We start from the raw sequence: 71,664 nt of genomic DNA, 5'->3' as shown, positions 1-71,664 counted from the left end.
TTTACTCATACTGCAGCATTCGTTACCCTGTCTTCCCAGCTAGTTCAGCCCAATCTACAAAAGATCCACATTCCAAACACATTGCTCTCCTTGTTCTGTACACCATCCATGTTTCTGCACTGTAGACGACCACTGGCACAATATGCCTCAGTTTTGGGCACTGCCAGCTTGCTACCCTAAGGATCCTTAAGGCGGTGAGCTGCCAGAATCATTAACATATCAGATAAAAAAGTTTAATAGCATTTCTTGCAACTGCTTAAGTTCTGAATTCAAATACTGCCAAGGTCAACTTTACCTTTCATCTCCTTGGTCAATCAAATAAAGTGCCGGTCAAGTACTGGGATGGATGTAATCAACTTGCTCCCTCCCCTCAAAATTGCTAGCTTTGATCTCTGCAATGGACTGGCATCCCATCCAGGGAATGTTGTCATGTAAATGTCATGGAAACTGGGTAACAGGCCTTAGGAGTTCTATGGCACAAAAAAATTATTATTTCTTTATTGCCCACGGGGAGGGGGGAGCTAAACATAGAGGGGACAAACAAAGGGATTAAGTCGATTACTTCGACTCCAGTGTGTAACTGGTACTTAATTTATCAATCCTGAAAGGATGAAAGGCAAAGTCGACCTCGGCGGAATTTGAACTCAGAACATAAAGACAGATGAAATACCGCTAAGCATTTCGCCCAGTGTGCTAACAATTCTGCCTGCTCGCCGCCCAAAAAAGTAATAAAACAAGTAAAAAAAGAAATGGCCCTTACCTGTTTGCCAACATTTGCGAAATGAGGTTCCAGGAGTACTGGAACACCAAATACTTTTCCGACTCGTCCGGAGTACAGGTAGTCTCCCAGCACATGGCACAGCTGTGTGGTGCAGTACACCTCTAAACACTGCCATTTATCTATAATGAAACAACAACAACAACGAGAAGAATTACAACAACAAAACAAAACTAACATTTCAAAGACAAGCAAAGACCCTCACCCGACAAAGAATGTCTCCAAAATATTTAAAAATGCTTCCCCCACCAGTTTCTTATTTCTTTATTGCCGGGACAAACAAGGACAGAGAAAGGGATTAAGTCAATTACATCGACCCCAGTACGCAACTGGTACTTAATTTATTGACCCCGAAAGGATGAAAGGCAAAGTCGATTTTGGCGGAATTTGAACTCAGAACGTAAAGACAGACGATATACCACTAAGCATTTTGCCTGGCATGCTAACAATTCTGCCAGCCTGCAAACCCCTGAACAGTCTTACCTTTCACAGTATCAAGTCTCACTAAGGCACAGTTTAACACCTCGTTCTTCTTCAGTATTGTAGTTTGAACTTCTATTCTCTGGATTTTCCCGCTTTTTCTCAGATTTTTGGAAGCGGCCTCAGTTGGCAGCGACTGGAAATAAAGAAATAACATCAATGTCAAATATTCCTGAAATAGCGAGACATCATCAGTATCATCACCACTGCCACCGCCCCCGCTACCATCATCATCATCATCATCATCATTCTAACATCTACTTTTCTATGCTTGTATGGGTCAGACAGAATTCAGAGGTGGATTTTCTATGGCTGGACGCACTTCCTATCACCAACCCTCACTGGTTTTGATCTATTGTAATATTTCTCCATGGCAAGGACATGCTTTCTCAGGAAGAATACCAGTATGATGGTGATGCTCATTTACAACCATCACACAATGTCAAGACAAGAAGAGACACACACACACACACATACGATGGGCTTCTTTCAGTTTCCATCTCCCAAATCCACTGACAAGGCTTTACTAAAGCCACAACAAAAGACACTTGCCCAAGGTGCCACACAGCAGGACTGAACCTGAAACCACATTTTTGGGAAGCAAACTTCTTAACCACAAAAGAGAATTGTTGTTCTTTAGCCCAAGGTCAGACCACATTAACCACTTACCATCAAAGATATTGCAGCCATGAGTATACTTAGGATTACATTTACAAATGTGTCCTTATATCAGCATTTTTCAACTGGGGTTCCACAAGAAAGAGTGAGATAAGCTAATGCTAATTTCATGATCGTAATATTACTATACATACACAACATATTATTGGTTATTGTAATATAGTTATCATCCTATCTAACCTATTATGTTATCAAAAAAAAAAATATAACTATATATATATGATATTTACCCCCTGATTGGCTCCCGTGCTGATGGCATGTAAAAAGCACCATCCGAAAGTGGTCGATGCCAGTACCCCCTGACTGGCTCCCATGCCGGTGACACGTAAAAAGCACTACGTGAATGTGATCGATGCCAAGCCCACTTGACTGGCTTCCGTGGTGGCACATAAAAAGCATCCACTACACTCTCGGAGTGGTTGGCGTTAGGAAGGGCATCTAGCTATAGAAACATTGCTAGATCAGATTGGAGCCGTCCAACTCATGCCAGCATGGAAAACAGACTTTAAACGATGATGATGCTGATTTACTATGTGAGCTATGATGAGAAAATATGAGAAAGATATGGTATATGATTTATTGTTTTGTGTGCAGGGGTTCCTTGAGACATGTAATCTAATTTAAGTGTTATACAAGGGTAAAATGTTTGAGAAATACTGCCTTATATATTTTAGAAAAACCTCCCGTGCCATGGTCTCGCTCCTGTGCCGGTGGCATGTAAAAAGCACCCACTACACTCTCGGAGTGGTTGGCGTTAGGAAGGACATCCAGCTGTAGAAACTCTGCCTGATCAGATTGGAGTCTGGTGTAGCCATCTGGCTTGCCAGTCCCCAGTCAAATCGTCCAACCCATGAAAGCATGGAAAGCGGACGTTAAATGATGATGAGATCGTAATTTGACTGTTATTTCTAGGAAGTTAAGTGACTTGGGTCACTTTTACTGACTGGAATTTCATGAACATCATCATCATCACCATTTAACGTCTGCTTTCCATGTTGGCATTGAAGAAGAAGAAGAAGAAGAAGAATCTTTCATCAATATAATAATAACATGTTTACTGGAACTTACCAAAACCCTGTCTTGGATATTTTCTTGCTTTAAGTAATAACTTGACTTGGTAGGTGCATCTTGCTTTGGTATTCCAACAGTTATAGCTCTACAATTATTCAAACACTAAATATAAAATATATGTGTGTTTATGTGTGTGTATATATATATATATATATATATATATATAGAGAGAGAGAGAGAGAGAGAGAGAGAGAGAGAGAGAGAGAGAGATGTTTATACATATTGCAAAAAGTAATGACAGTTTACACAAGTAAATTCATATTTAAAACATGAACTTTTTGAGAACTTTATCATATAAAATCGTCGTCGTCATCATCATTATTATCAACATCATCATTTAACATCTGTTGTCCATGCTGGCATGAGTTGAGTGGTTTGACAAGGGCTGGCATGCTGGAAGGCTGCACCAAGTTCCAGTCTGATTTGGCATGGCTTCTACAGCTGGATGCCCTTCCTAATGCCAACCACTCTGAGAGAGTGTAGTGGGTGCTTTTTATGTGTCACTGGCACAGGTGCCAGTTGCATGACACCGGTATCTGCCATCACTATGATTTCACTTGGCTTGATGGGACTTCTTCTCAAGCACAGCATATTGCCAAAGGTCTATTTTTAACAAAAATACGACCGGTTTCAATTCATTATCATCATCACCATCTAATGTCTATTTTTCCATGCTGGCATGAGTTGGACAGTTTAACAAAGCACTGGCAAGCCAGAGAACTGCACCTAATTCCAATCGTCTCTTTTGGCATGGTTTCTACAGCTCGATGCCCTTCCTAATCCCAACCACTCTACAGAGTGCACTGGGTGCTTTTTTACATGGTTCCAGCACGGGTGCCTTTTATGTGGCAACAATATAATCATGCAAAAAGAGACAAGACACTGAATTAAATTAAATTAATCTTTCATGATTAATTTAATGTTGAAATTTCACGCGATTTTCTCACAAAATTCACAACAAAAATGGGTTGTAATAGTAGTAGTAACAGTAGTGGTAGTACACACACACATACACGCATGCATGCATTCAAGGCTACATAAAAATATACACATATTGACACACACTTGATGTTATGATGATGACTGTGATGATGATGACAACATCAATGGTGATGACAACATCAATGGTGATGACAACATCAATGGTGATGACGACGACGATGGCAATGATGACGACAATAATGATGACAGTGATGATGATGACGATGATGACGATCACAACACCAGTGGTGATGGTGAGGATGCCAATGATGATGATGATGATGCTGACGACAACGATGATGATGATGACAGTGATGATGACAGTGATGATAACAACACCAGTGCTAACGACGAAAATGATGATGACAATGATGACGACGATGATGATGACGATGAGAATGGTGACAATATTGACAATGATGATGATGACAACACTGGTGGCGACAATAATGATGACAATACTGATGACGATGATGATGATGATGACGAAAAGTGACTTACAAGTAAGACTGGTAGAATGTGCCCAGAGACTTGGCTCTGTCTAAAGACTGCATCATTTTGTCCTTGCCAGTTTTGTGTTTGGCCAGCAACAACACTCCACTGTAGAACCTGCGAGCGAGGGAGAGAAACAGAAACGACTGTGAGCCATAACAGTGGACACAGCAGTGGGAGGAGTGCAGTATGGGCAGTAGTATTTGTGGTACAAGAGAAATGAGGTCACTTTACAGGTGTTAGTAGGGGGTGAGGTGTTGGTGATGGTAGGTGGGTGGGTGGGTGGGGTGATGGTAGGGTGGGTGGGTGGTGGTAGGTGGAGTGGGGTGATGGTAGGGTGTGGTGGGATAATGATAGAGTGGGGTGATTAAATATGAACCCCAGAACATCACTGGTATATATTTACTTTATTTACATTTGACAGATATTTGTCCTCATCTTGTTTGTTGTTAACACGATGTTTCGCCTGATATACCCTCCAGCCTTCCTCAGGTGTCTTGGGGAAATTAGAACCTGGGTTCTTATTCCTAAGCTATTTTTCGATTTTATCGTTATTATTATTATTATTAATTATTATTATTATTATTATTAATTATTATTATTATTATTATTATTATTCAGGTCACTGCCTGGAATTGAACTCGGAATCTTGAGGTTAGTAGCCTACACTCTTAACCACTACGCCATATGCCCATGGGCATAATAATAATAATAATAACATCAAAGAATACCTTAGGAATGAGAACGCAGGTTCAAAATTTCCCCAAGACACCTGATGAAGGCTGGAGGGTATCTCAACTGAAACGTGTTAACAACAAACAAGATGAGGAGAAATATCCGTCAAATGTAAATAATGTAAATAATTCCTCATCTCTTGAATATAGAACTGTATTATCACTGGTATTGCTCTCAATGATCTTAGCTAGATGAAAGACAGAGTTCTCGATAAGATGTGGTACATAAAATATCGGCATTGTGGGAGCTGGAAGAATTGTTAGCACGGTATTTTGTCTGCTGTTACGTTCTGAGTTCAAATTCCGCCGAGGTCGACTTTGCCTTTCATCCTTTCGGGGTGGATAAATTAAGTACCAATTACGCACTGGGGTCGATGTAATCAACTTAATCCCTTTGTCTGTCCTTGTTTGTCCCCTCTATGTCCCTCTATTGCCCTCTGGGCAATAAAGAAATAAGGAATTGTGGGATATCCAAGGAAAATGGGAAGATTGAAAGAAAAAATTATAGAATGTTCTAAGAAGTATTAAGGAAAAAGAAAAAAAAGCCTTATTGCTTACATTTTGATTGAGTGGACAATGGTGAGGGCAGGAGATTTGAAATGTCTTCTAAGAAGTGGCATTATGTCAGCCAGACAAAGATTGGGGTCTGGTTCCGAATCAGCAAATATCGGGAGGCAATAACCTTTCTCATCTTCATGTTCACGGACTTTCTGACCTGTAAATAATAAGATGAACGATATGTTGAGATCAGCCTCCTAATCTTGGATAAATCCAATGGAGAAGTGGAGAGAGAGGGAGAGAGAGCGAGAAAGAGAGAGAGAGAGAGAGAGACAGACAGACAGACAGACAGACAGACACACGTACACACACATGCAGAAAGAGAGAGAGAGAGATAGAGACAGACAGACAGACAGACACACACACACACACACACACACACACACACACATACACACACATACACACACATGCAGAAAGACAGACAGACAGAGAATATCATCACACTCTCCCAAACAGGAAAAAATATCTGAATGGAAATGATTTTCAGAAATTAAGGAGATGAAAACAAAATTTTAATGACTTTTGACATCAGCAGCAGCACCACCACCACCATAATCATCATCCCCATCGTCATCATCATCATTATCATCATCATCGTATAGTAATATGGGTCGGATAGGTTTGTACCTTCATACATCTCTGCTCTTCTATGTTCTTTAATTAACAATTCCACAAGCTCAAAGCTCTTTGGGGAGTTCTATTCAGGTGGCACACATCACCGTTTCTCATACCACTGACCTTGGTCAACGTCTGCCCCTCCACCATCAAACCATTTAACCCTAATCCTCCACAATCTCCTTGCTTTTACTACAACATCACCATCTTCCACTTGACCCGCGGTCACTTTCAGTACATATCTGGAACATCGTGATTCTCAGCACATATTATGGGGGAGGGGGGTAAGGTGTAAAAGTGGTTGTGTGGTAAGAAGCTTGCTTCCCAAACACATGGCTCCGGGTTCAGTCCTATTGCGTGGCACCTTCAATAAATGTCTTCTACTTTAACCCTGGGCCGACCAAAGCCATGTAAGTGGATTTGGTAGACGGAAATTGAGAGAAGCCCATGATATATGTGTGTGAGTGTTTGTCCCCCACCTCTGCTTAACAACCAGTGTTGGTGTGTTTACATCCCTGTAACTTAACGGTTTGGCAAAAGAGACTGACAGAATACGTACAACACAGCCACACCTGTGCCAAGTTAGCCTTTTAGTGTCCCTTAAATGAAATACATCAACACTAGCTTATTTTTTTGTTTTGTGGTCAGTGTTAGGAAGGGCATCCAGCTGTAAAAACCTTGCCAAAACTGACCTCGCTTGTGCTTGGGCCACTTAAAAAGCACTAAGTCCACTCTGCTGAGTGGTTGGTGTTCGGAAGTCGTAAAATTCCTGCCAAAACAGTCACAGAGCCCCGGTGCAGGCTTCGGCCTAGTCAGCTCTTGTGGTAACGTCCCACCCAGACGTTAAATGATGATGATGGTGATGGTGATGGTGGTGGTGGTGGTGGTGGTGGTGGTGGTGATGATGATGATGAGGCGGAGGAGGTCCCTGAGTAATTATTCTCAATAATTTATTCTCTAAAATATATTGAAATAAATAAATAGCAACTTACCAAAAACTGTGACTCCACTGGGTTTATTTATGGCAACGACATCATCTAATGAGAAGAAGAAGAAAACACAGGTTAGAGACGGTGGTGGTGGTGCTTGGTAACAATGGTAGAAGAGGATGACTATGATGTTTGTGGAGATGGTGGTGGTGGTGACCCTCAAATGCTAACCTTCTTGGTTTCTCGTTCCTCATGCATTTTCCTTGTACAAATGTTGGTTTACAGATGTTCAAAACTAAATAGGAACTACATCAAAGGCGGCGACCTGGCAGAAACGTTAGCATGCTGGGCGAAATGCTTACCGTTATTTCGTCTGTCTTTACGTTCTGTGTTCAAATTCCGCCGAGGTCGACTTTGCCTTTCATCTTTTTGGGGGTCGATAAATTAAGTACCAGTTACGCACTGGGGTCGATGTAATCGACTTATTCCCTTGTCTGTCCTTGTTTGTCTCCTCTACGTTTAGCCCCTTGTGGGCAATAAAGAAATAAGAAACTACATCAGTCGCAACAGTCTGGTAGGGCTGACCACGATGCTGGACAGAGTTTGCTTGGGTCTGCAGAGGTCATGGACACACAGTATGGTATGTGTATGGTCACAGTATGGTGTGGCCTATCAAGGAGATGACCAGATTGGTATGGTCAGTCAAGATCAAGATCAGAGTGGTAGGATTAGACATGGTCAAGGTTGGATGGGTGAGCTCAAAGAAGGTCATAGCCACAGTGGTAGGGCCAATCAAGCTCATGGTCACAGGGAGGTAAGATCTGCCAAAGTGACCATCACAGTATTACAAGGTCTGTCAAGGTCATAAACAAAGTGTGATAACGGTTTCTCAAGCAGTGATGACAGTGTGACAACACATGACAAGGTCACGGCCACATTGTAGTGCAACCGGTCAAAGCTATCAACAGTCTTTTCCTCCAGAGAACATGGTAGATAGAGACAACTGGTGCTAATGTGGCTGTTATTAATATTTAGCTGTTACTGTTTAATCCCTTGTCGATCTGTTTGGCTAAAACCATTGAAAGCAATGCTACAGCATGGCCGCAGTCCAATGACTGAAACAAATAAAAGATACACACTTTAGGAAATGACTGTATGACACAGGTACAAAGAAGGTACCAAAACCACACGTGGGTCACAAATATAAACCGTAAACACAAAACGGAGACAAATGTAAATATATTACCATCTTCGTAAATAACGTGGTTTAAAATATTTTCCATAAATCGAGTCATTTTGAGAGAACTGAAGTCTTCTTTACGTTCAGAACGGAATGAACTGTGATATCTGTAGGAAGAATTACAAGCAAGGTCCGGTGTTTGGTAAAGGTTCGCACCAATGTTGATGTCTTGAGAAGACGAAAGGCACGCACCAATTTCTCTCGTGTGAATCCATCTCCTCTGTGTTATATTACAGAAGCGTGCTTTTGTCGGGTAGTGAGGAGGAGGAGGAAATAAGGCTTTCAGGAGATGATTACCACACTTAGTAAGGTGACGCGGGTTCAATACTAGTGGTAACATTGGACAATGTTACACCAAATGTTGATCTCTTAAGAAACGGTGAAAAGGAAATGTTTATCCTTCATTCCGGTTAACACGAAGAGTTACCTCCCATGTCAGTAAATAGAAGGGAGATAATGAAACACACCTTAACGTGACCATGTGAACGGGATGGGTTGCAATTTGATAAGATTATTAAACCATAAAGCGTTGGGATTTGCATTTACATAGCATAGGCTGCTGAGAACATTTTATGAAAATGAGACTTCCGTGCACATAAAAAAAAGACAAAATATAGGCTGTGTGGTAAGTAGCTTGCTTACGAACCACATGGTTCCGGGTTCAGTCCCACTACGTGGCACCTTGGGCAAGTGTCTTCTACTATAGCATCGAGCCGACCAAAGCCTTGTGAGTGGATTTGGTAGACGGAAGCTGAAAGAAGCCCGTCGTATATATGTATATGTATATATGTGTGTGTGTGTGTGTGTGTGTGTGTGTGTGTGTGTGTGTGTGTGTTTGTGTGTCTGTGTTTGTCCCCCAACATCGCTTGACAACCGATGCTGGTGTGTTTACGCCCCCGTAACTTAGCGGTTCGGCAAAAGAGATAGATAGAATAAGTACTAGGCTTCCAAAGAATAAGTCCTGGGGTTGATTTGCTCGACTAAAGGCGGTGCTCCAGCATGGCCACAGTCAAATGACTGAAACAAGTAAAAGAGTGAAAAAAGAGTATCTTCTTAGTATATAATGGTGGCAAGTTTTACATCATCAGAAAAGTAGAATTTCTATCAACATTGAGAGATTTAGTTCTGTGTTCATCATGCGGGGACTGATACAATATTATGTTCTTGGTATGAATAGTGACTGTATTTTGCAAAGAAACACGCAGTCATCCTGTTCCCTATGAATAGTTTGATGAATTCGGCAAAGATAGGGAGCACACTATGAGAGTAACTGGAGGGACATTATCAGAGATGGTCCCCGTGTTGGTTTGAAATGGCAGGTGTTGTTTTCATATTTGGCTTAATGGAGTGGAAGAGATAGTTTTAAGGACATTCACTTTATGTGTATAATGTAGAGTTGGACATAAATCGGATCACAAAAGTAGAGGCTTTCCCAGCGAGATTACAGAACTACCACGGATGAGAAGCAAAGACCTAGTAAAGTCGGTAGATATTCATTCTGCAAGGAATCAAAAGAGATTTGCTACAGCTTGGGCAGTAGGTGATTATAAAGGTTGTGTTTTACAAGATACATCTTTCGTGTTACAGCATATTTCACCTGAAGTTGATGTTTGATTTATCCAGCGATAATCGTTCAATAACACACACTGGTCATCAAGGATAGTACTTAACTGTAGTTCCGATTGAACAAACTGAACGACAGAAAAACTTTTTCGTGGATAAGACGCCAAACAATTTGTGGATAATTTCGTAATTTCTCCAGTACAACTAAATGTCTGTTTCAGAGAAATGACAAAATGACTGTTATGGATTTGAACTCACCATACCTCGTTAATTAATCTACTGTATAAATGCTATTTATACAGTGTCAATATAATGGGCGCCATGGACAATGAAAAATAAAATTTATCTCTGGCATTTTAGCGTAAAGGGGCAGAATTTAAGGAAGATAACTCTTCAATAAGTTTAACAAGTTATTTCCCTTGCATAAAAATTCTTTGCCGTCTGCCAATAATTTAGTCGCGATTTTTCTGTTATTTTCCTACTTTGAAATCTTACTTTTTTTCTCTTAACTTTCTACAATACAAAACTTATTAACATTATTATTTCATTGCCAATCGCACTTTCACTGTTTCTTGGCTAATTACTACATACAATTAAGAAACTATACTTACTATATGTTATAAGCACAGATATATATTATAAGAAAAGGTACATTATTAATGCACAGATATACATACATTCATAAAACAAATATAATTTCTTAATTATTTACATAAATTTGGTAAAAAAAAAAAACTACGGAGGTATACAGAAGAGTACAAATGTAATCCGGTATTCTATATCAATGGGGATATTTTCTACAGACACCGTGTATGAAACAATGGCTAACTCGCTCCACTTTTCACGGTTTGTCTTTTCTTAAGAAAAACATGAACAAAGGTTGGCTGGAGTTAGAAAGTGACCCTGGTTTGTTATATTTTATTATTATTTATCTTCTATATTAGTTTGTAAATTACGACTGAGTCAACGGCTGAGATGAATTGGTGTTAATATAATTTCTAATTAATTTGCTTCATCTTTAGAAATGAAACGTTTTCTTCTTTTTAATATTTACATCAAGACTATATTTTGTCATTATTCCTTTGTGTGTGTGCGTGAGTAATACCAAACTGGATTCGAACTAGGACCCTTTTATTTCTAAATAAATTATAACAGATCGAAACGTCGTGTAGATGTAAATATTGTTTTCTTATATAATGATTAGGCGATCCATTTAGAACTGTGGGTATGATCGATTGTATTAACCGCGGTACCTAACAGGTATTTTGTTTTAAATAACGGGATTGAACAGCAAAACTGACCACGGGACGTAAACAGTTGTAACTAAATACCGCCAGAAATGTTGTCTGCGATTCTGCCAAATGTATTGTCCTTCGCAGACGTAAATATTAAAAAAGATAAATTTCATCTCATTTAAAGATAAGATTAATGATACGATAATGTTGTTGTTGTTCGTACTGACAATATTACGTTGTTACAGTGTCTGTCGTCTTTCATTCGAGTAAGGAACGACTACCGCATCGTCCACTTTATTAACTACCACAATAAAATCAACATCATTTCCCGCCTTATGTACGCAATCATTACAACATCATTATCATCTTTACTTACCATCACAGTATCATTATTTGGCTACCAACACCGCACCATTATTAGTCTCCTAACATCATCGCTACCACCTTCTCTACACTAAACTTGGTTCTTCGTCAACCAATAAGGAACATTTTTACATGGTCACTGAGCTTATCAGAAATAGCAGCCAAATCTCCCTCAAGTCACTCCCTGTCGTCTTTAAACGAACAGGTATGCATTAAACAATGTAGTTCTCGATGTACAAAATGATGAGATAGTTACTGCTGGAATGTGACTGTTCATAAGTCTGTTCTCATTCAGGGTTGATATGGAATTAAACAGGGCGTGGGGATCGTAACTGGAGCGCCTTTGAGCATAGGTTTGTTCAATCAGGACTCAACTGTGCATATCTGAATTTTTTTTCAAAGACGACTTGAGAGTTGAGTTCAGCGATGGAGACTAAGCTGAGTTGTACCTTCGTACAGAGAAAGAGTTTATTCTACCAACTTGTGCCGTTTGAACGACTTGTGTAAAAGAAATATAAAACAAAAAGTTATGCCTACTTGTATTTCTTTTGGTGAAACCCTTGTGTGTGTGTGCATGCAGGTAGGTAGGTAGGTAGGTATACATGTTTACATTATTTGTTCCCTACACCATGCCAGTTGCAAATACAATGCACCATTTGAGCGTGGTCGATGACAGTCATACCAGACTGCCTCACCCCACCCCCATCTTATACTGGGATGGGATGGGGCAGTCCCATACTGAAATAAGACACCCATGCCTGTCCCTCTCTCAAACTTTAACCCACCCACATATAGTCAAGAAGGCTTTTCCCTCCGTTTCTTCTTCTTTTGCTGTCAACCAAATCACTAGGCAACCTCATTAATACCAGTGACACAAGAAAAGCACCCAGCACACTCTACAAAGTTCATCCAGCCTTAGAAACCATGCCAAAACTGACATTGTATCTTAATGCTGCTTGCTGGATCGTGTCAAACTGTCCAATTTATGGTAGCATGGAAAATGGACATTAAATGATGATTATATACTTTACTGATAAGGTGAGAATACAACCGAAACATGTTTGGAGTTGTCTCACCACATATATATAGAGTGTCCATAAATTATCTTTACAACTTCCACAATTTATTGTATTGCATTGTCTAGATGTTGTGTGTGCAATCAATTGAGCCCAGGTGGAAGTGTTCTCATATTCCTAATAAAACTTTATTTTTTTCTTTCTCTGTTTTCCTATAAACTCTACTGAGTTGTCCTTGTTTTTCATTGTTTTCTGAATTCTTCAAATTGTAAAGGTCATTTATGGACGGAAAGACTTCCATTCCTCCCACCACCACCACCATTTTCTCCCAAATTTGTTTATTTAAAAAAAATTTTTTGCCCAGAACCCCTGTTTTTAGATACGGAGGTTCGGAAAATTTGCCAAAAATTGGCATTGTTAAATTTTCCCCCCTCCCCAAATTCTTCAATTTTTACTTTTTTCCCCAACCCTAACCCTAAAACCCTAACCGTAACTACAGAAATGTTTTGAAATTTTTTTCCAAATCATAATCTGTATTTTTCCACATATTTTGAAAAAAAAAATTTGACAAAAATTTTTTTTCAGAATCATAATCTCCAGGCTCCGCTGGCTCCATTTGTCTGTTTTGGCATGGTTCCTACAGCTGGATGCTTTTCTTTGATATAGAATATGGAGAAACTAAAGATAAGGCACATGCATACAGCTGTTGTTGAATCATATTAATACAATATTGCATATAATAATACATGCAACATTCAGCAATTAACACCTGATAATGATGCATTGAAACAATTGTAGTGATTTGTAATAAAGCCTGTTCAATCCATCTTCTCATATTAAAATTTGTTTGTTTATATTCTATGGATATTTATGTATTTTTCCACATGTATATCAAGTAAAAGGAGAAATCTACTGTCTGATAGCATCTGGTAGCCGATACCCAGAGCAAAGCATTGGAAGGCACTCTATTACAACAATGAGGAGGAGGAGGGTGCTGATATGTCCTCAACAACAGCAGTTTATGTTTTCCCCTGTATAGAACAATAAATCTAAAGTCAAATTATTAACTTTACCATTTCTCTGTTATTTATTTACCATTCTTTATTTCTTTGTAGGTCTCTTCACATTGCTTCTGGAAGACTTTGGTAAGTTTTGAATTAAAATCTTCCACCAAACCTTAGTCCCAATTTATGTTCCTAACACTAGCTTAATGATAACTAAGTTATTTTACTAAATTCTTTGTTATATTTAAGATTAACTGAAAGAAACACAGAGTATCTCAAAATTAATTGAAAGAAACAGAGCATCTCAACAGAAATATGGAAATGAAAGGGTTAACAAATGATTAATTTAACTCTTTTGATACCAACCCGGCTGAAACCACCTCTGGTTCTATAGTACAGAAACACTAGCTTAATGATAACTAAGTTATTTTACTAAATCCTTTGTTATGCTTAAAGTAATTAAAAGAAATACAGAACATCTCAACAGAAATACAGTAACAAAAGGGTTAAATGCTAAAGGATTAAACATGGATGATAATAAATAAATGTTTTTTGCTATTTCCTAATCTTGTGATTTCAATTTTGAGCCAAATGTTAAGTTTTTTTATCCGTTTTTGCAAATTCGAAATCAACAGTAAATTATTAATTAATTATATTGATTTTGCTTAGGTGTACAAGGTGTCCAGGTGGAAGAAATCTATGATCTACAGAAACAGATAGAAGGGTACGACTCAGTTTCATGCATTCTTTTCTAAGAATTATTGGTGAGTTTCTTTAATAGAAGAAGCTTCATTAAAGAAACTAATGAAAGCTTTTAAAGTGTTCAACTGATGACTGTAAGATGTGAAAGGTCTCAAAACTTAGTTCTGCTCTTGTATTCATCATCATCATCATTTACCATCTGTTGTCCAGACTGGCATGGGTGGGATGGTTTGACCAGGGCTGGCAAGCTGCAAGGCTGCGCTAGAATCCAGTCTGTTTTGGCATGGTTTCTACGGTTGGATGCCCTTCCTAACAATAACCACTCCGAGAGTGTAATCAGTGCATTATGTGCCACTGGCACGGGTGCCATTTGTGTGACACCAGTATCTGCCATGACTGCGGTTTTACTTGGCTTAATGGGTCTTTTTCTCAAGCACAGCATAATGCCAAATGGACTCGGTCATTGCCTCATTGAGGCCCAATACTTGAGAAGTGCTTTTATATGCCACTGGCACAAGTGCCATTTGCATGACACCAGTATCTGCCATGACTGTGATTTTGCTCAGCTTAATGGGTCTTCTTCTCAAGCACCACATAATGCCAAAGGTCTCAGCCATTGCCTCTGTGAATCCCAACATTCGAAAGGACAGTACAATAAAAGGATGCATTGCTGGTGTCACATAAAAAGCGTTTGTGCAGGTGCCACGTAAAAAGCACCCCATGCACTCTCTAAAGCGGTTGGTGTTTGGCAGACTGTTTTTGAAGATTCCACTAGATAGTCACAGCTGGAGCGTCTTTGATCAAAGGCTTATTGTATGATGGCTGGCTTGCAGGACTTAGTGAACTTAGACACCTCGAATGCATATTGTTGTCCTGGGGCCCCATCCTGTCAAGAGTTTCAGGTGCAGGCTTGGTTATGTGGTAGAGAAGTTTGCTTCCCAGCCATATGGTTTCAGGTTCAGTCCCTCTACATGACACCATGAACAAGTGTCTTCTATTATAGCCCTGGGCTGACCAAATCCTTGTGAGTGTATATGGTAGACAGAAACTGAAAGAAGCCTGTCATTGTGTGTGTGTATATATATACACACACACACACACACATACACGGCGTGGCCGATGACAGTACTGCCTGACTGGCTCCCGTCCCGGTGGCACGTAAAAAGCACCATTCGAGCATGGTCGTTGCCAGTGCCACCTGTTCATTTAAAGCTGACCTGGGGCTAAGCAACACAAACAAACAATATTGCCTTCCTCATAGTCTGCAGCATAATCATTATCATCATCACCATCATCATCATCACCACCATCATCATCATCACCTTCCTGTTTCCTGTCCAGATAACCTCCACCATGTTTTCCTTTCTCCTCCCCTCCAGACCTGTTTATGGTTTTATTTTCCTCTTCCGCTGGATTGAAGAGCGAAGATGTCGACGCAAGACCAATACAGAAGAGGAGTTTTTCCTGATCGATGAGAAAGCCGTCAATAGCATTTTCTTTGCCAAACAGGTAAGAATTCTTCACACCTTTTTCTTTTTTTGTCTTGTAGCCATTTGTCTTTGAGAGAGGGCCGGTGCCCGTAGCTTTGCATGCCATCTTAGACAAAGCAGAGGGAGAGCGGGAAGGTGGGCGGGGGTAAGAAGGAGGGGAGCGTAGCTAATGATTTGGTTGAATTGTTTATCTTTTATCTTGTTTCAGTCATTAGACTGTGGCCATGCTGGGGCATTGCCTTGAAGAATTTTTACTCTAGTACTTACCGGTTTCTAAGCCCAGTACTTGTTCTATCAGTCTCTTTTGCCAAACCGCTAAGTTACGGGGGACATAAACACACCGACACTGGTTGTCAAGTGGTGGGGGGGGGACTAACACAAACACACACACACATATGACAGGCTTCTTTCAGTTTCTGTCTACCAAATCCACTTAAAGGCTTTGGCCAACTCAAGGCTATAGTAAAAGACACTTTCCCAAGGTGCCACACAGTGGGACTGAACCCAGAACCTTGTGGTTAGGAAGCAAACTTCTTAACCACACAGCCACACCTGCACCCACAGGTGACTAATTGTGGGCAACACATTAAACTGCATCCAACTTGGGAGTTTGGAGTTATTCTTTAGTCACCTCTACTCTCAGGGTTGCTCTGGCCCAGGGTGGTAGCATTTGTCAAAGGCCCCGATTATGGGTCAAAACAGCAGATGTTTCTGTGGCTCAAGCTAATAATACTTGGAGGAGGTGGGGAAGGGCATCTGTATGCTGGGTGGAGTTTAAAGGGCTCGAGAAAGGGTCAGGGGCAAGGAAGGTTCTTGTTGTAGAGAAGCTGAATGGTTTTTCACATTTAGGGGACAGAGAGAGGATGAATCAGTGGGAGCTGCAAAGAGATAAATGGTGGTAATGAGATGTCCAGATGGCCCCTAAAGGTACGAGGTGGGTAGAAATGAGTGGGAATAGAGAAGCTAGGAGTGGGTGGGGGGGGACTCGTAAGGGTGTATGGAGAGGCAAGAGGTAGAGGAAATGGAAGAGGGGGTAAGAGACGTCTGTAAAGATCGAGAAGGGTTAAAGGGTGGACGGAGGGGGTGGAAGATGGCTTGTGGTCCATGAGGAATGGTAACAACAGGATAGTAATGATGATATAATTGACAAGAGGAGGGGAGAGATGACATTTTTAGGGGGTACGCTGCAGGAGAAGGGAAGAGAGAGAGAGAACAGGTATTTTACATGAGGGAGATAATGTGGTAGTCCGGTGGGTGGAGGGGAAGGGAGGATTCTTTTCACAAAGCTACCATGCGATGGGACTGAACCTGAGACCACGTGTTTGAGAAGTAAGCTTCATAATCACACAACCAAACCTCACCCTGCATCTGTTTCTTACCTTTACAGGTGATACCAAACTCTTGTGCCACTCATGCCTTACTCAGTATTCTTCTAAACAATGACAAGGTCAGACATGGTAAAACTCTCTCCAAACTAAAAGAATTTACCAAGAACATGAATCCAGAAGTAAGTTCTCTACCAAATATTCTTCATCATCATCATCGTCTAATGACTTGTAGGTATGTGGTATTTCGTTATGCAGCCATAATATACTTCGAAGCTGCTTGAGAAGACCCGGCAGGCCAAGTAAGATAGTAGCCGTGGCCAATGCCTGTGTCGCATAACTGGCTTGTTTGAAAGTACCCTTCAATCGTTGGGCAATATGCTGTGCTTAAGATGACCTGTTGAGTAAAGTGAAATCATAGTCATGGACGATACCAGTGACACGTAAAAAGCACCATTCGAGCATGGTTGATGCCAGTGCCATCTGACTGTCTCCTGTGCCAGTGGCACATAAAAATCACCATTTGAGCATGGTCGATGCCAGTGCCATCTGACTGGCCCCCATGTTGGTGGCACGTAAAAAGCACCCACTACACTCTTGGAATGGTTAGCATTAGGAAGAGCATCCAGCTGTAGAAACTTTGCTAGATCAGATTGGAGCCTGGTGCAGCCTTTTGGTTTGCCAGTCCTCAGTCAAATCGTCCAACCCATGCTAGCATGGAAGGCGGACGTTAAATGATGATGATGATTTAATCGCATGTCAATTCCTTTGTTTTATAACATCTTGGAATAATTATTTTTATATTGTTTTTTTTTTTCCTCCTCAGGATAAAGGCCATGCTATCGGTAATATGCCAGAACTTGCTCGAGCTCACAACAGTCATGCCAGGTAACTTAGTGACTTCTTCATACTAAATCTAATGTTTTACTTAACACAAGGAGAGAACACGAAAAAAAAAGATTTCTGTTTTTGAAGGGTTTATTTCCCAGTTTTAAAATATGTACAGCACATCTCTCATAGTTAAACTTCCTATGTACATATCCGTGTGTGCATGTATGTATGCACAATAATCCCTCGACTGCCACTGTTGTTACGCCCCCACCCCCACGATAGGTGAAAATCCGCGAAGTAGAAACAGTACAGTACTGTATATTTTTTATTATTATTTTTATAATTTGTATATATTTTATTATAAATGCAGAACAACACCACGGAGGAATCGACATAAGCTTAAATAGTAAACCGCGATAGGTGAACCACGATATGGTTAGGGATTACTGTATATGAGTGTGTGTGTGTGTGTATGTATATAATATACTAGCTTAAAAGCCACCCTATCGGGTGGCTTTTAAGCTGGTTCCTGTGGAGGGCTCTTCATTGGGCCTTGAGCCCAACAATGACACTTCATGCATTGAGTACATATTAAATTTTATTAAACTTGACCAATATTTTTCAAGCAATGAGCGGTTTCCATCAAAACAATGATATAATTTGTCAACTTCGAACTTATTGCAAAGCTTCATGATAAACAACATTTTTTGTCTTCCCCTTTCCGGTGGGGCGGGGTCAGTACAATTTTATTTTCTGTCTAACCTCATTCTCTCTCCCTCTCTCTCTCTCCCACCCTCCCTCCCTCCCCCCTCTCTCTCTCTCTCTCTCTTTTTGTTGATTGTTTTCAACCATCACCATCTCACCAGTACCACCACCAGTACCACCACCATTGCCACCACAACTGCCATACACACACTATTCAGACTTCTGATGCCGCCACCATCAATACCTTTGACTTCGCCTGCCTTTCCCTCCACCACCATCACCACTGTCTTTCACATCACTTACTATTACTGTCATCCCTGACCGCCTTGGCTACCACCACCACCACCATCATCACTGTCGCCTCCGCCGCTATCATAACTACGACTCATACTATTACTCTCACACCATTACCATCACAACTGTCAATCTACTACCACCTTCTCCATCTCTATGCCTTCCATTACTCTCACCCCAGCAGGAGGAATAGTAGAAGTGTCATTGAATAGTGAGAGAGGGGGTCAAAATGTGACACACTGACACACAGAAATTCATTTTGGCATTTATTATTATAGATATATGTATGTAGTGCATATATAGGTATAGATGTGTTTGTGTGGTACGAAACTTGAAAAGCAGGAGTGAATTATGCCTACCTAATCTACAAAAGAATAAAACGTTTCGCATTTCTTGCATAATAATCAGAGTAAACTTCATAATTTTATTGAATTTGGTGCATATTTTACTATAAAAGGAAAATGTTGCTATCGATCGATTTTATTCAAGGTAGGTGACACATCCATGATGATATATATATATATATATGTGTGTAGTCATTGGGCCTCACTGAGTTAATGACTAGTGACCAAGACCTTTGGCGATATGCTGTGCTTGAGAAGACCCGACAAGCCAAGTGAGACCATAATTCATGGCCTATGCCAATGGTGTATAACCAGCCCACTTATGAGTACCCTTCATTCATTGGACAATAAACTTTGCTTGCGAAGACCTGTTGAGGAAAGTGAAATCAAAATCACTGACGTGGCCGATGACAGTACCACCTGATTGGCACTTGTGCCAGTGGAACATTAAAAGCACCATCCAAGCGTGATCATTGCCAGGGCCATGGATTGGCTCCTGTGCTGGTGACGCATAAAAGACAGCATTCGAGCGTGATTGTTGCCAGTGTTGCCTTACTGGCATATGTGCCAGTGGCACGTGAAAATCAACATTCGAGTGTGGTCATTGCTAGTGCCACTGGACTGACTCCTGTGCAGGTGGCACATAAAAAACACCTTTTGAGCGTGGCCGTTGCCAGTACCATCTGACTGACCCTTGTGCTGGTGGCACATAAAATCACCCACTACACTCTCGGAGTGGTTGGCATTAGGAAGGGCATCCAGCTGTAGAAACCTTGCCAGATCAGATTAGAGCCTGGTGCAGCCATCTGGCTCACCAGTCCTCAGTCAAACTGTCCAACCCATGCCAGCATGGAAAGTGGACATTAAACGATGATGATGATATCTATATGTGTGTGTGTCTGTGTTTGTCCCCCCCATCACTGCTTGACAGTCGGTGTTGGTGTGTTTATGTCCCTGTGACTTAGCAGCTTAGCAAAAGAGATTGACGGAATAAGTACCAGACTTAAAAAAAGGTAAGTACCAAGGTTGAATCATTCAACTGAACTTCTTCAAGGTGGTGCCCCAGCATGGCCACAGTCTAATGACTGAAACAAGCAAAGAATAAAAGATCAGAGACATATATACCTTGTGACAATTCCTTTCATGCCTGATACACTTTGTAACACTTCACATCTGTGTTACATTTCCTGTGTTCTCCCTTGTCACATCTATGTTACATTTCCTTTGTTCCCTGTGTCATAACCATGTCACACATTTGTATCTCTATCATTTCTTAGACCAGAACCTCGTCACCTCCCAGAGAAACAACAAGGTATATCAACTGTCCGAACCATGGAAGCATTCCATTTTGTCAGCTATGTACCTATAAATGGCCACCTCTTTGAATTGGATGGTCTCAAGCCATACCCCATTGACCATGGTATGTATTCTTCTTGAAATCTTTTACAACTGTATATTCGGTATTGTGTTGTCTGTGAGTATGTGTGTGTGTGTCTTTGTATCTGTGTGTGTGTGTGTGTCTTTGTCTTTGTGTGTGATCATAAAGTTAGCTTCCCAACCACATAGCTTCAAGTTCAATAACATCAAAAAATACCTTAGGAATGAGAACCCAGGTTCGAAATTTCCCCAAGACACCTGAAGAAGGCTGGAGGGTATATCAGCCGAAACATTGTGTTAACAACAAACAAGATGAGGACAAATATCTGTCTAATGTAAATAGTTGTGATCAAGTTCTTTATCACATCTGTCCAACAAACAGGAATGTGAAACTCTGATTTTTTGGCGATATTTTTGTGATATTTTTGCAGCTTTAACACTAAAACGTATTACTTTACCTCTGGTATTCAAGTACTATTTTTTCCCACTTTTTGTCACATTTATGTGTTTACTCTGGTATATATTATATGCAGGTGGCACGTAAAAACCACCATTTTGAGCATGGCCGTTGCCAGTACCACCTGACTGGCCTTCATGCCGATGGCACGTAAAAGCACCTACTACACTCTCGGAATGGTTAGCGTTAGGAAGGGCATCCAGCTGTAGAAACTCCGCCAGATCAGATTGGAGCCTGGTGCAGCCATCTGGTTCACCAGTCCTCAATCAAATCGTCCAACCCATGCTAGCATGGAAAGCGGATGTTAAATGATGATGATGACCTTATATTTTTATATTTGATGGAGAATATAGAATATATTGGAAATAAATAATCAAATAGATTTTTTAAAAAAAGTATTTATATACAACAAAGCATATCTATCTAGACATCAATGTGTATGATAATAAAGGGTAAAAGTCATTAATGATAATAAAGGGTAAAAGTCATTAATGATTTTTACCAAGAGGTCAACGGGGAAATAAAACCTCACAGGTAAATTTTATAAATATTTTATAATTATATACATAATTATAACAAGGGCTTGGCTTGAGCCTCACCACGCATTTATTAATAGATGTCAAAAGACACTATTACCACCATAAATTCTCTGAGAAAAACACACTATATGATAGGCTAGCCGAAGAAAGAATTAAAATTTTGGTTAACCGCGTATATGATTGTGTTTTGGGCTTAAAGTAATAGTAACATTCCCTAGTGTTTTTCTCGGAGAATTTCTGGTGGTAATAGTGTCTTTTGACATCAATGTGTATATTCATATGAGTTATCTCCCCTTCACTGACCACCTCTCCTTGACTTACTGTTCTCCATATTCAGGGCCATGGCAAGAAAATGAAGACTGGACTGAAAAATTTCGTCGGGTCATCTCTGAGAGACTTGGTACGGGTACCGGAGGGTAAGATTTCTCTTTCAAACTCTTTTCTTAACTACCATTGTTCCTATCAAGCATCATACATTGCTAATTTTTGAGTTCAAATCCCATCTTGGCCTACTTTTCCTTAAATCAATTCTGAGGCGATTAAAATATTTTTTCAGCATCAACAGAACTGATTGGTGGCCCCGAAAATGCCTGTAGTTCCATAACAGAAACCACCATCATCATCATCTTTTGACGTCTGTTTTCCATGCTGGCGTTGGTTGGACAGTTTGACTGAGGTCTCGAGAGCCAGCAGCTGCACCAGGCTCCAATCTGATCTAGCAGTGTTTTTGCAGCTGGATGCCCTTCCTAATGCCAACCACTCCAAGAGTGTAGTGGGTGCTTTTTATGTGCCACCGGCACAGGAGTCTGTCAGGTGGTACTGATATCGGCCATGTTGGGATGGTGCTTTTTACGTGCCACCGGGGAGAATTTTGGGGGAGGGGGGGGGGGGGGCAGTCGATTAGATCAGCCCCAGTATGCAACTGGTACCTAATTTATCGACCCTCAAAAGGATGAAAGGCAAAGTCGACCTTGGCGGAATTTGAACTCAGAACGTAAAGACAGACAAAATACCACTAGGCATTTTGCCTGGCATCCTAGCATTTCTGCCAGCTCGCCACATTTATCACAGTTACAGTGTCACGAAATGATGTGACACCCTTGTATCCTGTTGGTCTGAGGCTGGCAGAATACTCCTCAAGTGTTCCACTTCCCAATTAAACTACGTGTCATGCTTAACGAATGTCTCCCTCTTTGTCTTCAAAGGGAACCTTACCATGACATCTGGTTCAATCTGATGGCAGTCGTACCCGACAGACGACAACTGTATGAGAACAAACTGATGACGCTGAAAAAGAACCGGCAGATTATCCTGGACACCTTACAACAGGTAAGTTAATTTCATTACTATATGCACACATACATACGCACATACTTACATATATATATATATATATATATATGTATATATATATATATATATATATATATATATATATATATATATGCATGTATGAAGGTATGTATGAATGAGCTGAGTGGTTGGTGTTAGGAAGGGCATCCAGCTGTAGAAACTCTGCCAAATTAGATTGGAGCCTGGTATTGCCATCCGGTTTCACCAGTCCTCAGTCAAATCATCCAACCCATGCTAGCATGGAAAGCGGACGTTAAACGATGATATATATATATATATATATATATATGCGAGTAAAAATAAATACAAAAAAGGTGGGGTTTTTTTGTATGATTGTGTATAGAGGAATATATTATTTTGTTTAAAAGAGTTCCAGCACTGTCTGTTTTTTATGTTTTATTTATATTCCTGCAGAACTAATGTGGGGTATAGAATATGGAATATACAATATTTATTTTGATATACAATATACAATATAAAATAAAATAAAATAAAAATGGATGGCACCATGAAAGAAAGTATTGAATGTAGATGAAATATTGAGTGTTCAATATAAAGGATCAAATATATAAATATATAAATATAAATATATATATATAAAGGCGACTCGAGTTTCAGGGCTATTTCTCTTCGTCATGGCCGGTATGACAGACTTTAACAGACTGTCTGTTAAAGTCTGTCATACCGGCCATGACGAAGGGAAATAGCCCTGAAACTCGAGTCGCCTTTATATATATATATTTATATTTATATATTTATATATTTGATCCTTTATATTGAACACTCAATATTTCATCTACATTCAATACTTTCTTTCATGGTGCCATCCATTTTTATTTTATTTTATTTTATATTGTATATTGTATATTCCATATTCTATACCCCACATTAGTTCTGCAGGAATATAAATAAAACATAAAAAACAGACAGTGTTGGAACTCTTTTAAGCAAAATAATATATATATATATATACACATATATATATGTTCATATATATATATGTTGGTTAGTTGGTAACTTTATTCTTCTGGTCATGCTTTACAATGTATAGAGAAAAAGAGAGAGATTTAAAAGAGAGATACAGAGAGAATTAACATAAGAAGTGGTGGATGTGTGTTCATACTAGGCTTGGTGGCAGGCAATGAATATTGGAATGCAATGCATGCGCACACATGCACACACATAGTGTGAGATACAGAATCAAAGAGACAGAGAAGGCAGGAAGGGGAGGAGGTAAATGCTAGAGTAATAGTGGGAAGAGTTATTCAAATGAGATTCTTTTTTCTTTACTATTACTTGGTTTTGAAACTTAATATTCATTTCGTCATTTTGTATAAACAGCAAGAAATGTGATGAAATTTAAATTATAATTATTAAATGTGTGTCATATTTCCTGGTATTACCCAGTGTGGCGAAAGCATACTATTGGAGTTACTCATTAAATGGCAAGGAACTCCCTTGTATGTGTGTGTGTGTGTTTATCATAATAATAATTATTATTTCTTTATTGCCCACAGGGGGCTAAACATAGAGGGGACAAACAAGGACAGACAAAAGGATTAAGTAAATTACATTGAACCCAGTGCATAACTGGTACTTATTTAGTTGACCTCGAAAGGATGAAAGGCAAAGTCGACCTCGGCAGAATTTGAACTCAGAACGTAACGGTAGACAAAATACCACTAAGCATTTCGCCCGGCACGCTAACGTTTGTGCCAGCTCGCCACCTTAGCCAGAACGTTTTCTTAACCAGAAACGTTTACTGTGGGACAAACCCATTGTAGTTCAGGCTCTCACTACTAGAAGCCACTTGATGCAACCCTCAGGCATCAGTCTGCCGACTGGTGGTTGCACGTGGAGTCATGCTTCACTTGGTGTGTCTTTGTTTTGCAATGCTTCTCCCCTGTTCATTGATTTCTGGAATGGCTTCCATGAAATTTTGTTTCTTGCTGGAGAACACAAGTTTACGAGTGGTTTCCATGCTTTAGGAATGGTCACTTGTCGTTTAAAGACCAACCTTGTTCAAGATGACCGTCGACCTCCGGAACGAATGAAAACATCATGGAAATTCATGAACTGATCTTGGAGTGCCGTCACCGAACAATTGAAGAACTTGTTGATATGACTGTTGTGTCCTGGAGCTGCTGCCAACGAATTTTGAGCGAGGAATTGTGAATGAAAAGAGTTGCAGCAAAATTTGTGCCTCGCTTCCTCACTGGACATCAAAAACAGTCTCGACTGAATGCGTGTCGTGAACTGAAAGAACAGTTGGAAGTATTTCCGGACCTTTTGTCGAAAGTCATCCCTGGTGACGAAAGCTGGTGCCATGGAATTTGCAGATGTGAAAGAGGTGAAGAAAGGAACGATGGAGGCGTTAAAAGGCATCATTTCGCAAGAATTCCAGGACTGCTTCGAATAATGGAAAACGCGCCTGGACCGATGCATTGCTTCAAATGGAGAATTCAATATGAAGGCAATAAAAGTGTAAGCATTTAAAACTAAGTGAATAAAATAACATTGCAAAAATTCCAGTTTCTTTCGGGTACCCATCCCCCATATATACCTTTGTTCTTGTCAGTTGTTCCCTGTACATCTGTTATAACGGTTTATTTATTCTTCCCCCCTCTCTCTCTCTCTCTCTCCTTGTCTCATATACAAAGACATGGCTACAAATAAAAGAGAGAGTGATAGAATGTATCCAGAATGTCTGTTGTATGCAGCTGTGACCCGAGTCAAAGGTCGACAGGGTTAGAGGTGAATTGGTAGAGCGTCAGATAAACTTCTTAGTGATATTAAGTTAATTCTCTTGAAATGTCTGTCACATTCAGGGATTCAAATCCAGCCAAGGCCATCTTTGCCTTTCATTTTTTAGGGATTATTGAAGTAAGTCCCCAACATGTACCTGTGAATCATGTAATCCACTTTTCCCTTGGACTTACACCATCATCATCAACATCATCACCATCATCATCAACATCATCGTTGTCGTCATCATCATCAACATAATCATTATCATCATCTTTGTCATTTAATGTCCAGCTTTCCTGATGTCATGGTTTGGATGGCTTGAGAGAATTGTGTCCTGCTCCCATGTCCACCTCGGCACGGTCTCTTTAACTGGATACCCTGTCTAATGCCGACAAATTTAGAGTGTCCTTGCTGCTTTTTCCACGGCATCAGTACCAGTGATTTACGGGGCTAAAAACCCTATCATGGACCCTTTAACAGAAGGAGAATAGGAGAGAAGAGAAAGTGGGTGATGAGGGATGGTAAGAGAGGAGGGGATGCAGCAGGGAATTGGGGAGAGAAAAGAGATTAATGATAGGAATTAGTGAGAGAAAGGAAAGGATGGAGATAAAAGATGATAGGATGGTCATTCAACTTTATATGCAATGAATACAGACAGAAGGTGTGAGGGAAACGGGTCAGAAAGAAGCCATTGACTAGAATGGAGAGGAAACCTAAGAATCATTAAAGACAAGACAGGTGTCAAGAGTTAAAAAACCAAATAAGTTTTTGTAGTAGCCGTTGCCAGTGCCACCTGACTGGCTCCCGTGCCGGTGGCACGTAAAAGGCACCCATTACTCTCTCGGAGTGGTTGGCATTAGGAAGAGCATCCAGCTATAGAAACCTTGCCAGATCAGATTGGAGCCTGGTACAGCCTCTTGGCTTGCCAGTCCTCGGTCAAACTGTTCAACTTGTGCCAGCATGGAAAGTGGATGTTAAACAACGATGATGATGATGACGACTGTATACCTGCTTATGGAGAGAGAGAAGAAAGCAAATTGACATTTTTAAAGAGTCAGCTTAAGACCGTTTTGTGGTGTTTGTTTCGGCTGTCTGTGCTCTGAGATCAAATCTCACTGTGATCAACTTCTCCTTTCATCATTTAAGCTCCGAGTCACATTCTGCCTCGGCTCTTGTGAATGACCCTTGCTAACCCTCAGTCTCACCATGGTGAATAAGGCAATTCTTCAATAGTGGTGGGTGGAGTCAACAGAAGGTCTCGTCTGGTTGAAGAATGTATTTATTGTGTGTGTGTGTGTCATGGAGGTCAGTGGTTAGGGTATATGGCTCAGGTCCACTCATCTGGCAAAAATGAGTCGTCCCTGTCATTCAAATGTCCAGCCTTGTCATATTCTGTGCCATACTGAATCTCCCTGAGGACTATGATAGGGTTACACGTGTCTGTGGAGTGCTCAGCCACTTGCACGTTAATTTCACAGGCAGGCTGTTCCATTGATTGGATCAACTGAAACACTCGTCAATGTAACCAACGGAGTGCCTCTGTGTGTGTATGCGTTTGTATGTGTAATGATGGACAGTGATACATAAGCTGTGATTTGTTTCTCACTTGTTTTGCTTAGAAATTAAAAATTTTAACATTGATTTCCTAATCTGAATAAAAGAAACCTGTCTACCTTAGAGTCATTACACCTGTAGATGCATTAATGAGTTCCATTCAGACTCTAAAAACATTGATTACCGAATATCAGGAGAGTCTTGTAGATTGCTTGAAGTGTTGTGATAAAGAAGTAAAATAGTGAAGACTGAGGGCTTCTTACAATGTGGAAAAGAAATGTTTTTAATAATCTTTGTATTTTCCGGGCCCAAAGGCCCACCATCGGAAGCAAACAGTCAAGAAATGCCTTTCTATTCAGACACTAGCCACGTTGCTTGTGGTGTGGACAGCAACCCTATGACATCCATAAAAGTGGTGAGGCCAGTGGCTTATAGAAGCTGTTTGGCATTGTATAATTTGATGCTGTTATGGCAAATATTGCTAATATTGATGGTTGTTATTGCTTGTTCCAGTCCATTTGTCACCAACTGCTGCTCTATCTACGACCATCACCACTACCAAAAATACAAGCAGTTGCTTCCATTGTGACTGATACCAACCAACAGTTGCTTATTGTCCACCATCACCACCTTCACACACACACACACACACAGTAACCTCTGCAACCATTTGAGGAACAGCTGGTGCTACTATGATCACTGACCACCCATTGCTTCCCCCACCACTTACTCTGAAGCTGCAAGACCACTGCCCACTACAAATCATGAGCTGAGTGGGGGTGCTAGATTCCCTTGTTTGAAAATATAAGGACACAGATTGTGTCGTATAGCCAGCTGGAGACGATGTCTCCTGGGGCTAAATTACAGCAACATTCGTCTTAAACCAGGACTGCCATGTTATGTTGGCAAACAATCTTTACTCCAAAGTACTGTTGCTGAATATCTCTCGTTGTGAGATTTAAAAATAGTAATTTTCTAGTGTCTGAATAGTCTAACATTTCTTGACAGTTTGCTTCTGATGAAGAACCTTTGTGCCTGATATATATATATGTAAGTTAATAAGTTTATTCGTTTCCCTCCTTGTAAGAAGCTCTCCATCTTTCCTCTTCAATATTCAAGACTATCCAAAGAAAACTCATCTAGCCGAGAACCTGAGTTTCTTCAGCAATGGTTTATTGTCTTCATATTCTTCACTATCTCTGCTATCACCAACAACAGCTTTGTTATTCCTTGTTTTGTTGATCCTTGGTATCCAGGGTTATCGTCTGGAACTTTCAACCAGATTCTGACAATATTTTCCATGACATTTCACTTGCCCTTTCAGACATAGAAACCCTTCAAAATTGTACTCTATCTCCACATTGTGCAGAAATCTCTTACAAGCATTGACTCCAGTTTCACTGTATAAGGAGAGACAGCAGATATAGACTTAACAGAGACACATTGGGGGAGAAACCCCAATGATGTGTGTGTGTGTAAATATATGTGTATGTGTATGTATATATATATATATATATATATATATATATATATATATATATATATATATATATATATATATATCCTAGCTTCTATCATTATCACCACCACCATCATCGTCACCATTTTCATCATCATTTTATGTCCCGTTTCCTTGCAGGAAAAGCTTGGATGGGTCATTACAGTTCAAGTCAGTTCCTACTCAGGGTTACTGCCCTCCTAAATGGTTCAGAGTATCTCGTCTCACTCATGTTTCATTTCTAAGTTGGTTTCTATGATTGATGCCCTTTCTCTCACCAACTACTCTATAGAGTGCCCTGAATGCATTTTGTTCTGGCACCAGCAAGAGTAAAGGGTCCTCTTACCTAGCATTGCGCCTGCTCATTCACAAACCACTTTACAGAGTGTGCTGGATGTATTTTATGTTGGCACCAGCACTAGTGAGGTTGCCTTGTATTCTGTAAGACTAAAGAGTTTTTACTCTGTTATGATATTGTCATAGGAATGTAACTGAAAGGAAAGATGAATAGAAGAGAGAGAGAGTGAAGTGATGACAGAAGAACTAGAATTTGTAGGTGGCCGGAGTAGGAATATGTGGTAGAAACGGTGATGAGAAGGAAGTAAGCACAATCGACACGTCTATAGGTGGACAGTGGTAAGATAGATTTGTGGATGTTAATAACAAATGGGCCTGAGAGAGGGAGTGATGACTGGCAATACAGAAAGAGAAATAGTAGAGTGCATCAGGTACAAAGAAAACCAGGGCAAGTCCTTATACATAGGCCTCTCATGATGAGCAAGTCATCATTGCCATTTAGAATCCTTTTTCCATTCTGGCATGGCTTAGATGGTTTGACTGGAACTGGTTCCAGTCATAGTTGGCTTGGTTTCTACCACTGGATGCCCTTCCTCACATCAACCACTCCAAGAGTGTAGTGGGTGCCCTTTTATGTGTCACTGGAACTGGCCATGGCTATGATTTCATTTCACTTGATGGGTCTTCTCTCAAGCACAGCAAATCGCCAAAGGTCATGATCACTTGTCATTGCCTCCGTGAGACTCCACATCTGAAGATCATGCTTCCCCACTTCGTCCCATGTCTTCCTGAGTCTACCTCTTCCTCAGGTTCCTTCTACAGTTGCGATGGCAGAATTATAAGGATGGTAGTGATGGGTAATGGGTACTGAATACAAGTAAGTCCAGTACTTACTGTAGGGGTAGTATGGTAGAGCGATAGAAGACTAGGTGAGAAGGATTAGAGAGTCAAACAAGTTTCATACTTCTCTGTGTTACACAGGCAGCATGGTACAAGAAAATAAAAGGTGAGTGATAGAAGGATTGACAAGGTATCAAAGAAGCAAGGGCGGCAACAGATGTAGACTTAACAGAAACATATTTGGTGAGAGACTCAAATGTGTATACATACATACATTCACAGACACATACGCACATGTAATGCTTCCCAGCTTCCATCGTTACTATCACTTTTAATATTCTCTTTATGGTGCCAGTGCCACCTTGACTGGCTTCTGTGCCGGTGGCATGTAAAAAGCACCCACCACACTCTCGGAGTGGTTGGCATTAGGAAGGGCATCTGGCTGTAGAAACACTACCAGATCAGATTGGGGCCTGGTGCAGCCAGCTGGCTTCCCAGACCCCAGGCAAACCGTCCAACCCATGCCAGCATGGAAAATGGACGTTAAATGATGATGATGTTTGTATGATTGGATGAGTGTTATCTAGAAGTATGTGCTGCCATTCACCCCCTCCTTGAGATTTATCTGCATCCTAAGATCCTTACAAAGAACACTCTTTATATGACCATCAATGGTGATAAAAACCGCTTGCTTTCTTATTCCAATAATGGCACCTGGCTCAAGGAGGGCAGTGACTTCAAGTACCTAGGGTCCTATTTTGCTGACACTCAAAAAGACTTCCTTACGTGCAAGGGACTAGTTGATAGTGCTTTTAATAAGCTCCAAAACATCTGCCAACCAAAGATTTAAATGTCAATAAAGTTTGTCTTCTTCAGAACATAAGCAGAGAGCATTGTCTTCTATGGAGGAGAAACCTGGACAATGAAAAAGGAGCATTAAGATCACCTTGATGGTTCATTCCCCTAGAATCTCAAAACCCCTCAAGCCGTGAGCACGAAAACCAAAGAGGAGATTTATGGACACCTTCTCAACCATTTCTACTATTATTATTCCATTTCGGGTAAGCTTTTCTGACCACTGCTATCACCAGGCTGTATCAGGTTGTGTATTTTGAAGGCTTTTGCACCTTAATAGAAAACAAAGACCCTCGGCTACATCGATGTTATTGGCAATAATACACAGGGTGAAATGAAGCTAATGAGATCCAGTCTCATTAGCAGTCACTCGAAGAAAACGAACAAGAACAAGAAGAATATTGGCAAAGTATGATAAAATCTTGCAAAAAGCATGATAAAAATCCATGCCTCTTATCCTCTCATCACACAACATTAACAAACCTTCTCTTTGTGCTATGTATTAGAACTTGTTGACTAGTTTCTCTCTTAAATTTCATGATTTTGGATATGACTAATGTGTGTGTGTGTGTGTGGAGAGAGACAGACAGACAGATATAACTTAGTTATATATTTCATGAACATCATCGTCATCCTTTTATGTCTGTTTTTCTGCTGTCAAGGATTAGATGGGTCATCTTTGTCTTCTTCATCTTTCACACACACACACACACACACACCAACTGAAAACCGACAAATTTTGGTGTTGTGTCTGTCTTACAAAGCCCTTTCCTGCTTGATATGAAGAGGAGCAACAGATCTCCCCTTACTCTGTATATAAGTGTTTACTCAGAGTTCCGACCCTTCTTGATGAGGACTAAACAATGCAGTTTGGCAGCAACGTATGTCCATGCTTTCTTCATTCACTCCACTTTGGCATCGTTTATGCTACTCAGTACTCTTCTTCACACCAACCACTTTACAGAGGGCACCGAGGGCATCTTATTATAGCACCACTGCTATACGGGTTGTCCCATTGCAATGTGGCTTGCATCCATGTCTCATTCTTCTATCCTATTTTTGGTAGGGTTTTATAAGGGAAAGGGGCCATGTCTTTATGGTGTCATGCACAGGATTTAGTAGCCGAATCTATGTACCCTAAAGGGTCACTAGTGTAGATGGGCAATTTCTTTCCATACTGTTGGTAAGAGTGGTCAGTTTTGGATGGATAATGTTACTCTTGTGGTCAAAGGGTGTTTCCAAGATATTGAGCTAGTCAAGAGGAACTTAGCTTGGAATTGAGACAATTTTCCTGATTGTAGTGAGGCCTTGTTGCCAAGCTATATGTCTTGGTTACTGTGACATTAGGGTTACTGGTTCCGTCCATCATAGGAGCTGTGGGAAGGGTTAAAGAAAGCTCCTGTTACAGACGGACAGTTTCCAAAGAAATCTGTTGTGACGTAAAGGCTACTAGCTGTCTAGCCACTATTTATTTATACACACACACATATTTTATATGTATATATCTAAACCATTCATATACACTCGTACACATATATGCATACATACACATATATACACGTTACACACCCTCCAAATATACACCAACATTCAGTATCTAACCAACAAACAAGTCTATAATAATTATTTCCTACTTTATATTTTTCCCCCCCACCAAACCACTCGATTCCCCCCACACTCTGAAGCTACTGGATACAAAGGTACTTGCAATTTAACTTTCTACTTTTCTTTCTCTCTCTTTGTCTTCTGTTCATTGGTGCATGGTTGTTGTGATGCTTGTGTCGACATTGCTAATATGATTCAGGTACATCCTTGTCTGTCCTATATTTATATATTTATGTTGGCACAATACACCCAGTGCAGTAATCTCTGTAAAGGAGTTGGTGATAGGAAGAGCATCCAGTTGTAAAACCTGTGCCCCTCCCCCCCAAATGTAAACACTCAAGCGAGATGTGAAATTGTTAAGCAACATCATAAGCTACAGGTCTATTTGACTCGTTTTTTATGAAATTCAACTTAAAAACCTTTTGAATTGTGAATGAAACACTCATGGAGTGGTTGGCGTTAGGAAGGGCATCCAGCTGTAGAAACATTGCCAGATCAGACTGGAGCCAGGTGCAGCCTCCTGGCTTCCCAGACCCCGGTCGAACCGTCCAACCCATGCCAGCATGGAAAATGGACGTTAAACGATGATGATGAAACAATTTTATATGAATCAACTTTTGTTGCCAGCCCCTTCGTCCTGACTGGCTCCTGTGCTGGTGGCATGTAAAAAGCACCATCCAAACGTGGCCATGCCAGTGCCCCCGATTGGCTCCCGTGCCGGTGGCACATAAAAAGCACCCACTACACTCTCAGAGTGGTTGGCATTAGGAAGGGTATCCAGCTGTAGAAACCTTGCCAGATCAGAATGGAGTCTGGTGCAGCCACCCAGCTTGCCAGTCCCCAGTCGAACTGTCCAACCCATGCCAGCATGGAAAGCGGACGTTAAACGATGATGATGATGATGATTTTCCCGAATCAGCCAAACACTGTCAATATCTTATTAGAGCAATTAATTCTAGGTATAGGAAATTACGTGGTTGCATTTATATTAGGTATAATAAACCCAGACTAGGATGCATAATTGCATACAGAGCTGTGCAGTTGCTGCAGTAGAAACATATGTAGGTCAGTGTTATATATACTGTAGGAAACTTTAATAATAAAAAGTTTTGGATGTGAATAAATCTCCACTCTCTTCCACTCTCTTCATGGTTTTCATTTATATATTTATATGTGTGTGTGTGTGCGTACAACTATATTTAACATGTTTATGTAGGCTTAGATATGGAAGGACTTAGGCTGCTAAAATTGTCTCAAGAGAATTGTAGGATGCATGCATTTCTGCATTGTTGCACCTTGTCAGCTATAGATGCTGGGTCATTCTTCACAGCCACTAAAAATTTCTGGTTCTTGTATTAGAACATTGAACCGTACATGTGCTGTTATGTGCAAAAGAAGCCATCACGTGTGTGTATGTGTGTGTGTGTAAAAGTTACAGGCACACTAAAAAGTATTGAATAAAATATAGGTGTGTATAATCATATTTAATAGGTTCATGCACACTTGGACATGGAAGGATATAGGCTGCAGAAACTATTTCCAGAAACAAAAGAATTCTCCTTATACACAAAATTTGTGAAAAAACCACACCATTGGGCTATGAATGATATTGGATTGCAGGATGCATGCATTTCTGCATTGTTGTGAATCATCAGCTCCAAATACTGAGTCATCATTCATGGTTGGTTACTAAAAACTTGTTTTTTCTTATATTAGACCAGCAAATGGTCTAATATTTGCTGCTCTAATTGGCCACAAAGCTTCCTCAATCTGGAATTAATTATTTATTAATTAGAGGTATACTAAGCAGCTTAGTACCGCCTGACTGGCCGTCGTAGGATTTTCGAGCGAGATCGTTGCCAGTGCCCCTGGACTGGCTCTTGTGCGGGTGGCACATAAAATACACCATTTTGAGCGTGGCCGTTCCTAATACCGCCTGACTGGCCTTCATGCTGGTGGCACGTAAAAGCACCCACTACACACTCGGAGTGGTTGGCGTTAGGAAGGGCATCCAGCTGTAGAAACTCTGCCAGATCAGACTGGAGCCTGGTTGCAACCATCTGGTTCACCAGTCCTCAGTCAAATCGTCCAGCCCTGCTAGCATGGAAAGCGGACGTTAAACGATGATGATGATGTCCCTAAGGAGAATTTCTTCCCTTGAGACAATTTTAGCAGCCTAAGTCCTTGTAAATCAGTGCCACTATCATTGCCAGTTTCCCACAAAAGCTTGTCTGGTCATGGGGAAATATTACCTTAGAGTTCTATATTTAGGAGATGAGGAATTAAGTACATTATTTACTTTATTTACATTTGACAGATATTTGTCCTCATCTTGTTTGTTGTTAACACAACGTTTCGGCTGTTATACCCTCCAGCCTTCATCAGGTGTCTTGGGGAAATTTCGAACCTGAGTTCTCATTCCTAAGGTAGTTTTCGATGTTATTATTAACATATGCCCATGAGCATATGGCGTAGTGGTTAAGAGTGCGGGCTACTAACCCCAAGATTCCGAGTTCGATTCCAGGCAGTGACCTGAATAATAATGATAATAATAACATCGAAAAATACCTTAGGAATGAGAACCCAGGTTCGAGATTTCCCCAAGGCACCTGATGAAGGCTGGAGGGTATATCAGCCAAAACGTTGTGTTAACAACAAACAAGATGAGGACAAATATCCATCAAATGTAAATAATGTAAATATTACCTCAGTTGGAAACAAGTGAGGCTTGGTGACAGAAAGGGCATTCAACCATAGAAAATCTGCCACAGTATAATTCAGTTAGGGTTTATGCCAGGAAGAGGAAAAACTGAAGACAGTTACAGGAGATAGTTGTTGTTTCTTGGGTTTATTGATCTGGAGATTTATTTCCCAGCATACTCTGCAAGTCATCATCTTTCTTTCTCCAGCAACAGACGTTGTGAAGAGAAATAGGTTGAAATGGTTGAGTCATGTATTGAAGAAGAACGAAAGTGACTGGATGAGAAGAGGGATGGAAATGAATGTGCCAACCACACTGGCCGACTTAACACACCAATATCTCAACTCCCAGCACCACCATTATGATGACACCGCCACCACCACCATCACCTCCATTACTTTCCACCACCATTGCCATTCCTCTACTGTGTCCTCTACAGCTCGTATATTTTTCTTTTGATCTCTAGTGATTATAGCAGCTGTTTAGAAGTTTACATGAAATATTGATAACAATATCCAGAGTTAATGCAGATAGTTTTAAATTTTGAATCGAGATGTCAGGTCCTACTCTGAGGGTGAGTCAAAAAGTAATGCCATTTTGTTTAGGACAGGTATAATTACCAACACAGGAACATGTATCAAACGTCAAAATGAAGCTGGTCCTCTGTGGATCACATCCCTACTTCTCAACATAGTCACCGTTTCTCTCAATAGCAATGTATCCCTGCCCCGTAAAATTCTGTTGACTGTTCTTTGAGCAACTTCTTCACAACAGTTTTCACTTCCTCATTATTGGAATAATGTTTGCCTCTCAAACCCTCTTTCATGGCACCGAAGAGATGATTGTCTGAAGGCGCTAAACCTGGTGAGTGGAGGTAGTGAAGAAGTGGCTCAAAGAACAATCAACAGAATTCTATGGAGCAGGGATACATGCTCTCATTTGAAGGTGGAATATTGCTATTGAGAGAAGCGGTGACCATGTTGAGAAGTAGGGATGTGATCCACAGAGGACCAGCTTCATTTTGATGTATGATACATGTTCCTGTGTTGGTAATTATACCTGTCCTAAACAAAATGGCATTACTTTTTCACTCACCCTCGTAATTCTGATAACAATAATCTTTTGATAATATTATTTGTAATTATTAAAAGTGATCCTCTCCCGATATATTTTTATAAATCTGTCTGTTTTCCCTGTATATATGACTCTGTATGTTTATATACTTATCATTGTTTACTTATATCCGTGTATATCAATATACACTTATGCACACACCCACACGCACATATCTCTATAAACACTTACACACACATACATGTGTCAAACAGATATATGTGATTGCGCACATATAAATATATATATATATATATACACACACTGGAGCCTGATGCAGCCACTGGCTCTACAGACCTCAGTCAAACTGTCCAGCCTATGCCAGCATGGAAAACAGACGTTAATTGATGATGATTATGATGATACTCCAATTAAAGTGACATAATCGGAGCATATATATTATCATAATATATTATTATGGTTATTATTGTAACTTTTCAGCCTTTGGGTTTATGAAAATTTATGTATGTGTGTGTGTATATATATATATATATATATATATATATATATATATATATATGAGGCAAGTGAAATCAAAATCAAAATCGAACCAAACTCCACAACTGGCGCCCATGCCAACCTTTCCTTCGTTGGACACTAAACTCTACTTGCAAAGACCTGTTGGGGCAAGTGAAATCGAAATCGAACCAAATTCGATGACTGGCACCCATGCCAGTAGAGCGCTAACAGCACCATCTGAGCAGGATCGTTGCCAGAGCAGCTGTCTGGCTCCCGTGCCGGTGGCACATGAAAAGCACCATTCAAGCGTGATCGTTACCTGCGTTGCCTTACTGGCACTTGTGCCGGTGGTACAGGAAAACATTCGAGCAAGGTCATTGACAGTGCTGCTGGACTGGCTCCTGTACAGGTGGCACGTGAAAAACTCCATTTGAGCGTGGCCGTTGCTAGTACCGCCTGACTGGCCCTCATGCTGGTGGCACGTAAAATGCACCCACTACACTCTCTGAGTGGTTGGCGTTAGGAAGGGCATCCAGCTGTAGAGATCTTGCCAAATCTGATTGGAGCCTGGTGCAGCCCCTTGGCTTGCCAGTCCTCAGTCAAATTGCCCAGCCCATGCTAGCATGGAAGGCAGACATTAAACGATGATGATGATATATATATATATATATATATACACACACACACACACACACACACACACACACACACACACACACACACACACACACACACACACACACATATATACTAGCTGAGGTACCCAGTAAAAAATTACCATTAATAAGATGTTCTGTTTTGTTACTGTGGCTGATTTCCATACAATTTATTTTTATTTATGTATACGGAAATGGCTTCCTTAGTTTCATACGAATCGAAACAGTGTAGCAAATCTTTCCAATAAAATATTTTAAACATGATATAAACTATTCTCAAGACGTCCTTAGTAAGACTGCCAAGTTTCATGCAAGTGTAACCAGTCGTTTGACCATGAAAAGGTCATTGACAGACAGACAGACAGATGGACAGACATGAAGCCAATTATAGTAAGATATTCCCTTGTGGACACACCCAACTTGGAGTGTGTATTTTTAGGAAATTTCAGAGCCAACTGGCATAGTATTTTTTTACAGAATTCCAAGGAATTATGTTGAACATGTGTTATAAGAGAAAGTCTATGTGGCATATTAAAATTAATCAAAAGCTGCAGGAATGATTACAGCATTACACAAGATTGATTGTATTGGATAACGATGGAATGGTTGTAAATGAAGTATTAAAATGATTTTCCAACTCCTTTCTTTGATATTTATCCTGATATCATCATCATCATCATTTAACATCTGTTTTCCAGTCTGGGTTGGACAGTTTGACAGGAGTTGGTAAGGCCGGGAGCTGCACCAGGCACCAATTGTCTGTTTTGGCGTGGTTTCTACAACTGGTTGCCCTTCCTAATGCTAACAACCACTTTACGGTGTGTACTGGGTGCTTTTTACGTGGCACCAGCAGCAACAGGGTCACCAACTTGCAAAATAAAATCCCCTCAACCAAGAGGCGGTGGGGAGTAGTATTGAGGAGAAGAGGGGAGTTTTGTGCCAGTCGATGAAAGGTTAAAGGTATAAAGGGACAGGAGTAGGTGTCTTGCTGTAGAGTTAAAACAGGGAGAAGGGTAGGATATAGAGTAGGTGAGTCAGATGTATATATATATATATACATGTATGTATGTATATGTGTGTATGTGTTTGTGTAAATACATGAACATTGTGAAAGAGAATGTAATGTGTGTGTTGTTGATATTGTAATTGCTCTTCATATCTTTGCCACTATTTTCTCTGTTATTCTCTCTTGTTTGTTAATGCCGTTATTTACAGATGGTGAAAGTCATGTCTCCAGTTCATCAGAGCTCCGACAAAGGAAACGCAAACACAGATTCCAAATCTGCAGCTCAACAGAACCCTAACCCTGCTTCCAAACTGAATTCCCAAACACAACCAAACGAGACCAAAGCCACCCCAGAAGACACTTCTAATGCCACCACTTCAGTGTCCTCCACTTCAGCTACCAGCACTGCTCCTCTTGTGACCACGATCACTGCAAGGCTTCCTGCTGCTCTCGACAGTCATAATTATGCCAAGAGCCCCATCCTGGAGGAGGTGAAACCAATGGAGGATAAAGAGACTGAAAATAACTTAACAGATCCTAACCCCCAGCCTCCATCCGCTACCCTCCAGCCTCCTCAGACCTTACCCCCACATTCCACCAAAGCTGATGTTACTAGACTTTCTGCAGAGAACCTACAACGACACCAGTTACACACCGTTAAAGAAAGTAACGTCAAAATACACATCGCAGTCACTGATGACAGGGAAGGGGAGGTCACTCTGCCGAAAACTGTGTCCTCTACGGATGTGACGAAACCTCTTAAAATTGAAACCCGTTTTGGGGGCTCGTCTGGCCCCGGCAGTGAAAGCACTGACACTGCTTCAGATTCAGGCAGTGTGATCAATTCGCCCAACATTGTTCCTGTTGTTTCAACATTAAACAGTTCTCTGACGTCCGAGGGGGACACAGCAGCCACACCGAGCAGACCAGCCGACCCACACCAGGAGAAAGCAGTAAAGGACCCAGCTGGGTCGGTGAAAGAAGAGAAAATGGAATGTGACAGTCAGCCAAGCAAAGAGTCCTCAAGTGCACGGCCGGTGAAAGAAGAAAGTGCATCACGACCAAACCCCGTTAACCCCTCAAGCCATCCCCGGTCAAGCACCAAACAACACACAAGACAAGCCTTTACTCCAAAGGTAACAACATGCTTATTGCTTCGTATTGTTTTTTTTATATCTTTTGTTGTTGTTGTTGATTTTGTTTGTTTTACAAATCTTTTATTTATTTACTTCAGCATTTTTATCTCCTACATGAACAGGGTACCACATGAGCAGAGTACCTCGTGAACTGGTATCTCATGAACAGAGTACCTCGTGAACAGGGTACCACATGAAAAAAGTGCCTCATAAACAGGGTACATCATGAACATGGTACCACATGAACAGAGTACCTCATGATTAGAGTACCTCGTGGACAGGGTACCTCATGAACAGAGTGCCACATGAAAAAAAGTGCCTCATGAACAGGGTACCACATGAAAAAGTGCTTCATGAACAGAGTACCTTGTGAATAGAGTGCCTCATGAACAGGGTACCACATGAAAAAAAAGTGCCTCATGATGTGGGTACAGCATGAACAGAGTACCTTATGAACAGGGTACCACATGAAAAAAGTGCCTCATGAACAAGGTACTTCATTAACAGAGTACCTCATGAACAGATAGATATGCAGGAGTGATTAGATGTAGAGGTGCCTAAGAGATGAGTACCTGAGCTACTCAGATAACTCACTACAAAGAGTTGGTTGTTTCTGTTACCTGGGTGATCTAATTAATGTTAGAGGTGGATGTTGGATAAGAACTGGAGCCAAAATAAGAAAGGAATTGAAGATGCTCAAAAATCTTAGAGATTTGTTAGCTCTCATCATCGTCATCATTGTTTTAACATCCACTTTCCCATGCTTGCATGGGTTAGATCAGCAGTTCTCAATTATTCTTTACCCTTGGTCCCTATTTAATTACATGGCCACCTCCACCCACCTCATAATAATTTGGTGTTTAAAAAAAATCCTATTAAACTTTTGTAATGAATTATTATTAGGAATTGTATAAAAAGAAAAATTGTTAAAATATTTTGTTTACATTTAGCACATTTATGTCAAGACACACACACACACACACACACAGGTGTGGCTGTGTGGTTAAGAAGCTTGCTTCCCAATCCTGTGGTCTTGAGTTCAGTCATACCATGTGGTACATTAGGCAAAGTATCTTCTTCTATAACCCTGGGCCAACCAAAGCCCTTTTAGTGAGCTTAGTAGACGGAAACTGAAAGAAGCTAGTTGTGTGTGTGAGTGTGTGTGTATATATATATATATGTGTGTGTGTGTGTGTGTGTATGTATATATGTATGTGTATGTACATTGTGTGTGTATATATTTATGATTTACGTGTATGAGCGTGGCCGTTGCCAGTACTGCCTGACTGGCTCCTGTAGGATTTTCGAGTGAGATCGTTGCCAGTGCCCCTGGACTGGCTTGTGCGGGTGGCACATAAAAGACACCATTTCGAGCGTGGCCGTTTTCGTGCGGGTGACACGTAAAAGCACCCATTACACTCTCTGAGTGGTTGGCGTTAGGAAGGGCATCCAGCTGTAGAAACTCTGCCAAATTAGATTGGAGCCTGGTGTAGCCATCCGGTTTCACCAGTCCTCAGTCAAATCGTCCAACCCATGCTAGCATGGAAAGCGGACGTTAAACGACGATGATGATGATGATGATGATATATGTATGTATATATCTGTGTATATATGTATATCTAACATCATAGAAACAATATCCTTCCTTTCCCATCATCATCATCCTCGTTTAATGTCTGCTTTCCATGCTAGCATAGGTTGGACGATTTGACTGTGGACTGGTGGACCAGGTGGCTACACCAGGCTCCAATCTGATTTGGCAGAGTTTCTACAGCTGGATGCCCTTCCATCTGCAAGGAAAACCATGTATGGGTAAATATTACCCTGCTTGGAAACAGGTGAGGGTTTATGACAGGAAGGGCATCCAGCTGTAGAAAATCTACCTTGAGCATTAAAACAATGATGATGGTGATGAGATATAGTAGATGTATGTATGAATGGGTGTCTATAGAAATAATAAATCGTTTATTTATTTATGCACAGGATTTGTATGATTTGATGAAGAACGTGGAGAAAGAGATAACGACCTGTGAGAACAACCTGAAAGATGAAGTGGACAAAAGAAACAAATACAAGGTAAGACCTGTGTGTCTGTGGATTTGTGTTTGTGTGTGTGTGTGTGTGTGTTTATATTTGTGGGTTTGTGTATATGTTGTTGAGTTTATATACAACTTACCATCTCTCTCTCTCTCTCTCTCTCTCTCTCTCTCTCTCTCTCTCTCTCTCTCTCTCTCTCCCTCCCTCCCACCCTCCACTTTCATACTGGTTCCATGTTATTGTCTTTATCACCACCATCACCACACTTCCTACTAATACTACTCCCATCTAAGGCAGGGATGCTGACAGAATCATCAGAACCCCTGAAAAAGTGCTTGGTGGCATTATCATCCTTACATTCTGAATTCAAATTCTTCCAAGGTTGACTTTGCCTTTTTGCCCGTTTGGAGATCAATAAAATAAGTAGAAGCACCGAAGTCAGTGTAAACAACTACAGATGGACATAGCTAAAAAGGCCAAAGTCTGTGGATCCTCCTCCTCCTCCTCTTCCTCCTAAAAGCAGACATCTTCCTCCTAAAAGCAGACATCTTCCTTGTCACTTTTTGAAACTATTGCCTTTTCTGTCTCTTTTCAGATTGATGACTGTCGACGGACACACAGCTATGACCAGTTCATCTGTACTTTCCTGTCCTTCCTGGCCCAAGAGGGTCATCTGGCCGAACTGGTGGAGCAACACATGTTGACCAGTAAGAGACAAGGTGTGAGTGTTGGCCGGCTTAGTAAGCTGCCGAGCAGTGGACCTGACCGACGCAAACGTGCTCGGACCAAACGTAGGAGATGAGGAGATTGTACTGTATCGGCTGCACAAGGGAAAGTTTCATGTTTTGTTGGTGGTGGTGGTCAGTAGTGGAGTGGTGGAGCATCCTGCAGTTATGACCAACAATGATGTCAGTGTGTTTGGTTGTCATCTGGACATGAACATTAAGCATCATCAGCATCATCACTACAAGAACTACCACCACCACCACCACCACCACTACCACCGCCTTCATCACCATCATCATCATAATAAGCAGCAGCATCACCACCACCACTATGAGAAAGACCATCACCATCATCACTACAAGAACCACCACCACCATCACTATCATCATCATCATCCTCATCATTATCGTCAGTAACAAACATTGCCACCGCCATATCCACCACCGCTTCCATGCTCTTATTTATCTGCATGTTTTTGTTGTTGTTGTTGTTGTCCTCAATATCATGGAATTTCAAAACTGAAAATTAAATTTTTCTACTTGTATTTGATTTATTGTTTATTTATTTATTTATAACAAAACATATGTGTGTGTGTGTGTGTATTTGTTAAGAGGAATGTTGGGGTCATTGGAGTTTATCATCATCATCGTCATCATCGTCATCATCATCATCCTTTAACATCCATTGTCCATGCTGGTATGGGTTGGACGGTTTGACCAGGGCTGGCAAGGCTGGAGGGCTGCACTAAGTTCTTGTCTCCTTTAGTTTGGTTTCTACGACTGGATGCCAAATCAGACTGGAGCCTGGTGCAGCTCTCCAGCTTGCTACCTCTGGTCAAACCGTCCAACCCATACCAGCATGGACAACAGATGTTAAAAGATGATGGTGATAAAATCAAGTGTTCGTAGGATTCATTCAAATCGAGGTATTTCAAAAACAATGACACCCAGTTAGGCCCAAGATTATGATTGTCGTGTATATACCATATATGGACAGTCAAACATATACCAATGCATGTAACGGACATGTCTCAGCACTTACACATGCATGCACATGAACAAATCAATATACACATTCATATATATACAGGGTGTCCACAAAGTCTGGGTACAAGGAGATTAACACATATTTTAAGAAATTATTATTTCTTATATTTAATTGTTTATGTTATGATTTTATTTACTCCATGTACCCAGACTTTGTGGACACCCTGTATATATATATATATATATATATATATATATATATTATGATGATGATGATGATGATATATATATATCATTGCTATTATGCAGAAGTGTCGTAAGTTCAAAACGTTGCTTATTCAGAAAACGAAAAATAGTTTCACCATTCCATAGCAAAAACTGTTCTACACTTCAACAATTTTTGATTTCTTGGCATCTGAAGCAGCTGGCGATACGATAGTTTGACCAAAAGAATCAGCTATCGCAACCAAAAGTAGAAATTCAAAAAACACATTTGCCCAAATTTGGACATACGACAGTTTAATGTAATAGCAATGATATATATATATATATATATATCTTTGTTATTATGTTAAACTATCGTATGTCCAAATGCATTTGGTATCATAAGAATTAAGCCATATCTCCTGTCGTTTTGCCACAATACTTTTGGTGCCATAAGTAGAGTCTAATCTGCAGCTAGTATTTAATCTATGGTTTATGGATACCATCCACCTCCCCTCCCCTCCACTAGTCTTAGAGTTCCCTGTTACAGGTCATAGACACTAACTTCTCCCCTGATGAAAAGATTAAAAACAAATGTGTTTGTGAGTTCATTTATTTTCTGGGGGTTTTTTTTACATTAAGATACAAAACTTACTTTTGCGGGGGGCCTCATTTTTGGGGCTAGAAGGTTTTACCTCAAGCATGTCGTTAACTTTATTCACAACATCAAACACTGCATTCACGGCTGCATCAATGTCACCAGCCTGAACTGCAGTTGCAGTTGTAGCTGTGATTTTAGCAATATTTCCCACAGACACTGAAGATTCTTCCACAAGGTGCTGTGCTAGAGCCATTACCATTATGCTCGCCACAAAACTAGAAGCAATCCTCACAGTTATAGACTTCTCATTCTCCTCACTCATCACTCGACCATTCATTATTCTTCCATCAATTTCATTTTCATTCGAAACCCCAGTTTCAGTCTCATTCAGGTTCTGAAGTGTTCCCTTTGAAGTATCAGACCCTATACAGGAATTCTTACCATTGTCTTTTACAGACAAACCTTCACCTGCCATGTTGTTGTTCGTTTTTTGGACAATTTTATTTTCTTCATCTAATTTCCATTTTATTTGGAGCATCGCTTTCTTTTTGGTCTTTGGAACTGCCATCTGAGTGGAACATCTTGCTGCTGAGTAGTTATCAACAATCAATGGACTTTCTTCACTCTGGGAGCAGATTTCTTCCTTCTTGGAGAGGATGAATTCCATCATAACAGAGATGGAACCAACAGATTTTTGTACTAGAAACAACAAAGAAAAAGAAAGCAAAGTTCAATATTGAATTGGAACTACATCAATCTGAGAATCACAAGAAATCGGTAAATATTTCTATATTTCCACTAACAATACACTAATATGTATTTTGGAGTTGAATTACATTTTGACACCTCGTCACCACTATCATTGGCTTCTTTCAAGTTGTTCCCACCCACCCTTATATAATACAGGGTAGCCATCTATCTTCTGTATAGAAGACTTCATGTGTCTATCCCTCCATCATACTTTATCCTCTCAACTCCTGACATAAAGCCACCTTCCTCAAAACTGTAACCCTACCCAGTTGAAGGTCTTTTTTCTTTGTTTTGTGAGTTATTCGATGACATCACAAGGGCTGGTGCCCCATAACAAGCACCCAGTACACTCTGTAAAGTGGTTGGCATTAGGAAGGGCATCCAGCCATAGAAACCATGCCAAAGCAGACATTGGCACCCAGTACAATCCTCTGGCTCATTGAGTCCTTCCAAACCGTCCAATCCATGCCAGCTTGAAAGATGGATGTTAAATAATGATGGTGGTGGTAGTGGTGGTGGTGGTGGTGGTGGTGATGATGACGATGATGATGAGGAGGAGGAGGGAGAGGAGGAATTATATTAATACAACAATTTACAACTTTTAACTCTTTTTTAATCTTGTCTTCCATGTTCTTATTATTGCATTAACTACTATGATAATTGCTTTAAATTCTGGTGTAAGACCAGTAATTATTAGTGAGAAGGTGATTGTTAATTACATTGCCCCACCAGCACCACCACAAAGCCTGCAGTTTGGGGGGAAAATGTTAATGCCAAGGGCTCTGGTACTTGACTGATACTTCATCAAATCCATTGTGAGGAAAGGCAAAGTTGTCCTGAACAGGATTGAAGTCATCATCATCATCATCATCATCATTAAACATCCGATTTCCATGTTGGTATGGGTTAGATGGTTTGGCAGTGGATGACAAGGCCAAGAGCTGTCCCTGGCTCCACTGTCTGTTTTGGGCTGGTTTCTATGATCAGATGCCCTTCCTAACGCTGACCACTTCACAGAGTGTACAGGGTGCTTTTTATGCGGCCCCAGCACTGACAGGGTCACCAAGTATCTTGCAAGACAAAAGCCCTTCAACTGGGAGTGGAGGGTAGTGTTGTGGGATTGTGGTTTTGTGCAAGTTGAGAGATTTAAGGTATTGAGGGGACAGATATAGGTGTTTTGTTGTAGAGTAGATGCATGAATGCCCCTGCTGGAATCCAGAATTATATTTGTTTCTGACATAGATACAAGATCACAAATTTAGTCTCAAATGGTTAGTCAATTAAGTCAACTCCAGTGTCAACTTCACTTCCTTTTCCCAGACTAGTTTGGGTGGGAGAGATCTATTACCATACAGTATGATCTTATCTCTTCCACAATATCTGACATTCTGAGATCTAACAGTGCTGCTTCTTCCATTGGTCTTCTATTGAAAAAGTTGCAAAACGCAACGAAAATTTTAGAAAAATAAAAATTAAAAAAAAAGAAAGAAGTGGAAATTTTGATGTGTTTACATCCCAATGACTTAGTGGTTCAGCAAAGAAAACTGACAGAATAAGTACCAGGTTTTAAAAAAAAATGCAGTTCAATCATTCAAATGGAAATTCTTCAAGATGGTGCCCCAACATGGTCACAGTCTAATGACTAAAACAAGTAAAAGATTAAAAAATAAAAAAACATGACAGTCCAAGAATGAAATGGAATGTCTTTGATCATAGATCTGCTGGATCCAGGTTAGCCTGGGGTTAAAGAACATTTGGACAGGATTGGAATGAACCAAAACTTACCTTCAAATGGAAAAAGATGATCGACTTTTAGAATTCTTTCTCTTTCAATAATCAAAGGCTTTTTGTGAGTCCATGCTTTTAGACAGCTTCCAGTTGAGAAGACATGTTGGTGAGTGGAATCAGTGGCCGTCTCAATGGGTTCATAGAAATATTTACCTAATGGCACCAGGTAGGTACTATACATTAAACCATGGAAAGAACTGAGCATGGAAATGGCCGCCAGAATGAGGGGAGCCATTTTAAGCCACGTCATCTGTATAGCCGTTGCTTCGCTTCCTTGGAAGTCTGTATTGATGCGACCAGTTATATGGAAGCGTTTGATGTTTCCTGATGTGTATTCTATGCAAAGCATCACTTCCCCAGCACGTATCAACACTCCATGTTTCCATAAGTGTTGGTAAGTTGCCTGTTTGTGTATGGCTTGGTGACAGCAACACAGCAGTCGCTGCATCAGACCCTCTGGGGGATCACCCAAGATGAAACGGAACCAGCAGCTGATCTGGAAAGGAAATTGGATCCATTGAAGGTCAATAGTAAATTTCTGGTCAGTAAGATATAAGAACAAGGCCACTGGAAGGACATTGGTCAATAGAGATAGAAACATGAGAAAGTGGCCAGAAAGCTAAACGGATACAGAAATAAAACAGGAGTGGCTGTGTGGTTAGTAATTTGCATACCAATCACATGGTTATGGGTTCAGTCTCACTGCATGGTACCTTGGGCAAGTTAAGGTTAGGGTCTTCTACTATAGCCTCGGGCCAACGAAAGCCTTGTGAGTGGATTTGGTAGATGGAGGCTGAAAGAAGCCCATCGTATATATGCATATATATATATATATATATGTGCGTTTGTATGTCTGTGTTTGTGCCCCCAACATCGCTTGACAACCGATGCTGGTGTGTTTACGTCCCTGTAACTTAGCGGTTCAACAAAGAGAGACTGATAGAATAAGTACTAGGCTTACAAAGAATAAGTGTCCTAGGGTCGATTTGTTCGACTGAATGCGGTGCTCCAGCATGGCCGCAGTCAAATGACTGAAACAAATAAAACAAAAAAAGAATGATTGCCATGGAGTCCACTTCTGAAACCCACAGTTACACTGATTCCTCACTTTGTCTTTCTACTGCTACTACAATGGCCTCTGTTCTTTGTAGTTTGTTGATTGTGTACCTTCTCCACCCAATCCCACCCACCTCACTCATCTCTCCTCCCATCTTTCATATTATGTTCCCCTACTCCCTACACTCAGCCCTTTCTTACCGAAGTGAAGTACCCCTCCAGTCCTTGTTTTCTTTGCAGTTTGTTTAAGATGAAAATCAACCCCATTCATCTCTCTTTATCACAACCCCTTCCTCTAGACTAAATCATTAATTTTTAATAAATGAGAACACAGGATAAAGACCTGAGGGAGATGTAACTCCGTACCATAAACAGACTGAGGAGAGGAGACAATATGTCATACAACAGACACAGGAATAAAATCTATTTGGAGGAGCAAGGTCAGTTAACCACACCTTTTGTACAGAGTTTGGGAAGTCAACATGGTAGACCAATACAGGAATAGAAGTTTTATGGAAACTTTACTATATTTATGTGTGTGTGTGTGTGTGTATTTTAATTTGAATAGGTGAGAGAGTTGGTATGTGAAAGCACGTGGTTGGATGTTTAAAAGACAAAATAGAGTGAAAAAATTACAGAAGGCTTGTGCTATATGGTTAAAGAATATATTTAAATTGTTATGTTAGAAAAATACTAGAAAATTTTGCATATAGTAACATTGTTTTTGGAGAAATAACCAGTTTCGTAATTTTCTTTACGAGTTTCTCAAATTTCTTTACCTATACCATGTCATGTCTTCGTTATGTTGTGAAATATGGAGTTCCCGACAGGGGAAGGTAATCAGGGATTTTTTCCAGTATAAGGGAGATAATCAAAAATGTTGGGAATGACTAGGTTTTATTAATTTAACATGATTTGGTTTAGAAAGAAGAGAATGTTAAAAGTAGTTAGGTTTTGCTTTATATTTTTTCTTTTACATCTATATATATTTTCTTATATATCATCATCATCATCATTTAACATCCTTGTTCCATGTTGGTATGGGTTGGATTGTTTAACAAGATCCAACAAGCCACAGAACTGCATCAAATTGCACCTGGCTGTAGAAACCATTTTAAAGAAGACATTGGAACTCAGTGGTGTTCTCTGGTTTGTCGGATCCTGTCAAATCATCCAACCCTTGCCAGCGGAGAACAAGAATGTTAAATGATGATGATGATGATGATGTGTGTGTAGTCTTCTTACCTGTAAATCTCCTGGGTATGGTTTTGGAGTCCAGTTGAGCTGAGGTCGAAGGTCATTGAAGCAATCAATGACCGATGCATAATAATATTTCTTGGGTGAAAGTGTTGGATATGTGGGTAGCGATAATGTTGTTAAAGATGAACCATGTACACTGGAATGAAGCGGAAGCAACATACCCAGGCTGATAAACACTTGAAGTAGAAGCTTCACCTGACTTTCATCTAACGTCGGGAACTCTTGCCACAAAACTGGGAACAACGTTTCAGGAATAATTCCACGGACTTGGACTGTTTCTAAGACATGAACCAAACTCTCCACACTTGGTTTATTTTGTTTGTCTGGCCAGAAGTGAGTGGATGTTAACCGAAATTCTTGGGTTTCTTCTGCAATGTGGAATCGACATAGAAGTTTTGTGAATACAATGGGATTCACACAGATGAAATGATTATCAAGGTCGATTTGGTTCCATCCACATTTCTGTAGGTCAAGACTACCTCCCTGAAGAAAGAATTAAGAAATTACAATTGTTCAACATCTGGACTTAAAGATCAACTGGCTCTTCGTCGGTTATGACGACGAGTGTTCCAGTTGATCCAATCAACAGAACAGCCGGCTTGTGAAATTAACGTGCAAGAGCGCTCCACAGTCAGGCATACCCTTAATGTAGTTCTTAGGAAGATTCAGCATGACATGGAATGTAACAAGGCTGGCCCCTTTGAATTACAGGTAATACTCGTTTTTGCCAGCTGAGTGGACTGGAGCAATGTGAAATAAAGTGTCTTGCTCAAGGACATAATGCACTGCTGGGAATCGAACTCATGACCTTATGACCATAGACTGAATGCCCTAACCACTGTGCCATGCCTCGTCACTGAAGATGAATAACATCAAGGAGAATATACGTTTTCCTTGCAGTTGTTAACTAAGAGCTGTTTAAGCATAACCTGTTAGATCAATTTGACCATGGAGTGGCTATGTGGTAAGTAGCTTGCTTACCAACCACATGGTTCCGGGTTCAGTCCCACTGCGTGGCACCTTAGGCAAGTGTCTTCAACCATAGCTTCAGGCTGACCAAAGCCTTGTGAGTGGATTTGGTAGACGGAAACTGAAAGAAGTCTGTCGTATATATGTATATATGTATGTATGTGTGTGTATATGTTTGTGTGTTTATGTTTGTCCCCCCCCCCACTATCACTTGACAACCGATACTGGTGTGTTTATGTCCCCGTAACTTAGCGGTTCAACAAAAGAGACTGATAGAATAAGTACTAGGCTTACAAAGAATAAGTCCTGGGGTCGATTTGCTCGACTAAAGGCAGTGCTCCAGCATGGCCGCAGCCAAATGACTGAAACAAGTAAAAGAGTAAAAAAGTAGTGCCTTGACAAAAAACAGAATGTACATGCAAGATTTGAACCCTTGACTAAGTTGGAAGAAGAGTAACAATCTGATCTGGCAAAGTTTCTACAGCTGGATGCCCTTCCTAACGCCAACCACTCCGAGAGTGTAGGGGGTGCTTTTTACATGCCACTGGCACAAGGGCCAGTCAGGCATTACTGGCATCAACCATGCTTGAATGGTGCTTTTTACGTGCCATGCAACCTTTTCACAATCCCTCAATCTACCACCCTAGATCAGTCATTTTTTTGTCAACCTTGCAACAATGAAAAATAATTTGACTTAGGCAGGATTTGAACTCAGAGCACAGAGAGTCACACAATTACCATGAAGCATTCTATCCAGTGCTCCAGTAACCTGAATCAGAACAGACAAGGCCAACCCTTTCAATCCAGATATGTGCACACAGTCCCTAGACGGGACCAATGCTTTGAGGTGGTCCTCAAGTGCACATGAAGCATGCTGAACATGGCAAGAAGTTCTCTCTTTCAATGTCTCGTTGGAGTCCATGAAGGGAAAAGCTGCAATGACTCACAGCTGACTGGGAATCTTCAGTTCATGAGTCAAGACAGGTCATGTAGGTTACCAATGCTCATCCCAGACTGACTGAAATAGGCAGCTTTGCAAATAACTCCACGGGCCCTGCCTGTTCTCCAGCCAGCCTTCCCATTTTCTCACCTTTTTTCCACAGCTGTTAATCAGAACAACTACAACAACTATAATCTCACAGTTATTCCACAACAAAATAACCAAACCTAAACGACTTACCATTTTGTGGAGGAATGACATCAGTTTTTCAAAGAGTTTTTGGTGTGTAGTTTGTGTCTTCGTGAAGAAATACTCTTGAAGAGAGGACCATGTTGCTAAAACGGTTCCTGATTCCTTCAACTCAAAAATCTTGTCTCTTATAATGTCCAGCTCCTCTTGATGCTCCCACTTGGCGTCACACATTTGGTCAATACAGTTACGGAGTAGAGCTGACTGTATGATGTCAGAACCCTGCAGAGATGCGGAGGAGGGTGGGGGAGAAGAGGAAAGAGAAGGAATCATTGGTTGGAATGTTATTATGGTAAATGTAAAATATAAGTTTAATCCTTCAAAAGAGGAAGAAGTGTATTATTTTCATCACCATCATCATCATCGTCCCTATCAACTTTATCATCATCAGCATAATCATCATCATCGTCGTCATTATCATCATTAAGGGGATGAACTGGCAGAATCGTTAGCAAGCTGGACGAAATGGTTAGCAGTATTTCGCCCATTGCTACGTTCTGAGTTCAAATTCCACTAAGGTCGACTTTCCCGTTTATCTTTTTAGGGTCGATAAATTAAGTACCAGTTGAACACTGGGGTCAATGTAATTGACTCATGCCCCTCCCCACAAATTTCAGGCCTTGTGCCTCTAGTAGAAAGGATTATCATTATCATCATCGTCATCGTTATCAGCCACCTATTTCCCTCTCCCCCATCCTACTCTCTCTCTCTCTATTTCTCTACCTATCACTCTTTGTCCCTCTTCCCTCCCTCTTTTCACTCTCCCTATGCATCTCGTCGTCTATACATGCACACACACACACACGGACACACACACACACTCAAACACATATACACGGACACATACATAGATGCAGACATACCTACCTACATACATACACACATGCATGTTTACATAATTACATACACGCATGCATACATACTTGTATACATGTATGCATTATCATCATCATCGTCATCATTTAATGTCCGCTTTCCATGCTGGCATGGGTTGGACGGCTTGGAATGGGCCTGGTGAGCCAGGAGGCCACACCAGGCTCCAATCTGATCTGGCAATGTTTCTACAGCTGGATGCCCTCCCTAACACCAACCACTCCGAGAATGTAGTGGCTGCTTTTTACGTGCCACCAGCACAGAAGCCAATCAAGGCAGCGCCGGCATCAGCCACGTTTGGATGGTGCTTTTTACGTGCCACTGGCACGGGAATCACAACAACAATTTCCATTTGATTTTGGTTTTGATGTACTTGACTCAATAGGTCTCCTCAAGCACAGCATGTCGCCCTACGATCCAAGGTACTTTTGAGTGCTGTGCAAATATCACTCACAAGGCATTACTTAATCTGACTTTACATCAGAGCTGAGCACAAAACTATGGATGAGAGAAGCAGACTTGTTAAACACCCACACCCTTGCCTAAACAGTAAAGTTATACAAACCTGGTTTGTTGAAAAATTGAGTACATGGACTTGTTTCGGCAACTTGGGCCGAGTGTGTAGCAGTTGGGTTAACAACTTAATCTTCTCTGTGGCTTCTTCGTTTGCATCAAGGGACCTAAGGAACATGAAATTGGTAAAGTTAAAAGGGATTTCATAAAATATGAAAGAGTAAACAAATGTAGCTTACTAACTGGTCCTTTGGAACACCTTAACCCTTTTGTTACTATATTTCTGTTGATATGCTCTGTTTCTTTGAATTAATTTTAAATATAACAAAGAATTTAGTAAAATAACTTAGTTATCATGAAACTAGTGTTAGGAACATAAATTGTGACTAAGGTTTGGTGGAAGATTTTAATTCAAAATTTATGAAGACAAGATATTTGTACTACAGAGCCAGAGGTGGTTTCGGCTGGGTTGGTAACAAAAGGGTTAATAATGCAGGGACTGTTATCTCATATGTTTGTAATCACAGGTAAGTAACTGACTCTTTCACAAGCACAGATAGGAAACTGATCCTTTAGCAATCATAGGTAGGTAAGTGACCCTTTAATAAACATGAGTAGATAACTGTCCCTTCTATGATTGTAGGTAACAAACATAGATAGGTAACTGGCCCTTAATATGAAAGTCTGGTATTCCACTTGTTTCCTTCTCTGATTATATTCAAGATTTCAATCCTGAACTTGATCAGAGAAGGAAATAAATAGAATGCCAGGCGTTCTGTCTTTAATATATGTGATTGGTCAGTTTATGAAATTAGTCATAACCAATTGAACTTCCTGCTTTGACTATCTGGGATTTTGATTTATTCCAACATCCATATCATTATCATCATCATCATCATCATCATCATCATCATCATCATCATCATCATCATCATCAATTAACATCCATTTTCCATGCTGGCATGGATTGTACAGTTCAACAGAAGTTGGCAAACCAGAGAGCGGCACCAGGCTCCAATTGTCTGTTTTGGCATGCTTTCTACTGTTGGAAGCCCTTTCTTAACACCAACCACTTTCTAGAATGTTGTGGGGGCTTTTTATGAACACCAACACAGATAATTTATTTTAATTAATGGACCAACAATGACCAGTCACTAAATTTTACCCAAAACTGACCAATGATGGCCACCAGTGGCTATCTTACTTAAACTGACCAATGATCAGTGTCTAAGTAGAAGAGGTCTCACCTAATTTGTTCCATCTCCTCTTGCAGACTGTCCAGTTGGTTTTTCTCATTGTCTATTATGCTGTTCATGAGGAATTGGAAGTATTGGTCAGGGACGCAGGTTCGAGTCCCTTTCACCTCCCCATTTATATCACTTACAATCATTACAATTAATATACTGCTGCCGGGATTCTGAAATTAACAAAATTTTTTTGAAAACAAATTATTTCATGAAATTATCATCATCATCGTTTAACGTCCGTTTTCCATGCTGGCATGGGTTGGATGGTTTGACTGAAGTCTGGAAAGCCAGTAAGCTGCACAAGGCTTCAATCTGATCTGGCAAAGTTTCTACAGCTGGATGCCCTTCCTAATGCCAACCACTCCAAGAGTGTAGTGGGTGCTTTTATGTGCCACCGGCACAAGTGCCAGTCAGGTGGTTCTGGCAATGACCGGGTTGGTAACAATAGGTTTAAATACAGAGAGCAAAAACTCTAACTACATGACATTGAAATGTGGAAAGTTAACGAAGACTTTTAACCCTTTCGTTACTTTATTTATTTTGAGATGCTCTGTGTTTCTTTCATTTACTTTAAATATAACAAAGAATTTAGTAAAATGACTTAGTTATCATTAAGCTAGTGTTAGGAACATAGATTGTGACTAAGGTTTGGTGGAAGATTTTAATTCAAAACTTATGGAAACAGGACATTTCTACTACAGAGCCAGAGCCAGTTTCAGCCGGGTTGGTATCAAAAGGGTTAATCTGAATGCTAAAGGGTTAAAGAATAATTAAGATATAATGAGAGCAGAATGAAACTAAATAAAGTGTAATTAAGGTACAATGAAAGCATTACCTACCTTACATTGGACTGTATTGATAAAGTTGACCACAGATTTACAGTTGGGCTTTGGTGAATGACAGGTGATTACATAGAGGGCAGTTGATGTGTAATAGATGGGGTGGATCTTCTGAAATACCTGTTGGGGTGGTCAGCAAAGAATAATACACCAGTGATTAAAGAACTTTAGATATATTATATGTGTGTGTGTATATATATATATATATATATATATATATATATATATATAGGTAAAGTAAATGTTAGAGGCAATACTTGACAATTGTAAGCACCTGTGTATGCCAGCTCATGGTTGAGGTGAAAGAATGAATTGTAAATGCAAAAAATAAAAACAAAAACACGAAACACGTGTACCGCAGAATCCTCTGTGTTTTTGTTTTTATTTTTTGTGTATATATATATATATATATATATATACATAATTTAGAGAAAAAACCACAATTATTTAATTCATCCATGAAAATCCACAGTCACATATAGAAAAATTTAATAAGTAAATACACTAAAAAGACCTATAATAAAATTCAATAAATATTAAAATAGTAAAATATATGTATGATTGTGGATTTTCATGGATGAATTAAATAATTGTGGTTTTTTTCTCTAAATTATATATTTATATATTATGAAATTTAATTTAATTTTGATAAATTAAATTGAATTTTTCCCTGTAAATTTGGAATTTTTTCCCTAATATTATTATCATATATATAGATATAAAGGATCGTTTGTAGAAATACATAAATATGGAGAAGAAGCAGACTCTAAGATGTAGAGCAGTTAATACTATAGTGGTTTATGGGGTTGCCCTGAGTTTCTCGCTCATAAGAGGTTTAGCCTTATGATATATCTTCAGACCCCCAAACATTGCTGGCCTGGGACCTCTGAGATTTTAAAGAAGGCTAGCAGCGTTTGGGGTTTGATGATATGCCGTAAAGCTAAATCCCTTATGAGTGAGAAACCCACAGTAACCCCATAAACTAGCCTACCCCACTATAATATATATATGTATGTATGTATATATATATGTATATATATATATATATATATATATATATATATATATATATATATATGGAGAGAGAGAGAGAGAGAGAGAGAGAGAACACACATCTACATATATTTATATATGATTGTATGTGTGTGCGTATTGAATGATGTATTGATGGGTGGATGGATTCAGCAAGAGATGTGTATTGAGAAAAACAGAGGCGAAGTGAGAGGGAAACAGAGATCTAAAGTCAGAGAAGATGTGTGTGTATGCATAAATGATGAGGTGCATAAAGAGAGGGGGAGGGAAGAGGGGGAAAGAGTGATAAGTAGAGAAATAGAGACAGAGAGAGAGAGAGTAGGTGGGGGAGAGAAGTCAGTGACTATAAATATTCGTTAGAAAATTACTATTTTTAAATCTCACAACAAGAGATATTCAGCAACAGTACTTTGTAGTAAAGATTATTTGCCATCATAACATGGCACTCCTGGTTTAGGACGAATGTTGCTGTAGTTTAACCCCAGGAGACATCATCTCCAGCTGGCTATACAACACAATCTGTGTCCTTATATTTTCGAACAAGGGAATATAGCACCCCCACTCAGCTCAAAACAGTATCTGTGTATCACGACTTCCGGGTTATTTCTCTTCATCAGCACAGAATAAATGTTTGGCTAGAATAAATGTTTGGCACTGCCAAATTCCCGTTGAAAACTATATATTTCAAACAGGAATTTGGCAGTGCCACTTCTAGCCAAACAATTATTCTGTGCTGATGAAGGCAAATAACCCTGAAATCGTAATACACAGATATTGTTTTGAGCTGAGTGGGGGTGCTAGATTCCCTTGTTCAAAAAATGTAAGGACACAGATCGTGTCCTATAGCCAGCTGGAGACGATGTCTCCTGGGGCTAAATTACATTCGTCCTAAACCAGGACTGCCATGTTATGTTGGCAAACAATCTTTACTCCATAAATATTTGTGTAAAAGAAACGAAAGCTACCAACCTGATTGTCTGAAAGTTCCCAGATTTCTATTTGTGAGTCTTTTAAATCTTCTGTCATATATTCTGCCACTAAATCACCTGAAAAGATATTGCTCTCTAATGTTACAAAACCATGTAAAGTATTAACCAATAACTGTTTCTAACATAGGTACAGGGCCTGGAATTTATAGTTGGGTGGGGATGCAGTTGGTGATATGATTTATATCCCCCCTGGTTCTTGACTTCAGTCAGAATTGATCTCATAACTTTCAGACCTGGAGCAAATGTTCCAAGATATTTTTTATGATGCCCTCATGATTCCACCAACTCACTGCTCTGAAAGAAATTCTTTTACTCTTTTATTTGTTTCAGTCATTTGACTGTGGCCTTGCTGGAGCACTGCCTTTAGTCGAACGAATCGATCCCAGGACTTATTCTTTGTAAGCCTAGTACTTATTCTGTCGGTCTCTTTTTGCTGAATGGCTAAGTTACGGGAGACATAAACACACCAACATCGACTATGAAGCGATGGTGGGGGAGACAAACACAGACACACAAATACATACATATATAAGATAGGCTGCTTTCAGTTTCCATCTTCCAAATCCACTCACAAGTAAGCACCCAGTAAACTCTTGTTAAGTGGTTGGCATCAAGAAGGGCATCCAGCTGTAAAAACCCTGCCAAAACAGACATAGAACCTGGCAGAGCCCTCTGGCTTGTCTGTTCTTGTCAAATCAGCCAACCCATACCAGCATGGAAAAAGGACATTAAATGATGATGATGATACACACGCACACGCACACACACACACGCACACACACACACACACGCACACACACATATATAAAGATGCATGCATACATCAGAAATAGCAGCCAAGTTTCCCTCATATTAAAACCAAATGAAGGTTGTGATCATTTAGTGGTGAGGACCCCACATTGAGGCCGTGGTAACCCAGGTTTGAATCTTGGTCACGGCAGTCCAGCATATTAAAAAATATTTTTACGGGCAGTGCTCCAGCATGGCCACAACCTTGAGGGCTGAAACATATAAAAAAAACAATAAAACAGTCTTGGTTATGCTACGTCTGGAATAACATGATGAGATGGTCATGGCTGGATTGTTTCTGATCATAGGTCTGCTCATTCAGATCTGAACTAGGGCTTAACAACAACAACATTCAACAACAAAAATAACATTGTAAAGGACCTACAGTTTTGTTGATTCTTGAAAGGATGCCATAGCCACAGTGTAACACCTTCATCACCTTTGGCACCAGACTCCTGAAACTGATCCTTTAACACAGTTTTCAGCAAGGATCTTTTGCTAGACTTTGTTGTCCCCAAGAGGAAAATCCTTGCAGTCCTACAACAGAGTATAACATAATAAATATAATACAATACAATTTGATATGATATATCACATATATATATATATCATATATATATGTGATATATAATATAATGTATCATCTAATATCTATATGGATCTTCAGACACATTGGATCCTTCCATGCCAGAACTGAGAATAGATGTTAGATGATGACAAATGATGACAAGGACGAGGACGACGATGATGATGATGATGATGATGATGATGATAACGGTGGCAATAATGATAACGATGCTATGAAAGATCGCCCATTACAGCAAAAATCATGTCCTAAAACCACTTGGTTATGCTTGCACATGCAGGGACCTGCCCCCTCTCTTGCCTCTGATGCATTAAACATTTCCCCAAATAGTCATCCCTTTACACCTATCATTCCCCCCCCCCATTTGTGGTACCATTTGGCTGCTGTAGTCACCCGAGAGCAGAACTGGCACATATTACCTCATCCCCCTTCTGGCCATCGCCCTTCTCCTCTCCCCTGAGCCACTTCTATTCATCATTATCATCCTGTCCCAATTACTGTAGTCCCTTACATATCCCTATCCCTCCCTCTTTACTTCTCCCACACCTTGCACATCAACCCATAACTTTCTGATCTAGTCCCCTTCCTAAGCCACTCATATATCTCCCATCTTACCCCTCTCTATTCTGATGTTTCCCTTCACCCTCACCTCTGCCCTTGTTCCTTGCTATCATCACTTTTGCCCCTATCATTGTCCATCTGGTACTCCCTTCTCACACACTTATGAAAGTAGCCACTCTTTCATCCCCTCCCATGACCCACCATTTGTATCCGCAAAGGTAGTACTGGGGGTCCTTGGAAGTTTGCTCTAGCACTCCATCACTATTTTCCTTTGATCTCCTTCAGCCATGTGTCTCCTCTACCAAAACACCTGTGCTTGTCCCTCAATCATACAGTTCCCAACCTTTTACTACTAAGGACCCCTTTTATTTAAATGAGTTTTCCCACGGACCCCAGAATATTGAAAACTTAACATGTTCACAGACCCCGAGTACTACCTTTGCAGACCACCAGGCATCAGGGGACCACAGGTTGGGAACCACTGGTTTACCCTCTCGACACCTGGCATAAATCCACCCATCTCCATCTCCTAAATAGTCCCTCTTAGGAGTAATAGCTTTTCTCCCTTTTCTTTTCTTCTCTTCCTTGTCAGTAGCATGGGAAAAAGGCACCCAGTTCACTCTGTACAACGGTTGGCATTGGGAAGGGTCTCCAACTGTAGAAACCATGCCAAAGCTAGCAACGGTGTGCAAAGTGGCCTTGCAACTTTTGTCATGCCATCCAACCCATGTCAGAATGGAAAGATGTTGAATGATGAATGATGAATGATGAATGATGATGATTATACATTTTGTTTTTATTTAGAACAGTCCAATGGATGGCCTGTTGCTTTTGGGTTTCCTCGATATGTAGCAAATTCTCCAGACAAGTAAAAGAAATACAGGGCATGTGTGTATTTACTAACTGAAAGGAAAGATTCGATTGGACTAAATAAAGGCTTTTGGACAGAGTCAGTAGAAGAGAAGGAGAAGTAGAATAAGAAAAAAGAAGAGGAAAAAGAAGTAAAAAGGGAATAGAACAGGATGTTAAAATGATGATGATCATATCAATATATATACACACACACACACACACACACACATATATATATATAGCGGACGTTAAACGATGATGATGATGATGATGATGATGATATACATATGAGGTCGTTGCCAGTGCTGCTACCAAATCCACTCACAAGGCTTTGGTCAGCGAAAGGCTATAGTAGAAGACACTTGTCCAAGATGCCAGGCAGTAGGACTGAACCCGGACCCATGTGTTTGGGAAGTAACCTTCTTACCACACAGCCATGCCAGCGCCTTACTATATGACTATTTATAAACAGTGTAAGAACCATATGCTTGTATGCCATAGTGATGCATATATAATGGAATAGAAGGTTTAAGATGCTTGTGGGAGTATCTCCTTTCCCCATTATAATTATTTTTTGTAGCTTCAAGGATCTGGAACACAAAGAAGTTCACAAGCAGAGTACAATTCAATAGCCATTTATTTACAGAGTTCTCGTTCATATTGTTTGCTCTCAGTGACTGTCTTTATAGCAACAAATGGTTTGTCCTAACTCTGTACACATGAGATTCATTAACTCTGGAGATAAGCATGTGGAGTCAGAGCAAGACAAGAGTCCACTGTGAGTCGCTGACTATGCAGTATTTCTCAGTGTAAGTGCAAGAAGGAACGAGAGAGAATGTCTTATTCTCCTGCTTAAATACTGGTTGCTGATGAGAGCCTCGTTGTCGTCTTGCGCATGGCAAATGGTTGCAGGCAAGATCTTGTTCTTGTCTTGGACATGGTAATGGCTACCAGTGAGATCTCGTTCAAAATAGCTCTGGCTTCTTGTGCCTCAATTACAAATTAAAAGCAGCTCTAGTTTATAAGAATTATCAACCGCACATACTCAATGTATATGTTTTGCTTGTTTGCCGATTCCTTGCCTGATAGCATTTTGGGGACAACTCCCTCATAGCATTGGGTGTTAGAACACATGGTATGAGAGCAGATTGTATTGAAACTAAAGCAATTCCAGTGAGAGAAACTCATTTTAACCATTCAAAGATCCATAGAAATGGTTTAACTATGCTGAGACATTCATGATGTGTTTGTACATGTGTGGCTGTGTGGTTAAGAAGCTTGCTTCCCAACCATGTGGTTTTCAGTTCAGTCCTACTGCACAGCACCCTAGGCAAATGTCTTCTACTACAGCCCCAGGTTTCCCGAAGCCTTATGAGTGAATTTGGTGAACGGGAAATTGAAAGAAGCCCATCATATATTTATATGTGTGTGCGCACATTTGTGTGTCTGTGTGTCTTCTTGTCTTGACATCAAGTGAGATTGTTCCAGTCTTCTGTGGAAAAATATGTCCAGTCTAGAGGAGGAGGAGGAGGAGTAGGCAAGACTCTTCCTCACACTGTCTGCAACCAGAAATAATTATGTGATGACAGAAATATAATTAGTACAGGACATTGACTTTACACTTTCTAATTAAAATTATCATCATAATTAGACTTGTCACTCTCCTCACTCATTTCTTCAGCTGTAAACCATTTTATCACATTACAATATGGATCGACATTTATAGCTGGATGTGTCTATATATGTATATGTCTATATTTATAACCATATATGTTGTATCAATATATATCATTAAATCTCCATTTATACCCATATTTATCTTCTGGTATATTAATAAATATCGTTATATCTATAACCAGATTTGTCTATGTGTATTAGTTTATCCAAATATATCTTTATATTCACATTTGTTTATATTCAGATGTATGTGTATGTGAAAACGTGTGTGTAGACATTGTGCATATGAGACAGACTAACAAATGCAGCAGCCATTTTTATTCAAGATTTACATTCAAATAAATCTATATACAATTATCTCTATATTTGAATTGATATATATCTACAGGCACAGCTGTGGCTGTGTGGTAAGTAGCTTGATTCCCAACCACATGGTTCCAGGTTCAGTCTCGCTGTATGGCACCTTGGGCAAGTGTCTTCTGCTTTAGCCTCAGGCCGGCCAAAAGCCTTGTGAGTGAATTTGGTAGATAGAAACTGAAAGAAGCCTGTTGTATTTATGCACATGTATGTATATATTTGTGTGTCTATGTTTGTCCCTACCACCATCACTTGACAACTGATGTTGATGTGTTTACGTTCCCATAACTTAGTGGTTCAGCAAAAAGAGACCAATAGAATAAGTACTAGGCTTACAAAGAATAAGCCCTGGGGTCAATCTATTTGACTAAAGGTGGTGCTCCAGCATGGCCACAGTCGAATAACTGAAACAAGTAAAAGAATATCTTTATATATCCAGACACATATATATATATATATGATGTTTTTTATGTGCCACCTGCACAGGAGCCAGTCCAGCGGCACTGGCAACGACCTCGCTCTAATGATTTTCTAATGTGCCACCAGCACAAGTGCCAATAAAGCGACGCTGGTAACGACCATGCTCAAATGGTGCTATTTACGTGCCACTAGCATGGAAGCCAGACAGCTGCCCTGGCAATGATCACGCTCGAACAGTGCTGTTAATGCTCCACTGGCACAGGTGCCAGTATGTTGTCCATATCGGGAAAGGGTTGGATGGTTCAACAGGATCCAACAAGCCACACAACTGCATCAAGCTCCAATGTCTGCCTTGGTATGGTTCTACAGTTTGTACAGCTGGGTGCCCTTCCTAGCAGCAGCCAGTTTACAGGGTGTTCTGAATGCTTTGTACATGGCACTAGTACAGGTAGGATCGTCAAACACCCCTCAGGTGAGTGGGTTTGTAGTAGGGAGGGAAGTGACTCTCTGCCAGGTGTTGAGAGGCTGAAGAATGATACAGGGACAAGCACGGGAGTCAAGAGATACAAGGCTACCCCACATCATATAAGGGTCGATGGGAATAGCTGGAAAGAAGGCAATCAGGAGAGTGATGAGGTGTCAGGGAATGTTCTCAAAGGTACAAGAAGGTAAGTATGAGAGAGAATACAGTCTGAGAATCAAGAGGGGTGGGCAGTTAAGTTTGTAGGAGAGTGAGAGGTGGGTAGAAGTGAATGAAGTAAGTTGTGAACAAAGGTGGGGAGGGGGGGGGGAGGGTAAATATCAATCCTTGGGAGAATGGAAAAGAAATAGGAGTGGCTCAGGAAGTGAGGATGGTAAGAGGAAGTCTGCAAAGGGTAGGGTTAGGGTTAGGGTTAGGGAACAGCAGAATATTATAGAACAATGAATGGAGATGAGTGGGTAAAGGAGAACAGGATGGGTGGGTGGGGGAAGAAATAGAAAGAGGTACAGCAACAGAGATGGAGTTTAGAGATACATAGGGATGGCTATAGTGAGGGATAAACAAAGGAAGAATGCAGTTGATGGCAGATATGAAGTCTGTTAAGAATGAGATATGGCAATCAAAAGATGTAACTCAGTGGAAAGGGAGAGATAACTGGTGGCACAGAAAAGGTGGGGTCAGTTCTATATTTAAGGGATGAGGAATTATGTACATTATTTACATTTGACGGATATTTGTCTTCATCTTGTCTGTTGTTAACACAACGTTTCAGCTGATATATCCTCCAGCCTTCATCAGGTGTCTTGGAGAAATTTTGAACCTGGGTTCTCATTCCTATGATATTTTTCGATGTAATTATTATTATTCAGGTCACTGCCTGAAACTGAACTCAGAATCTTAGGGTTAGTAGCCCGTGCTCTTAACCACTAAGCCCCAAAATTCACTCCATAATTGCCCACGGGCATATGGCATAGTGGTTAAGAGCGTGGGCCACGAAGCCCAAGATTCCGAGTTCAATTCCAGGCAATGACCTTAATAATAACAACAAACAAGATGAGGACAAATATCCATCAAACGTAAATAATGTAAGATGGGGTCAGTGGAAAATATTAGTTTGGTGAGGAAGATGAGGAAGATGTATGGATGACAGACAGACAGACAGATACTGTACATTATACATTTTATCATTTAGATATACTATGATTTATAATACAAAAATTTATACACACTGTAATCTGTGTGTGTGTGTATGCATATATTGTCATCATCATCACCATCATTTAACATCCGTTGTCCATGCTAGCATGGGTTGGATGGTTTGACCAGGGCTGGCATGCTGGAAGGCTGCACCAGGCTCCAGTCTGGTTTGGCATGGTCCCTACAGCTGGATGCCCTTCCTAACACCAATCACTCTGAGAATGTAATGGGTGCGTTTATGTTCCACCAGCATGGGTGCCATTTGTGTGACACTGGTATCTGCCATGACAATTAGTATATATATATTTTTTTATTTATTTATTTATGTGTTTCAGCCAAGTGGCTGCGGTCATGCTGGTGCACCACCGTGAATATATATATATATATATATATAAAAGAATACAAAAAATGGGATAAGAATGCAACAGGCGACAAGACAACCAGAAAGTTAGATGATACAAAAAAGGGACAAGAAAAAACAAGGGCGGATCATTCAGAGTTTTCTTTCCTCAGTCAAGTTCCAGATTATCTTTGCAGTTTTGGCTGGTTATACTCGAGACGGCTCCAATCTGGCCAACCCCAAAGAAAATCTAAGCTAAGAGCACTAGATTCCTTGGAAGAAAGCAGTGAATGTATACGAAAACAAGGACGGTAAAAAAACGAGAAATGGTACACAAATACAAATGCAAACAGGACATATATATCATCATCATCATCACCATCATTGTTTAACGTCCGCTTTCCATGCTAGCATAGGTTGGATGATTTGACTGAGGACTGGTGGACCAGATAGCTGCACCAGGCTCCAGTCTGATCTGGCATAGTATTCAAATAAAAAGGGGCATTTTCCTTGTTCCTGCCTGTCTCCGTCTCTCTTGTTTAATTGCTTTCCATACTTACAGTTGATAAAGTCTCAATGACTGAAACGGTACTGAAATGTTTTTTATAAAATTATTTTAGCATTTTCTACCTTGACTTTTTTCCCATATATATATATATATATATATATATATAGATATAGATATATAGATAGATAGATAGATAGATAGATAGATAGATATACAGTAATCCCTCAACTATCGCAAACCCCACCGCAACAGGTGAAAATCCAAGAAGTAGAAACAGTATTGTATATTTTTGTTTCTTATTTTCATTACTTGTATATATTTATTTTATTAATGCAAAACAACATCACAGAGGAATCAACATAAGCGTAAATAATAAACCACAATAGGTGAACTGCAGTATGGCAAGGGATTATTGTGTATCATCATCATCATCATCATCGTTTAACGTCCGCTTTCCATGCTAGCATGGGTTGGACGATTTGACTGAGGACTGGTGCAACCGGATGGCTACACCAGGCTCCAATCTAATTTGGCAGAGTTTCTACAGCTGGATGCCCTTCCTAACACCAACCACTCAGAGAGTGTAGTGGGTGCTTTTACGTGTCACCCGCACGAAAACGGCCACGCTCGAAATGGTGTCTTTTATGTGCCACCCGCACAAGAGCCAGTCCAGGGGCACTGGCAACGATCTGGCTCGAAAACCCTACAAGGCCATTCAGGCGGTACTGGCAACGGTCACGCTCAGGATGGTACATCTTACGTGCCACCCGCACAAGAGCCAGTCCAGGGGCACTGGCAACGATCTCACTTGGCTTGCCGGGTCTTCTCACGCACAGCACATTTCCAAAGGTCTCGGTCAGTAGTCATCGCCTCGGTGAGACCCAATGTTCGAAGGTCTTGCCTCACCACCTCAGCCCAGGTCTTCCTGGGCCTACCTCTTCCACGGGTTCCCTCAACTGTTAGGGAGTGGCACTTTTTCACGCAGCTCTCCTCATTCATTCTCACCACATGTCCAAACCAGCGCAATCGTCTCTCTTGCACACCACTACTGACGCTTCTTATGTTCAGCTTTTCTCTCAAGATACTTACACTCTGACGGGTATGCACATTTACATTACACATCCAGCGGAGCATACTGGCTTCATTCCTTGCGAGCTTACGCATGTCCTCAGCAGTCACAGCCCATGTTTCACTGCCATGTAGCATGGCTGTTCGTACGCATGCGTCATACAGTCTGCCTTTTACCCTGAGTGAGAGTCCCTTTGTCGCCAGCAGAGGTAAGAGCTCTCTAAACTTGGCCCAGGCTATTCTTATTCTAGCAGTTACACTTTCAGCGCACCCACCCCCACTACTAACTTGGTCACCCAGATAGCGGAAGCTATCAACTACCTCTAGTTTTTCTCCCTGGAATGAGATAGAAGTTGTTTCCTGTTTGTTTACAGTGTTTATTGCACCTGAACATCTGCCACATACAAAGACTAACTTTGTAGCTAATCTGCCTTTGATATTGCTGCACCTCTTATGTGTCCATAGCTTGCACTGGGTACATCTTATAGAGTTACTACCTACTCCTTTACTGCATACTGAGCAGGGCCATCTACCTGAAGGGGTTTGTGTTTTATCTACCTTCCTACTTTTTAGGATTTTGGTTTTTGCTAGGTTGACTCTAAGGCCCTTCAATTCTAGTCCTTGCTTCCACACCTTAAACTTCTCCTCTAGTTCTGATAGTGACTGCGCAATTAGTGCAAGGTCATCAGCATAGAGGAGCTCCGAGGGGCAACCTGTCTTGAATTCCTCTGTGATCGCCTGGAGGACTATGATAAATAGAAGGGGGCTGAGGACGGAACCTTGGTGGACCCCTACCTCTACCCGGAATTCATTACTGTACTCATTTCCAACCCTCACCTTACTGACAGCATCTCTGTACATGGCTCGCACAGCTCTCACTAACCATTCTTCTATCCCAAGTTTCCTCATTGACCACCAGATAAGGGATTGGGGGACCCTGTCAAAGGCTTTCTCCATGTCAACGAAGGCCAGGTACAGAGGTTTATCCTTGGCTAGATATTTCTCCTGCAGCTGTCTCACTAGAAATATGGCATCAGTGGTGCTTTTACCTGGCACGAACCCAAACTGCATCTCATCTAAATTGATTTGCTCCCTAATTAGTTGGGCTATGACCCTCTCCGTAACTTTCATAACCTGATCTAACAGCTTGATGCCTCTGTAATTATTAGTGTCTAAAGCGTCACCTTTACCTTTGTAGCAGTTTACTATGGTGCTGCTACACCAGTCATTGGGTATGACTCCTTCGTGTATCACCTGGTTCGTAATACGGGTGACTAGGCTGTAGCCAACACTGCCAGATATTTTGAGCATCGCTGCAGTGATTCCTGATGGGCCGGGGGCTTTCCCTGTCTTCATACACATATACATAAATATATAGCCTTCCATACAGTCTCCATCTATAAAATTCACTCACAAGGCATTTGACAGCCTGATGCCAAAGAAGAACACACTTGCCCCAAAGTACTGCACAGTGGGACTGAACCTGAAACCATGTAGTTACAAATTAAGTGTGTTAACCACAAAGCTGTGCCTATTTATTTATTATTATTTTTTCCTTTAAACTGGATCTTTCCTTTATTTCTAACCAACTGAACTGTGAAGATAGGAGCAGAACCAGTCACCCATTTGTGGGCAAGCAAAGGAATACTCTCACACACACATGCACACACACACACACACACACACACACACACACACACACACATACATGGATGCACACACTCACTCACATATGTATAAGCTCTTATACAAATACATGCACACACATATACAAACAGTAAAACATATATACAAAATAAAGTGTCTTCTACTGTAGCCTCAGGCCAACCAATGCCTTGTGAGTGGATTTGGTAGACGGAGACTGAAAGAAGCCCATCGTATATGTGTGTGTGTGTGTGTGTATGTATGTATGTATGTATGTGTTTGTATGTCTGTTTTTGTCCCCCCAACATTGCTTGACAACCAATGCTGGTATGTTTACGTCCTCGTAACTTAGTGATTTAGCAAAAGAGACTGATAGAATAAGTACTAGGCTTACAAAGTATAAGTCCTGGGGTCGATTTGCTCGACTAAAGGCAGTGCTCCAGCATGGCCACAACCAAATGACTGAAACAAGTAAAAGAATAAAAGAATACACACAGATACACAACTATATACCCACACATGCACTCACACACACACACACACATATATATACACACACATAAATACACACACATGCACAAAGATGCAGGCTCACACAGACTCACATGTAAGCACCCACACATGCACGCAAACATGCATGTATACACAGACACACATACTCACAGATACGTTTACACATGGACAAACACACACGCTCACACACACTCTCAGGCTAACACAAAAACACACGTGCATTCACAGCATCTGGTACACTCTTGGAGTGGTTGGCATTAAGGACATCCAGCTGTAGGAACCAAGCCAAAATCAGATAGGAACCTGGTGTAGCTCTCCAGTTTACTAGTCCTGGTCAAACCATCTAACCCATGTCAGCATTGAAAATGGACACTAAATGATGATGATGATGATAAGACGATGATGATCTCACACACACACACACACTGTTGATCTTTATAATCACTAAATATATTGTGGCACTCCGTCGGTTGCGACGACGAGGGTTCCAGTTGATCCGATCAACGGAACAGCCTGCTCGTGAAATTAACGTGCAAGTGGCTGAGCACTCCACAGACACGTGTACCCCTTAACGTATTTCTCGGGGAGATTCAGCGTGACACAGTGTGACAAGGCTGGCCCTTTGAATTACAGGCACAACAGAAACAGGAAGTAAGAGTGAGAGAAAGTTGTGGTGAAAGAGCACAGCAGGGTTCGCCACCATCCCCTGCCGGAGCCTTGTGGAGCTTTAGGTGTTTTCACTCAATAAACACTCACAACGCCCGGTCTGAGATTCGAAACCGCGATCCTACAACCACTGCCCTAACCACTGGGCCATTGCGCCTCCACTAAATACTTATATACCATCAGTTTGACAAGGAATCTACTCTGCAGATGATTCGCTAGAAATAGCAACCAAATTTACTCAAAACTGTATGGTACCATCTTAAAAAAGAAACTAAGAACATTTTGGATAATACATTCCAAGATATACTATGACTGAAATACAAAGGAGAATAGTCATGCCTGGAACACCTTTGATCATGGGTTTTACCAATGAAGGTTGACCTGGGGCTAAACAAATACGAATTATGATTCCTCTTTGTCTCCATAGCAACAAAATATAATAATATTCTGAACTTACCTCATGCTTACGGTGACTGCCATTGGACGAAATGACCAAAAATGGACTTAGGACATCAGTTTGCTATGAAACATCTGATTCAGTTTAAAGTCACTTTATACATAAGGATTGTGTGTGTGTGTGTATGTGTGTGTGTTATCAATGGATGGGTTGTGTATATAAATATATATATATATATATATGTATGTATGTATGTATTTATAAATATATCTGTATGTATATATTTAAGTACATGTGTGTGGTGTGTGTGTACATGTGTGTGTGTGTGTGCGTGCATATATATGTGTGTGTGTGTGTGTTATCAATGGGTTGTGTGTATAAATATATATTTATAAATTATGTCTGTATGTATATATTTAAGTACATATGTATGCATATGAGTGGAGGGGTTGTGTATTTAAATATGTATATGTGTGTGTGTGTATGTATGTGTATATGTATATATTTGTAAGTATATATTTAAGTCCATATATTTGTGTGTGTGTGTGTGTGTGTGTGTGTCTTATGTGTAAACTCACTGATCTGCTTGTTTTCAAGAGGCCGTGCGACTAGCCTTCTCTCTCAGTCCACGGACTAAGGACTAATGTCTGACTGCTGACTGTTGATCCAGCTCTACGGTGTTGGTCAAAGGTGGAGAGAAGCTTTGTGCACTTTTGTAGAATCCAGTAACAACCACAAAGCTAGGCAGGCCGAATGGACGCAAACTACATCACAATATATATTTGTGTGTGTGTGTGTGTGTGTGTGTGTGTGTGTGTGTACTTGTTTGTATATGTGTTTATGGAGGAATATGCACATGAAAATGTATATGAGAGAGAGTATGTGTGTGTATGTATGTATGTATGTATGTTTGGATGGATGCATGCTTGCATGTATGTAAAAATGTATATGGATGTCTTCTGCAGGCAGCTAATAAAACCAATACCATATTACACTACCAATTTATGTATGTATATGTACACACACGTGTATATTTAGGTGTGTGTGTGTATGTATATATATATATATATATATATATATATATATATATAAATGAATGTATATCTATATTACTATGTGTGTGTTTGTGTATGGGTGTGTGTGTGTAACTTACGCATAACATAACATGTTGTTTAATCTGCCATTTAATCTTAGCAAACTTGCAAAGTTTACGGTGTGCCTTGCATAAGTAATTAATTAAGCAACCATGTTGCTAACGAATACATTATGATGCAAATTAAATCTTCCATTTACATCAGATGCAAGACAGGACTCAACTATATATATAATATATAGTGAGAGAGAAGGGGGGGAGAGGAGTGAGGTGCTAGGAAGGCATCTAACAATAAAAACCCATGACCAGTTTGAGACAGTGGCACAAGACATGGTCCCTTGACCTCTCAGAACCTCTCAGAGTATCCAATCCATGTCATCATGGAGGAGAGAAATGAAATTATGATGATGGTGGTAGTGATGATATAATATATCATCATCATCGTCATCATCATCATCACCATCATCATCATCATCGTTGTCATTTAACGTCTGCTTTCCATGCTGGCATGGGTTGGACGGTTTGACTGAGGTCTGGAGAGCCAGCAGCTGCACCAGGCTCCAATCTGATCTGGCAACGTTTCTACAGCTGGATGCCCTTCCTAACACCAACCACTCCGAGAGAGTAGTGGGTGCTTTTTCCGGCACGGAAGCTGGTCATGTGGCCCTGGCATCAGCCACGTCCAGAATAATGCTTTGTACATGCCACTGGCATGGGAGCCAGTCAGGCAGCCCTGGCATCGACCATGTTCAGAATGGTGCTTTTTATGTGCCACTGGCTTGGAAGCCAGTCAGGAGGCACTGGCATCGACCATGTTCAGAATGGTGCTTTTTACATGTCACCGGCACAGGAGCCAGTTAGGAGGCACTGGCATTGACTATATTCGGATGGTGACATGATAGACATTGTTAGTATAGTCTTCCAAATCCACTCACTTGTCCAAGGTGCTATACAATGGAACTAAAGTTGTTATCATATGGTTAGAAATCAAGCTTTTTTACCACACAGCCATTCCTGTGCATCACTATTTATATCTTCCATTCCACTCATCTGTTTAATCAACTTTAATTTCCCTCTCTCTCTCTCTCCCCCCTCCTATTTCTCTTTCTCTCTCACCTCCCTCTCCCTCCTTTCCCCTCTCCCTCTCCCTATGATAAGACCCCTAACTCTGTAACGAATAAGGAGTCCAACAAATTCATTTCCATTATTTCCATTATTTCCATTTGATGGATATTTGTCCTCATCTTGTTTGTTGTTAACACAACATTTCGGCTGATATACCCTCCAGCCTTCATCAGGTGTCTTGGGGAAATTTCGAACCTGGGTTCTCATTCCTAAGGTATTTTTTGATGTTATTATTATTATTGTTCAGTAGTTTTATTTTTATAACGTGCTTTCACTTCACTACCGAGCGCAGCTCTGTGCGCCTTGGGTATGTGCTGTGGTTTGCTGTGGTGCTCTTATGAAAATGTTTTGCGTAGAATGTGTGCAGTACCCAGTAGTGCAATTTTCTGTATGTTATATATATCTGTAAGTCCTGGTGTTTTTGTTATGTATTTGTCTGAATATTTTTTTATTATACCTAAGGCACCTACTATGATAGGAATTGTTTCTGTTTTTAGACTCCACATTCGAGTTATCTCTATTTCCAGGTCTTTGTATTTTGAAATTATTATTATTATTATTGTTGTTATTATTATTATTATTATTATTATTATCATTATTATCATCATCATCATCATCATCATCATCATCATCATCATCATCATCATCATCATCATCATCATCATCATCATCATCATCATCATCATCATCATCATCATCATCATCA

The 71,664-nt window shown here is 40.4% G+C and overlaps 3 protein-coding genes across 4 annotated transcripts in view; 1 reads left to right on the top strand and 2 right to left on the bottom strand.

Annotated features, from left to right (window-relative positions):
• Nucleotides 1-9,008, bottom strand: part of LOC128249661 (mitochondrial mRNA pseudouridine synthase Rpusd3-like) — a 10,680-nt gene extending 1,672 nt beyond the window's left edge. The window contains exons 1-7 of the mRNA XM_052973839.2: nt 8,566-9,008; nt 7,383-7,427; nt 5,773-5,929; nt 4,490-4,597; nt 3,005-3,092; nt 1,262-1,394; nt 761-900 (exon numbers count right to left, since the gene is read on the bottom strand). Of these exons, the coding sequence (XP_052829799.1) occupies nt 761-900; nt 1,262-1,394; nt 3,005-3,092; nt 4,490-4,597; nt 5,773-5,929; nt 7,383-7,427; nt 8,566-8,899 (1,005 nt within the window). The 5' untranslated portion in view covers nt 8,900-9,008. The remainder of the gene's footprint in view (nt 1-760; nt 901-1,261; nt 1,395-3,004; nt 3,093-4,489; nt 4,598-5,772; nt 5,930-7,382; nt 7,428-8,565) is intronic.
• Nucleotides 9,009-10,923: 1,915 nt separating this feature from the next.
• LOC106869902 (ubiquitin carboxyl-terminal hydrolase BAP1) lies at nt 10,924-42,932 on the top strand. Of its 2 annotated transcripts, XM_089365236.1 has the most exons (13): nt 10,924-11,028; nt 13,852-13,881; nt 14,410-14,464; nt 15,822-15,951; nt 17,320-17,439; nt 18,084-18,145; nt 20,709-20,851; nt 22,142-22,220; nt 23,010-23,133; nt 32,635-32,649; nt 38,699-39,625; nt 41,609-41,701; nt 42,258-42,932. In XM_089365236.1, exons 1-13 carry the CDS (start codon nt 10,935-10,937, stop codon nt 42,462-42,464), a joined length of 2,079 nt encoding a protein of 692 aa, XP_089221362.1. In that variant the 5' UTR covers nt 10,924-10,934; the 3' UTR covers nt 42,465-42,932. The 2 variants fall into 2 exon arrangements, with proteins under 2 accessions (XP_089221362.1, XP_089221370.1); XM_089365244.1 differs by lacking the exon at nt 32,635-32,649.
• Nucleotides 42,933-44,175: 1,243 nt separating this feature from the next.
• LOC106869899 (uncharacterized) lies at nt 44,176-69,399 on the bottom strand. The gene is made up of 10 exons (XM_014915827.3): nt 68,801-69,399; nt 57,859-58,010; nt 56,665-56,741; nt 54,664-54,783; nt 53,825-53,994; nt 52,630-52,744; nt 51,183-51,413; nt 49,019-49,516; nt 46,715-47,213; nt 44,176-44,878 (listed from the first exon to the last, which is right to left on the bottom strand). Exons 1-10 carry the CDS (start codon nt 68,821-68,823, stop codon nt 44,211-44,213), a joined length of 2,553 nt encoding a protein of 850 aa, XP_014771313.2. The 5' UTR covers nt 68,824-69,399; the 3' UTR covers nt 44,176-44,210.
• Between the last annotated feature and the right edge of the window lie 2,265 nt (nt 69,400-71,664).

This window comes from Octopus bimaculoides, chromosome 1 (assembly GCF_046866305.1).
Source record: "Octopus bimaculoides isolate indiv1 chromosome 1, ASM4686630v1, whole genome shotgun sequence".
NCBI lineage: Eukaryota > Metazoa > Mollusca > Cephalopoda > Octopoda > Octopodidae > Octopus > Octopus bimaculoides.
The sequence above is the reverse complement of the archived record's forward strand: the minus strand, read 5'-3'. Positions and strand labels throughout refer to the sequence as shown.

What these genes read in the sequence shown, in the direction of transcription:
- LOC106869902 (XM_089365236.1), top strand. Translation starts at nt 10,935, where the DNA reads ATGAAACAATGGCTAACTCGCTCCACTTTTCACGGTTTGTCTTTTCTT. An exon ending in CCAAGAACATGAATCCAGAA is followed by an intron (nt 17,440 to 18,083) that starts GTAAGTTCTCTA and finishes TTTCCTCCTCAG; the next exon opens with GATAAAGGCCATGCTATCGG. An exon ending in ACAAAAGAAACAAATACAAG is followed by an intron (nt 41,702 to 42,257) that starts GTAAGACCTGTG and finishes GTCTCTTTTCAG; the next exon opens with ATTGATGACTGTCGACGGAC.
- LOC106869899 (XM_014915827.3), bottom strand. Translation starts at nt 68,823, where the DNA reads ATGGCAGTCACCGTAAGCATGAG. An exon ending in TGTCATTCCTCCACAAAATG is followed by an intron (nt 49,517 to 51,182) that starts GTAAGTCGTTTA and finishes TTCTTTCTTCAG; the next exon opens with GGAGGTAGTCTTGACCTACA. An exon ending in CATACCCAGGAGATTTACAG is followed by an intron (nt 47,214 to 49,018) that starts GTAAGAAGACTA and finishes TTTCCTTTCCAG; the next exon opens with ATCAGCTGCTGGTTCCGTTT.